This window comes from Neolamprologus brichardi, chromosome 17, assembly GCF_056152115.1.
Source record: "Neolamprologus brichardi isolate AB-2024 chromosome 17, ASM5615211v1, whole genome shotgun sequence".
NCBI classification, from domain to species: Eukaryota; Metazoa; Chordata; class Actinopteri; order Cichliformes; family Cichlidae; genus Neolamprologus; species Neolamprologus brichardi.
In genome coordinates this window covers 8,525,205-8,585,097 of record NC_142120.1, presented here as the reverse complement: position 1 = coordinate 8,585,097, position 59,893 = coordinate 8,525,205, and the positions used below count along the sequence as shown (strand labels likewise).

The 59,893-nt window shown below is 40.7% G+C and overlaps 1 protein-coding gene and 1 non-coding gene across 2 annotated transcripts; one reads left to right on the top strand and one right to left on the bottom strand.

Moving 5' to 3' along the window:
• Nucleotides 1-13,027: 13,027 nt before the first annotated feature.
• On the bottom strand, nt 13,028-57,404 carry pdzrn4 (PDZ domain containing ring finger 4). The gene is made up of 10 exons (XM_006780633.3): nt 57,278-57,404; nt 56,910-57,139; nt 30,031-30,296; nt 29,138-29,240; nt 22,259-22,357; nt 20,645-20,707; nt 17,820-17,921; nt 17,525-17,632; nt 14,809-15,867; nt 13,028-14,717 (listed from the first exon to the last, which is right to left on the bottom strand). Exons 2-10 carry the CDS (start codon nt 56,976-56,978, stop codon nt 14,145-14,147), a joined length of 2,442 nt encoding a protein of 813 aa, XP_006780696.1. The 5' UTR covers nt 56,979-57,139; nt 57,278-57,404; the 3' UTR covers nt 13,028-14,144.
• trnak-cuu (transfer RNA lysine (anticodon CUU)) lies at nt 38,353-38,425 on the top strand. The gene has a single exon. It is a non-coding gene; the product is annotated as a tRNA-Lys (tRNA).
• Nucleotides 57,405-59,893: the final 2,489 nt, after the last annotated feature.

The window sequence follows — 59,893 nt, the reverse complement described above, 5'->3', positions numbered from 1 at the left end:
CAGATTCCACCAACATGTCTCCTGCCACACCAGAGGAGACAAGACTTTAGACCATGTGTATTCCAACCTGGCTGGAGCCTACAAAGCAACACCCCTCCCCCACATTGGACAATCGGACCATCTCTCCCTGTTCCTCACACCTCGGTATTCACCACTCATCCAACGTGTGAAACCTGCTGTGAGGACAATTAAAGTGTGGCCAGAGGGGACAGACGCAGTGCTCCAGGACAGATTTAAAAACACAGACTGGAATATGTTCACCCACACAGACCTGGACCAGTACGCCTCATCTGTACTGGATTACATCTCCGAAACCACAGACAGTGTCACCACCCAGAAACGGATCACCATGTACCCCAACCAGAAGCCTTGGATGAACCGGGATGTTCGTCTCCTCCTGAAGGCCCGCAACACTGCCTTTAGGTCAGGAGATGCACACGCCTACAGTACAGCCAGGGCTAATCTAAAGAAGGGCATCAAAAAAGCCAAACACCACTACAAAAAGAAGGTAGAAGAACACTTCTCCAACTCCAACCCCCGACGCATGTGGCAAGGACTCCAGACCATTACAGACTACAGGACCACCAAACCCTCCCCCGCATCCTCTGATGTCTCCTTCCTCAACGAGCTCAACAACTTTTATGCTCGTTTTGAGCGAGGGAATCCAACAACCACAACCAAAACAGACATGACGCCAGACCACCAACCTCTGACTCTCTCCCCCACCGATGTAGGAGCGGTGCTGAGCAGGATCAATGTCCACAAGGCTGCAGGTCCTGATGGCATCCCCGGGCGTGTTCTCAGAGCGTGTTCTGGGGAGCTTGCAGGAGTGCTCGCAGACATATTCAACCTGTCCTTGGCCCACGCTGTGGTACCGGCCTGCTTCAAATCCACCTCCATCGTCCCGATACCCAAAAACTCCAACCCATCTTGCCTCAATGACTACCGCCCAGTAGCACTCACCCCCATCATCACTAAGTGCTTAGAGCAGCTGGTCCTAGCACACTTCAAATCCTGTCTCCCCCCCACCCTGGACCCCCACCAATTCGCATACCGCCAGAACAGGAGCACAGAGGATGCAGTCTCCATCGCACTGCACTCTGTCCTCTCACACCTGGACAACAACAACACATACGCCAGAATGCTGTTTATAGACTTCAGTTCAGCATTCAATACAATCCACCCCTCACAACTCATCAGAAAACTGACAGACCTGGGTATCAGTCCCCTCATCTGCAAATGGTTACTGGACTTCCTGACCAACCGCCCCCAACATGTCCGGCTGGATAACCACTGCTCATCTACAATCACAATGAACACCGGTGTACCACAAGGCTGTGTGATGAGCCCTTTCCTCTACTCCCTCTTCACCCACGACTGCAGACCTGCTGATGGTTCCAACACCATCATTAAGTTTGCAGATGACACCACGGTGATTGGCCTCATCAGTGACAACGATGAGGCCGCCTACAGGGAGGAGGTGGATCGTCTGGCTGAGTGGTGCGACAGAAACAACCCGCTGCTTAACACAGAGAAGACCAAGGAGCTCATCGTGGACTACAGGAGGAATGCTGACCCACATCCACCCATCCACATTAAGGGGACGGCTGTGGAGCGTGTGAGCAGCTTCAAGTTCCTGGGAGTCCACATCTCCGAGGATCTCATCTGGACGACCAACTGCTCCAAGCTGGTCAAGAAGGCTCACCAGCGCCTCTTCTTCTTGAGGACTCTGAGGAAAAACCACCTGTCCTCAGACATCCTGGTGAACTTCTATCGCTGTACCATCGAGAGCATCCTGACCAACTGTATAACAGTCTGGTATGGGAACTGCTCTGCCTCGGACCGGAAGGCGTTGCAGAGGGTCGTGAAAACTGCCCAGCGCATCGCCGGAGCACCACTTCCTGCCATAAAGGACATCTACAGGAAGCGGTGTCTGAAAAGGGCTGGGAAAATCATCAAAGACCCCAGTCACCCATCACATGGACTCTTCACCCTCCTGCCCTCTGGGAGGCGCTACAGGAGCCTCCGGACTAAGACCACCAGGTACCGGAACAGCTTCTTCCCCACAGCTGTCAGACTCCTGAACTCTGCCTCCTGACATCTGACCCACGTTAAACTCATGGACTGGACATACACACACCCACAACCACCTACACACACACAATGGACAACCGTACCCTCAAACACACAATAATAACATGGACTGAACCACCATTCACAATCACTAGCACTTTATATAGCCTCTGTAGAAATTATCCACATATCTCACTTATCTTAACTGCACTACTGTATAGTTCTGTGTAAATAATCATACGATAATTTTTAATCCTACAATCCTACAACTGTTTATAACTTGCATAGTTCACATTTCTGTATAACTGTATATCTCAGATTTCTGTATAGTTTTTTTTATTTTCTTATTTTCATATTTATATCCTGTTCATAGCCTGTACATAGCTGTACATAGCTTGTACTCACTACAGCCTGTACATACTTATAGTTATAGAATATTCCTAACATACTTCATACCGTGTACATTATAACATACCATAATAGACCCATTTCTGTAATATACTCACATATCTATATTATTGCTAATATATATTGTAATATATCTATATCACTAAAGCACTTCTGGATGGATGCAAACTGCATTTCGTTGCCCTGTACCTGTGCATGTGCAATGACAATAAAGTTGAATTCTATTCTATTCTATTCTAAATCATCATATTTATTGCAGGTTGGTAGCCAAGAGGCTTACATTGCTTATTACACAAAATTGTAAAATAACTTGAAACACTGAGTGATGTAACTATAGGTCAATGTTAGACTTTGGTTGTTTATATATACATTGACTGGACTGTTCGTTAGGTGTACCTGCCGCTCGTTAATGCAAATATCTAATCAGTGACTCACACGGCAGCAAATCAGTGCATTTAGGCCCATAGACATAGTCAAGACGACTTGAAGTTCACAATAAACATCAGAATGGGGAAGAAAGGTGAGTTAAGTGACTCTGAACATGGTTGTTGGTGCCGGACAGACTGATCTGAATATTTTAGAAACTGCTGATCAACTATCTCTAGGTAAACAGGAAAAATAAAAACAAATATCCAGCGTGTGGCAGTTTTCTGGTCAAAACTGGACTTGATGTCAGAGAAGGCTGGTTAAAATGCTTTGAGCTGATAGAAAGGCAGCAGTAACAAATAGCCACTTGTTGCAGAAGAGCATCTCTGAACACAAAATATCTCAAACCTTGAAGCAAGTGTGCTACATCAGCAGAAAATCCCATAAGGTGCTACTTCTGACAGCTATGAAGCAAAATCTATAATTTACACGGGTTCTCCAAAATTGAACAACTGACGACTGGAAAAACGTTTCTTGGTTGGATTTGTGGCTAATAGTTGTTTAATGTTGTGGGAAATATTTTTGGCACACTTCAAGAAGGTCCCTTAGTACAAACTGAGCATCATTTAAATGCCACAGCCTACCTGAATTTTGCGGCTGACCATGTCCATCCCTCTGTGACCACAGTGTACCCGTCTTCTGATGGCTGCTTCCAGCAGGATAACGTGTCATGTCACAAAGCCCAAATCATGTCATTCTTGAACCGGACAATGGTTTCACTGCTCTCTAATGGCATCCTTAGTCAACAGATCTAATTCCAGTAGAGCTCCTTTGGGATGTGGTTAAACAAAACATTCACATCATGGATGTGCAGCTGACAAACCTGCTGCATGCACACAATGCTATCATGGCAATATGGCCAAAACCTCTGAGGAATGTTTTCACCACCTTGTTGAATCTATGTTACAAAGAATTTTGAACATAAAAGGGGGTCCAAGCCAGTACTAGCACCTGGAAAAAACTATCAGGTGAGTTTATACTGTAATAATTAGTGAATGTCATATCTAGTGAGTCATATATCATTAAACAGTCTGGAGAAATTGTTGTTATACCTGAAGTCATCATTTGAAAACAGGGCGTTTCATATATGAAGTGCCTTGAATGCGCGAATATCCCCTTGATCGATAGGCTGGATGGATAAGCAATGTGGTGTTCGGGAGAGTAAGAGTTCAATTTGTATGCCTTCAAACAACAGGCCAGTTTTATTTCAATTTAATATACTTTTACTATATGTTTTAATTAATGTGTTACATGTGTAGTTTTGTTGTTATTAATTTTTTTAGGCTCGAAAATGCTTATTTTACTGCAAAAATAATTAAAATATAAAAAATACTACTAATAAAAAAATATAGGCTGCAAAAACTTGCTGTATAATGAACTTCCTGTGATATAAATGTACAGATAAATCTGCGATGTAGTGAGTAAAGTGAGGAAAGGTGGCCACACGGTTAACGGCTTGTGTTTATGCATACTTCATGTATGTATATTTAGGATACATTTCAAACAATATAATTATTTAAGTTTAAAAGCATAAAAAACCGTTGCTACAGAAGCTCATCCAAGATCTTGGATTGCCAGCAAAGACTGGTCTGATGTTTGTGGAAGTAATTGTGTCCCTTACCACAGTTGACAATGTAATTGGCTGGCTCTGTGTAAAGCTCAGCATGTTGCAGTGTTGCTCCACAGGATAAAGCAGCTACACTTTAAGTGGCCAGCTCTGCAGGCACAGAGACCATATATCCATTATAATTAAAGGGAATGTGAAGGATCAAATCAGCTGGCAGTCCAAAACAGAAAGTCCCACTTCACATATGAATAGCTGTGGTCAAGTGACCCAAAGATGCTGAATATTTCTGACCTTCGTGTAAAGATAATGGTTCCGTTTCCAACATTATAAAAGGATGAGATTTGTGAATTAGTATGGTTAATTAGCACAAGAGTAATTCTACGTATAGTTTATTACACCATTTAAAAAGTTTTTGGTAAAAAAGGTGTTTCTTTTTATGCGTGTCCTCTCTCTACTCAAGGGAGCATTAAACCCCCCAAGCGGAGCAGAGCTGGTATTCCCAGCACAGCACTCTGAACCACTAAGCCCATCAAGATGCCTGCAGTAAACCAGTAATAACTGAGCAAGATAAGGAGCAGTCAGGCAGATCAATAGCTGAGCACATCACTGTCTAATCAAAGCCTTCACCCCACAGGAGAGACTGAAAAAGAATACCTTAGTCTCTCAGGATAAACCAGGATTTAGAATTGCTGGGTTATGAAACCAGCTGCAACCAGCTGCCATTGTCATTGCTGAGACAGAAAAGTCCTTGAATGAGACTGTTTCAAATAATTATGCTCATATTACAGACTATTATGAGGACATTTGAATAAAACTAAAAAGACGTGTTTGGAGCAAATCGCTCTGTAAAATGCAGATTGCAGTTTCGCCCAAGAGCCAGGATTTGATAAAAAGCAGCTTGTCTTGAGCGTACAATATTTTTTAATGTCTCACTCAGAGAGGCTGGTCTCAGAAAAATATATGAAATGTTTTCTTAACACAGCATTATGTAGCCGTGGAAGTAATATTGAGCACATAAACATCTCATTTCAGTTTGAAAGCCATTTCTAAATCGCAGTGTTTTAATAAACTGAATCAAATGGCAACTTGAAACTACAAATAAATAAACAAACAGTCCAAAATTTTAAAGTCTCCTGTACAAAAGCCAATGAATCCATTTTCTACCCATTATATCTGGGTATGGGTCGCAGAGTGCTGCCATCGCTCTCTCCCGAGCCACACGAGAGGCACAATCTCTCAAGTGTGAACTGGCTCTGCTCTGGGTTAGACCAATCCATTAATTGTCACCTTTTTGTTGTTGACAGGTTTGCATGAGTGTGATCCCAGGAGCTATGTTGTCTTGCCTCTGGTAAACTAGTTCTGTGTAATACCAACTGAAATTCAGGTGATCCTCTATTCAGCCAGCAACTTTGTACCAAGCCCCATCTTGGAGCCAGCCTTTGGGGAGTTTTGTAGGGAAATTTGTGGCTACTCTTATCTTTCACCACAGGACAAAGGTAGTAGTGCAAAACCTTATGAGTTGGATGACAGCCGAATGCAGTAATAGTGTTAGATAATGAAAGAAATCATATATATTAAATAAATTACTAATAACATATAAGAGTAGCATCTGCCTCTTGCCCAGTGACAATTGGGATAGTCTCCAGCCCCCCACTAAATTCAATAAGCAGAAGTGGATGGATTAAAACAGGAGACTCAAGACTCCAGGATTAAAGTCTGCTACACCATCATAGCCTTTTCCTCCTAAAGAGGAACATATTTGTCCTTTATGTCTACTTCATATGAAGCAGGGCTTTTATGTGGGTTTCTCGAAAGAGTTGCTAAGTGATTTTTTCCCCATAGTTCCAGCAGATTACTTGAATATGAAATGTGCAACCACCAAATAGAGAATGGCATGAACCCAGGTGGGGTTCAGAGGAAGAACGTGGGATTCTTTACGCGAAGTGCTTTATGGGAATGATGAACCAGAAGGGAATCGTGTAATGCAGCATTCTCCAAAACACACAAACCTGCTGTGCCACACCTAGCAAACCCAAGAAATCCCTGTGAGGCTTTTATTTATGCATCATCTGCTTCTTTGTCCACCATCCCGCAGAAAAGAAGTTACACACTTTCTGTTTCCTGCCACCTTGCCTTCGGTTCCAATTACCACAAGTGTTAAATCTGCACTGGGGCTGGGCCTTTGAATATTTTATGCCACTCATTAAGCACAAGTTGAGCCATTTTTCCTGTGAGTCTTCCAGCTGGGTGTGAGTTTTCTTTCAAATGTAACAGCTCTGTGGCTGCAAAGTCTTTAAATGTAGAGGCTTTTAAAAGACTGCAGTGACAAAGTAAAGCAAAAGCCGATCTGCTGAAACTGTACATTGGGATACTGTTGTAGTACTGATACTAATGTAAGGCAACTTAAAAGAACAGGTCTAACACTGTGTGAGAAAAACAAGCCTGTCTGATATTGATCTCAGTGTTTTTTTACTACCCAGTGAAATTTATTTATGCTGCATTCAAGCCTAAAATGTACAAAAAAGGGAATGCAGCAAAAACAACTCCTTTCTCCAAACAATCCCACAATGCAGTGAAGTTCATACAAAAACTTTGTAGTGTCAGGATTAAAGAATTCTCAATTTATTCTTCACTACTGAGTGTTTGTTGCCTTGGAGCACTGTATTTAATATAGATGTGTCTTGAAATCCACCTCAGTAATAACACACCGATTCCTGTTTGAGTATCAGGCAGACCTGGAAAGCATCAAGACCTGGGCCTGTAACAGTTTGAAAGGATTCTGATGATTGCGATTTGTGTTCGTTACAGAAGTTACAGAAGAATACAGTCAGCTGTCCTTCTTCATGGGGAAAAGATGGCAAAAACTATCCATTTGTTACTTAGAAGTCTGAATGAGCCATTAGCGCATAATTGGGGCTATGAATAGAAGTTTAATGAATGGAAAATTATCAGTCATTACCCCACTCTAATCAGTCATTTATTCCATGATAAGACACAACTCTTAATTGTGCCACGTGTTATAATGTATGGTAGACTTACTTTGATTTTGTTGGCATGAGAAACAAAGCTGATTGATCAAACCGTCATCTGTAGGTCACGCACACCACTCCGCGCAAAGATTTCAACTGAGTTCACGTTGTTAATTGTTTTTCTCTGTTATGTGCTTGGCATATTAATATAGTGAGATATTAATGTGACCGTAAACTACAGTCTTGTACTGTTTGCCCTGTAGCGATTTCACTGGAACAACTGGGTGCTAACTGCTGAAATTACCACACAGCAGCACAGTTAATCAACCTTTCGGCTACAAACAACTTAATTACTTGAAACAGCATGTGTAAATGAAACACATGTGTCCAACTGTCCTATTATTGTTGTAGTGATAATTACAACTTTTGCTATGGATTTATTATCATCTCTTCTCCTAACACTCTCTTATCAGGGACCAGCAAAAAGCTACAGCTTATTATCCATGACAATGAATGAAAGTAGAGACACAGTAAAAAAAAATCCGAAATTATTTAAGTTCACATTTCTAATAGATGTTTTTATTAGTGGTAGTATATAGATATTATTAAAGGTACTAGTTGTGCTAGCAATTGCAAAAACAGAGTAGCGTGACTGTTTGCTTCGTTCTTTCTCACCCACATTTTCCCATTGTTCCCCGACTTCTCTCTGCCCTCCACCTTATGCACCTGTTTCCTGCTCAGGAATAGAGTGGATCACTACTAATAGGAAGGTCATTGGTTCAAGCTCCAGCTCTTTCAGTTTACTAGTATTAGTATTAAAGAGACCTTAGGCAATCTCAAAGTGCCCCCAATACGCGTAAATACGAAAGAAAAACACATTATGAACACTGTAAATGTGTAAAAAAAAGAAAAAAAGAAAATGACCTAGTAGTTTTCTGCCAGTACATTATCCACTTTTTTAAAGAAAGATTTCATTTACCATTCATCTCAGTGAATGGTAAATGATATCATTCAATAAGTGATTCAAAATATGAAAAAATAACATCTGTAAAAATTGCTTGATTTTAAAAACAGTACATTAATTTAGAGTGTATACAACAACAACTCACAAAAATGCTTATTTTTATAAGTTTTTTGATTATTTTATTTTGTGCATGATATCCGGTTAATGTTCTGTCTCGAAGTATGCTTTCACTCCCAAGATAATCTTTTTCTGTATTATAATAGAGCATCAACTGAGGATTTTCTGTTTTATTCCTGTTACTGGTACACTATAATCACACACAAGGACACACACACAGTGAGCATCCAAACACATGCATAATGTGCCACCCATCCCCTGTCACGGTGTCTAAACCAGCATCACAGCAAAGAACACCTGACTTTGTTCTAGTTTCTCTCACTCGCTGCTCCTTCAAAGGCATCGTTAGATTAAAGAGAGGCAGGATGCTGCGCTTTTTCATGAGCTACGCTGCAGCAGCAGCAGGCCCACTCTGCTCACTTCACCCGCTGGAATTTGAATGAGACAGATGAGAAGAATGAAGGAAAACGAACCAGGATGGAATACTTGTAGGTGTGTTTGTGTTCAGGGTGCAACTTATTACTGCTACCGCAGTGTCTCGAACCAACAATACTCTAACTTCAGCAATGTTCCAACAATATTCAGGTTTTCCTATAGCACCTTTGGACAGTGAAGCCCACATTTAATCACGCAAAACAATAGATGAGACCTTTTGTTTAAACCCTTTTATGTACATGTTTCTATCTGAATTATTGAAAATTAATGAATATCATATTACATCTGTTAATTAAGAAATTAACAGATTAACAAAAAAATAGGTCAGATACATTAAAGTAAAGGCTAGAGAGACACTGTCTTGGTTGGTTTTTATGTCATAACCTGTTCTGACCAGCCACCCACATGGTGATATGACCCCTTGAGAGTCACCCAAAACTTTGTTGTTGAAGCTTTTTACTGTGAACTGGCAGAATGCACAAAAGAACCTGGACACCAGGTTATTCTGTTACTCTGTCATAGGCATTTAATCAGTGCAGTTTTGCTGTTTAAAATAGGGTGTATTTAATGATCTTCATGCTCAGAAAGCTGGTGATAGAAAAAAAATGCGTTGAAGAAAAACACACAGTTTTTAGCTATGTCAGTTTAAGGTTATGCCAAAGCATCTCAATCAGATGGCAGTCTGGATTTGGACTAGGCCACTCCAAAGTTGTGTTCTTTTTTGAGCCATTCGGTTCAGAGCTGTACTTGCTGGTGTGTTTCGGATTGTCCTGCTGCATAAGGGACTTCAAGCTTCGGGGCACGAACTGATGCTCCGATGTTTCTGGTAGAGGGCAGAATTCATCGATCCATGAATTAAGAGAACCTGTCCAGGTTCTAAACCTTCCAAAAAAGTCCAACTTTTATCTCCAGTCAGTGCACAGAATATTTCCCCAAAAGTCTTGGAGATCATCAAAATGTTTCTTTTGCAATTTTCTGTGTCTTTTCCCATGGATGCAATTTTTGCCCAGTCTCTTTCTTATTGTTGAATCATGAACTCTGACCTTAACTGTGGTAAGTGAGGCCTGCAGTTCCTTAGATGTTATTCTGGGTTCTTTTCTTGACCTCCTGGATGAGTTGTCGATGCACTCTTGGAGTAATTTTGGCCACTACTAGGAAGGTTCACCATTGTTCCACGTTTTCTCCATTTGTGGATAATGGCTCTCAGCGTGGCTCACTGGAGTCCTAAAACCCTAGAAATGGCTTTGTAACCCTTTCCATACTGGTATATGTCAGTGACTGTGTTTCTCATTGTGCTTGAGTTTCTGCATAGGGCCAGGTAAGATTGGACAAATGGATAATTGGATAATTTGGATAATAATAAATGAAATACTTGGGTTATGTTTGTCTGTATATTTGGACTGGTATTAAAGCAGTGCTGACATTCAAATCTAATTGTAGCAAGAAAGTTGTTTAAGGCATAAGTTGAAATTCTTGGAGATATGCTCAAGTGTTATGGGCTGAATGTGGGATTTACCCTCATTATCCGAATCTGTATATGATCTGACTTTGTGCCGATTGTGTTGGACAGCCAGATATTGATCAGCAGTGACCTGAATCTGATTCATCCAGCTTTCCTCAGTGTCTGCATGCCTGTGCATTTAAACTAAAGTCTTCAAACTTTAGAAGTGTTTACTTCTGAAGAGGGGATTTTCTGTGATAACAGCTTATTTACGAAACACTGAAGAAAAGCTTGTTATTCTCTTATCTCTAGAGCCTGAAGCTTGTGTGCAACTTTAGTTTCAAGGCTTAGTATTAAGCTATGTATTTTTGGTCATGCTATTGTGCTTCATACACGTATGGAAATCCAAGCCTGTTCATGCCTAGCCCACCAAACACCACTGGTGTGTAATAGATCAACATTCAAATACATTCAATTATCTTTGCTTTGCACACTGGGATTAATCATTTATAATACTAGGCTGACTGCAGGGAATTATTCCTCAGTTCCTGTGCCACTTCTGTCACACAGATAAAACTGGCTGGATATTATATGAGGAGATGGGGAGCTGTGAGAAAAGTAGGTGCAGTGCTTACCTGATTTAATGTTATGCATAAAGGCCCCGGTGATGGGGATGTCACTCGAATGTCTCTCATTAATTCCTCAGTTCAGTGGGCTGTGGACACACACAGTAGACTGACAGGGAATGAGGAGACTTCACCGGTGTCTCTTTAATGCTTTGAAATGGGAGTATAGTTTAGCTTTGATGCCTCCTATCACTAAATGGACATGCACCCCCATCACACACACACCCATCCCTTGCACCAATATCCCACCCCCCACAATGTGAGTCAGTCATCCTGGTATGAATACATGAATAGTGTAAACTGTAGCGACAGGCTAAATTACTATGCATGCAATGAAGACACCAAAGGAAAAAAAAATAATCAAAATGCTTTATGAATTCCTGTGAATATGGAGATCATGAGTCTTGGTAAAGCCTTGAGGTAGGTGTGGTGTTTTTCCATGTGCTGCATTTATTCACCTTGTATGAATTCACCGAGCAATCATTTCTTTATGATCTTTCACAAAGATTTGAGCGTGTAGCCAATCGCACAGTATCGATCAGTCGCTTCACTTTCCACCAGCTACAGCGCATTCCTTTATTATGAGTCTCAGATAAACAGCACGACCGCCTCCTCTCATGCTTCCTAATGCACATCCGCGCACATCAAATGTGTTGTCTCTCTGCAGGAGACAATGCAGCCTGCAAAGAGTACACTTTCATAAGAATCTCTCTCAAATCCAAACATGTAAACTTCTGTCCTCGGCATGCATAATGCATGGTTTGTTTGAAGAAGACATTCAAAGCGAATCACTAAAAATGGTGTTCGGGGTTCTTTGACACGTAGGAGAGATATGCATAGTAGAAACACCCTATGATTGATATGAATTTTGTCAAGTATTCTGATTTTAGGAACTAATATTTATGTTACATAGGGCCACTCCTGAGCATGCCACTGAATAGGTTTAGTGTAAGGATATATTCTGACTGAAAAAGTGCTTATTACCTGTCAGATAGTGTTTACTATCTGAATGTAGAACAACTGGGATCCTCAGAGCTATAGTCATGTTTCATTATCAACAATTAGGTTAGAAAAACACAGCTTTAAAGGCTGTGTGAAATAATTTACTGAATGCAAATTTGCTCCAGTATACACTCACCAGATATACCTTCAGAACTCCTTAATTCACAGCAGCATAACACACTTGCGAGATATTTGCTGGCTGCAGATCCATGATATGACTCAACGTATTCCACCACATCCTAAAGGAACTCAATGACATGGACAAGACACCAGTTTGAGACAATTTGAGCTGACGTGATGTGTTATCCTGCTGGAAGCAACCATCAGAATATGGTCATAAAGGGATCGATATGGTCAGCAAAAACACTCAGGTTGGGTGTGACAGTTAAACAATATTCAGTAAGTACGAAAGGGATTTAAAAGTGCCGAGATCATATTTCCATTACACCACCACTGTGAGCTGTAAATACAAGGCAGGATGCATCCATGCTTTCATGTTTATGTCACGTTCTCGTCCTACTATCTGAATGAGTCTGTATAAATTGTAGCCTCAGTTTACTTTTCTTAGCTGACAGGAGTAGCACGTGGTGTTAGGAAGAATCTCAACGATCAGAAAACCCGCTGTAAGCAAGCACTTGGCAACAGTGGGAAAGAATAACTTTAAACAAGAAGAAACCTCTGGCAGAAGCAGGCTCAGGGAGTGGCAGTCATCCACCACCACTGGGTGGATGTGAGGGGAAAGAGAAGAGAGCAGGACAAGAGAATAGGACAAATAGCAATATATAGTAGAGAGAGCGAGTTTTTAATAAGTGCTAATGATGAGTGAAGAAGAAATGCTCAATTCATCATGGGAAGTCTCCAGTAGATTAAGCCTATTGCAGGATAACTAAGAATGTGACTGGTTTATTAGATATTTGGGTAGATATGCAGTTGAACAGGAGGTGATTACTGACTGAAAAAATATCTTTCTACACATTTTTTTTTCTTATTGTTCTTTTATTACAAATATCACCATCAACAAATACTGAACTCAAGGCCTCGTCAATTAACTTTACAGTGAAAACAGCAGACTGAGTTGAAAGGCTGCAAATATTATACATTTTCATTGACAGCGCCTTGAAAAGTGTTGCCTTTTCAAGGCTAGCTGCACCGAAACATTTTAGACAGACTATAAAAATGACTTTACAATAAATACAAACGACAGTAAACTATATAAATAAGAGTCTGTTTAACATGTTTAACACAATTCACGCGATTATGTTTCAAAGGGAGGGTTGAAGGTCAGCCATTCCTTTTGCCCCAAAATTCAAATACTTGACAGGTCAGTTTGTTCTGTAAGTTGAGGTAAAGCTGTATCAAAAAAGCCCTCCCAGCTCATGAACAAAATGAGCTTTTGAGATGGCAAAATTGAGTCTTTCAGTGCCTTAAATTCAGTGCTGCTTATCAGACACGTCTGACTCAAGTGACTTTATCAACACAATAAAAGCAGTGGTTTTAGATGTGGAGTCGTAGTCCTTTAGCAATGTAATGAGGTCTCTCTCACCGCGGGCTACAATACAATCAATTAGTGTCACTTCTGACATCGACGATTTGGTGGTAATAAACATAAATAAGAAATTAGAATAAAATGCTTACAGTACTTTGACATTCAGTGTAAAAATTTCTTTACAAAAAGCTGTGTGAAAAATATCCTATTTCCCCCATTATAAAAAAAACAGCCAAACACCTCGATCGAGGCAAGTGAAGTCGCTTCATGTGCAATGAAACAAAAGAAACGAGAGTAATGGAGACACAGTACGTGGTATACACAAGGTTAATGTGTTGGTCCCTCAGTCTGTTACGCGAATCTGTTTGAACCAACGCGCTACCAGAAGCAGGGAGCGTTACCAAAATGCCAGCGTAAAAAACAGTTTGTATGGCCGAGGTCTTGCAATTGATTGTTGAACTATTCAAACATTCTTAAAGTGTTAGTTCCAGAGTTGCTTTGGGAATGCTACAGACGTCTTCGGCGTTAACGTATTTGATTTAATCTCAGAAATGTACACTTAAAAAAAAAAAAGAAGAAAAAACAAGCAGTAGTTCCTCGATTGCCGTCTACCTGACTTAATATCTTTTATTACACAGTTGTGACAGAAAGAAAGGCATTATGGACTTTGGAGCCCTCTGGGACTCTGGCCCCATGGCTCATCAGCTCCTGAATAGTCATCCAGTTATCCAGGATCTTTTTATTTCGTTTCTTCATCATCTTTTTGTGACTGAGCTCCAAGATATTGATCTCCTTCCTGCCTTCAGCTCCACTCAGTGGTCCCTCCTTTAAACACTCCAGGCGGCTCTTTTGCATAAACTCCCTCCTCTTTCTTTGCTCCCTGGCACGTGCCAGGTGCTGCTTCCTCTCCTCTTTGCTCCAGTAGCGGCCCATCTTCATCTCACTCATGGCGTCATCATCTGTGGTCATGCCTCCACTCCTCTCCTCTCTGATCCTTAGCGCCCTCTCCCTCAGTATGCGATCACGAGCAGGCCTCCGGGCAACGTATCGCGTCCCGTCAGCTCGAACTTTGACCTTCCACTCTAGTCGTGGTTCCCCAGGGCGTCCGTTACGGTGCACGGGATCTCGGCAGACACTGAGGAGACTCAGCTGGCTCTGAGAATACTCCACGGATGAATGCTGCTGTAGCAGCTGCATGTAGCTCTGCAACAAAGAAAACAGGGTTAACAACGAGGTGTTCTTCAAATGCGCTTTACTCAAAGCCACAGCAGCATCAGGTTCACATGCATTATACCTGAAGTTGCTTAGATCCTCCCTGGCCATGATAAGGGGTCGTGTGATATGAAGAAGCGTAAGGAAGCCCTCTCCTTGACTCTCTGGTCCTCCCTTTCTTCTCACACCTCTCATCATCTGCAGGCAGAGCAGGGTCCGACTCAGACCTGGAAGGGTTGCTCTGATCAGGGCTGCTTGAGATTACAGGACCTGGATCTGCTTGTCTGCTATGACTAGATGTGCCCTGGGGCTTGGGGATAGGAATAGGGCTTGAGGGTGTGGAAGAAGCCAGTCTGAGGTTTTTCTGGTTGGTAATGCTGATGTGTCTCTGCAGAGAGTGGTCAGGAGATCTCTCCATACCCAGTGGTGTTGAGCGTGCACTTTCTGCTGTGTTGTAGGCACTGGAGCTATCCTTCTCGCGCATCTTATCGGCTTCCAACCTCTCTGGGTGTTCGTGAATGTCAGCCAGCCTGCTGTGCCGCTTGTGTCCATCTTTGGTGCTCCTTCCTGGTGAACAGGGCGACGGCTGTGAGTGCTCCTGCTGATGGGACTGGCGAAGCTGATGGGCCTGCATAATGCTCTGGCATTCGAGCTCAATGCTGCGCAGTTCCTCGTTTAGCATCCTCAACTCCTGCTCCACCCCTCCCCCTATGTCATCTACGCAATCGCCATCCTCTCCCCCTTGTTCAGTAAGGCTACACTCTATACTGTGTCGAATTGAGTACACCCCACACTCACCCCCGTTTCGGATCTGACACTTGAGCTCCAAGAGTTGCTGGAAGCGATTCTCCAAACCTAAGATCCCACCTCCACTATTGCGAACACTCCCTACCCCTTCGTGGCCTTGGCCTGTGGACAGTGTTCTCGTGCTCTGGTTTTCCCGTGGGACAACAGCTCCTCGCTTGGTGTGGGGATGCTCTGCCCGCCACCGCTCCCTTAGGCAATGAGCTGGGCTCCTTCTTTGAAGTTTAGCCAGCAGTGGTTGGTGCTCCGGACTGTCCGTACTGCGTCCAAACCCACTGTCTTGATTGTTGGAAGAACATGTAGCTGAGTCTGTTGTCATCCCTTCTTCAGCTTGATTCTGGAGTATTAAAAGAGAAACAGATGTATTACTTAATGAATGTTTCAATCATTTGTAAGACCATAAATTCTTTGTTGTCAATGATTTACGGTGGTCCCTCGCTATAACGTGGTTGACTTTTCGCGGCCTCGCTGTTTCGCAGATTTTTTTGGTGCAATTTTGCATGCTTTTATTTTTTTGTTTGTTTCCTTACAGTGCATTGTGTTCTACGTCCTGATTGGCAATAGACCGTTGTCAATCAATCTCGTGCCGTATCTCCTGTACAGTACAGAATGTGTTTAGCTTGTCAAATTTACATAAATCTTCGATCGCTAGCAGTGTGACTCTGAAGTGCTGTACTGTATGTTTGTAAGTTTTCTCCCGAACAAACACAACACTGTTGAAGAAACGTTTTGCACAGTCAAAGGCAACCGCGGGTGCTTTTGGTTTCTACAATACTGGACTTATTTTTCTACAAAGGTTTGAACTTTGAGAGTGCTTAAACAAGAGAGAAAAGTGTGAAAATGTTCATGCCTGTCTGAGAAAAGTGTATAAACTGTGTAGTGAGGGGTTTTACAGCCTTAAAACATCTGTAATAATTGTAAAAAATAAAGTTGGCTACTTTGCGGATTTCACCTATCACGGGTTATTTTTAGAACGTAACTACCGCAATAAACGAGGGACCACTGCAGTTTCACAAAGTATTAATAAGTAAAAATTCAGTATAGGCTTCCACTAAGTACAGGAGAAAAGGTATTAAAAGGTAAAGTATTTCTAAAAAAATAAAACATGTACTTGGCTGCTTTATCTTTGGACATAAACAAAGATTAAAAAAACTAACACCATCAAGGTTTCAGTGAACTACATGAAGCTAAGCTAGGTGGTGCATAAGGATTTAAAAGCCTGCAGATAGCTAGACTGCTGTTTTAGGATAATATCGGCACAGCAGCAAGGGCAATGTCTGAATTGTTTTCAAAAGTACATGTTGAGGGTCAGTCAGCTCAAGTACAGCAGGTGGTGAAAATAACTAGTCAAGAACGTCCATACCTCACTTTCTCGGTCAAACAGGTTCTCATGCTTTAGTTCATGCTGTGATGCTATAAAACCTTAGCTTAACCCTCATCTATCTAAATATGTAACATACATTAATTTACAGTGAGAAGCAAAATAATAATAATATTAATAATGATGATGATAGCAAAACATATTTCATCTTAAAGCATAATTAGTCATGTAATTAATATAGAGAAAAAACATTTTATTATTATCATTTGTTCAAAATTACAATTAATTTGCATATTTTCCAAAAAATATTTTATTAATACTATATACAACTTGCTGCTTTTTCAAGTACAATCTTTATTATTACTTAATAGTTTATTTACCATCCATTTGCCCTGGTATTTCTTAGTTTTTGATATTTTTCAGTAAACATTTTTTGTGGGGGTTTTTTGTGTTTGTTTGTCTGGTTAGTTTTGACCCCAATATAAAATCACTGAAATAGACACATAACACAGCCCAGACATCTAATCACTCCAGCATTTCCTGGGTCTGTCTCGGGGCCTTCGCGCCTCCTCCCCTCCTTAGCCTAGAACAACGCCAAAACAGTCTCTCTTCACCACTGTACTTTTAATGGCCACTTTGTCCGTTGGTTGCTTCACTTAGCGTACCCTCTTACCTCATCTCCCTTGTCAAAGCCATGTTCCTTCTGCTTCCTCCTCTCCTCGAGGATCTCCTCCATGAGCTCCTGTTGCTCATCGTCCAGCCATCCAGCCTCCTCATCCAACTGAAATCACAACATCTTGTCAGAAACCTCCCTCTTTCTCTTTGGCTTTGAATGAAAGTGTTTGTGTGTCAGCAGGAACTCCAATCACACTGGCAGGAATGGAACGGGAGGCAGGTGCTTTTATTTGACATGACACCAGCTGTCAAGATAGGGCAGGAAGGCTGCGTAGGTGTGTATGTGTGTTTACCTGGATTTCTGGCCTTGTCACCAGTAGTGTGATGCTCCTTGCTTCTTCACTTGACAACAGGGCAACAGCCTTCTCTCTGTCTTGTACTTCACAGCCATTTATCTGTACATCAAGATGAGAATAGATGGTTCTGTCAGTGAGAAAGAACTGATACACAAAAGTCTGCATATCTTACAAAAGAAATTAAATGCTTTTTCTCCATATACCTACCACAAATAAAATGAATTCAAATGTTTTAGCAAGCCACCTTGACCACACTGTCTTTTGATCTTTATCCCCTTTTATCCCCTTTTCTTCCTCCATTCCTCTCTTTTTTTTAATACATTTCTTTCTTGGCACTCTCCACGTCTTCGCTGCTACACTCATGGCAAAGAGACTCACTCGAGAGTGCATAGTCCGACCTCACAAGAGTCTACTCTCACCAAACCATCCAGACATACAATTAACTGTTCTTTGACAGGTGGCGTTCATCTTTTCCTCACTAGAGTAATGGGCCTGTCAGAAGAAGATAATAGGGCCAGGAGTACAGCAGGCCTTGCTCCCCACAATCATTCATAGTACCGGGAAACAGAAACAGTGTAGAGAGAATGGAGTGCTGAATGCAATAAATATGGAGGAGGAGTAATGTTGGTATATTGTTGTTCAGACTAGAAGCAAGTTGAGATGTTGCTTACCGAGGTCATCAATAATAAGACGACTTATCTGATTTATGCAATATGAATAAATAACTCCTTTGTGTGAATGTCATAGGCTACACATTCAGGGTGTCCACCAGAAAAATGAGATCCAGGCTGCTGTGGTGGGATCTAACACTGCACTTGCTGGCTGTAACACGATCCACCTGTCATTTTCCACTTGTTATTAAAAAAAGGAACAGTGTGGGTCACTTTGTTTTGTGGTGCAAACCACAACCACTCTTTAGGACTGTTTAAGCCACTGCCAAAGAGACATACTGTCCCAATAAAAGTCCAGAAGTACGGGGGCCCAGAGAGGTCAAATGCAACTGCAACTTATGAAAACAGTAGCAAATAGAAAAATACTGTAAAAGCTCACAAAAAAAAAAGAACGAAATAAAGAAACAAGAAATAGAAGAAACAACAATAATAGAAGGTAAATACAACACATGGAATTAAAAACAAAAATCAAAGGAAATTCATACAAAAATCATGTTGGTGTTTTTGGGGAGACAACAACAGAAACCGAAATGTGAAGGATTACACTGAGACACGCTTAAAAGAAGCAGAGGATGGGATGTTGGGAGGGAGAAAAAGGTGCAGGTAAAGACACATTAAAAAAACAACAAAATTGTGATTGTTAGATTGAAATGATCAGATTTTGCGTCAGAAAGAGATCAGTTCTGTAACATGCTAAAAAAATAATATTGAGTCTGTGTTAAGTGTTTAAGATAGACCCTTGAGAACTCTTGAGTTTTTATCCCTCTGAATCACTGTGTGTTCCTGAGACACAGTAAAATCTAAAGATAAGTGATTGCTTTGAAGCCTCATTTTTTAATTGTCTTCTAAAGAACTTAAAGGCCAGAGGCAAACAGTTCTATAAGCCAGCGGCACACCTCACAGACTGTGTGTCTCTAGAGGCTTAAATAGCCCAGCAACATATTGGTGCAAGCCAATGAAGCGGAAAGCATTTACATTTACAGTGAATTAGTTGCATGAGTACTATGAGGGTATTTAAATAAATGTAGAAATACATGCACTTACTGATATGCACTGACATATTAATTCATATTTTATCTGAACATGTGTATGAATATAAGAAAATACAAAATAACAGGCTAAGATCAAAAAATAAAAACATAAAATCCATCAGGCAGCTCAGCGTAAGACCCAACGAGGGACCTTGGTCACACACACCTGCAAGCCCTTTCACTGTTTATCCTGCATACCAGTAGGAAAATTATTTAAGACATTTAAATGTAATATCGAATAGTAATTAGCTATTATTCATATCTGGCTCTCTTCCACAGCATGTCCTGTCTTGTCCTGTTTTCATCTGATCATTCCCAATTGGTCGTGGCAGATGGCCACACCTCCCTGAGCCTGGTTCTGCTGGAGTTTTCTTCTTGTTAAAAAATCGTTTTTCCTTCCCACTGTCGCCAAAGCACTTGGTCATAGAAGGTCACATGATTGTAGGGTTTTCTCAGCTTTTTATTTTTATGTTGTGCAGTCAATATAAAGTACCTTAACTCAATCTGATGTTGTGATACGGCGCTATATATATTACATTGAACTGAAGGTAAAGAACTGCACATATTTTGTTGTTTAAAATCCCTAAGGCTTCAGAACAATTTATTGAAAATACTGACATTTCTCACCGTTAATAAATAAAGTGCTGACAGCCCGTCTCGTCTATACACAGCTAATTGTGCCATCTTTACACTGTACGCACTGTGACCCCATGGCTGTTTCTGCATAATGAGGAACAGTGAGAAATTGCCAGAGAAAGACAGCGATCCTAGAATGGATGTAATGCCTGGTGTAACTGCAGCTAAGGACTTTAATTTCCCTAGTAAAACGAGGTGATTAAAAATACATAAGCTTTCCAAGACTGGAGACACCAGCCGCTTGGATATTCTCTAAAAAGGACCGCCTCGAAAACAAGCTGGCGGATGTCCAGGTTAAACATAGAAAAACAACATTGCTGTTTTCTTTCTTTCTTTTTTTGTCTTGTTTCGGTTGTACGGCTGATATTAAGATCACATGCTGCCAGTGATGTGACTGTGAAGAATACTTGCGCACAGACACAGAGTCAGTTCATAACATAACCTGCTGTTCATGTACTTCGGGCACTGACATGAAAATACCCACCTGCAGAATACGATCTCCTTCCTTTATGCGCCCGTCTTTTGCCGCTATGCTGTTCGGCTCAACCTGCACAAAAGAAGTTGAAAATCAATGCTGACAGCCAATCACCACACAGCTCTGTATCTCGAAAAGACAGCAGCGATGCACCACACTTGTGCCGCCGCTCTTTTATGTCATGTTAGGAGAAAAGTCTGTTTTTTGATATAGAGATGACACTCGTTTTTCTTGCCTCCTATTTTTGATATGATTCGGGTTGATTTTCTCAGGTACTTGTGTCATGTAAAGGAAATGGAGATACATACGAAGCAGTGAATAAAAGCAATGAGAGAAAGAAGGGAAAGAAGAAACTAAAAACATTTAAAAAAAATCACATGTGTTTGTGGCATAAACATGGTTGTGTTTAGCAGAATGAAACAGCAGTGCATATTTTTCAAAATGCATCTCAGTGGATATGCATATAAGCTATAACCCAAAGCCCTCAACAACCACTTCATAAACTTTGTTGTTCTTGCATTGAAGATCAAGAGATTTAGCGATATGCAGAAAAAGCGAAACTTGGTGGAGTGGGGTCGAAGAAAAAAAAAGCATGCCTTTCTGGAATTTACACCAATACCGCATGCATTATAATACTGGGAATTAGCATTTCTATCCTTCTATCAAACGTATAAAAATAGATCTGTTATGCCAGTTGGAGCCGTCACAATCTGCCGAGGTTCAGCAGGTGCCTGCGCTTTTTTTCTTTCCCTTTTTTTCTCCTTTTCATGCTTTTCGAAAACTAACAGGTGAAAAACCGGAGGAACAAGTGACATCTCGCAGAGTTACAGTGTGTATGAAATTATTTCTGAAAAGACTGAAAATGAGCTAACCACACAGCATGTCTTTGTGTTTCTGCCATTTATCTCCTTGTGTTGCTGAGCTAATCCTCACTGTAGCTCTTACTTTTCCCAGCCTTGCCTTTTGTGTTCATAATGGGATTGAAATTGCACCTGCAGTCAAACTAAACATTTATTGAATTCGTTTCGCAGCCCCTATAATTCTATCATTCATTCAGCTCTGTCATGGAAAAATGCACTAATTTGTTTTCATTTTGTGTTATTTAAGGGGTTTTTTTTCAACAGGAAGCAGCGCAAATCATTTGAATTAAAAAAAAAAGAACATCCGTAATGCATTTCTTCTTTGATTTGTGCGTTTGGCATTCAGATGGTGGATTCCACTAAATGTGCCATTTAATATATTGTGTGTTGGGGGTTGTCGCTCAGAGCTTATTAAAACCTTCAATTCAAACTTGTTTAAGAGGAGGGAATGAGAAAGTCAGGAAGGGAATCACATTTCAAAGCTGAGTTCCTTTTTGTTCATGCATGTCTTATTCTGAGTTTATATTTGACTGGCAAACACGTGCTCTGCTTTCGCATGTAAAAACAAGAATTCTTCTGTGATTTCATCCTTTCTTTGACTTTTTATCACTCCTAACAAAGCTGATCATGGGGCCCCCAGTTTATTACGTGATCAGGCAGCTTTGTCTCTTATTGAATTTAATCATTTTTTATTTTTAAGGGCTTCACTGCAGGACAGTTTTCTATCAAAACTTCAAAGGAAAAGTGTTGTTTCTGTCCCCACCTGGCTCACATAGATCCCAGTGTCCTCCTCATCATCAGTCCTGTAGCACAGTGTCAGGCCCAGCTTTTCTTGGCTGTTCTGCCTGCATAGCTCCACTTCCTGTTGCAGAAACACGCACACACATAAAAAGAAAAACAGTAAGGACTCTTTGATCTGGACCATTTTATTCAAAAGAAAGGTATTGTTTTGCAGCCGCGGGATCTGGACACAGACTGCAATCATTGAGTCAGCTACAAACTCCTCTGTATACCAGAGTATTCTAGAGTAAGGTCCTCTGTCTGACAGCTAATGCTTGGCCCAAACTGGGTCATGCAACAGGACAATGATTACCACTACAACACCTGCAAATCTTCAACAGAATGGCTTAAAAACAGAAGAGAATCAAGACCTTCAAGTTATTGCAGGTAAAGGTGATTCTACAAGGCAGTTTTTCACGAGACTGCACATTCTTCAGAGTCCTTTGAAAACTTAATTTCTTACTTGACTTTATATACTTTCTGAGTAAAGACTTATAGTGTAGTCAGTCGTTGTGTTATCGTGTACAAAAACCTATCAGTCTTTGCAGCTTGTTGCCAGATTAGCAGGGTGCTAGTCAGTCATACTGATACCAGATTTTTTAATCAACAGAAGATTTGTGAGGAAGCCTTTTGAATTTGGGTATTTTCAGCATCGAGAATGTACAGGCCGAGCAGGTTTTTCAGTTCCACGTTGTTTTACCGGGTGTTGCTTCAGAGAGACATATAACTGCAGTGATCACCAAACACGATAAGCAAGCAGAAACACATACAGCACAATAATTTATATAGTCCAAGTATCGCATGACATCATATATATAGATATAGGCTCAAATGGAGCCCTGTCAAGCGATCTGTCAATCAATAACATGAAAGTCTGTCAAACCTAAACCGAACATGTGGCAGCATACTGTGCAGATCTTTGATGGCTGTTTTGATGCCATTTCATTCACTGATACCCTCCCACAGGAAATTTCTCTCAATTTACCTGACTCACAACTGGTTCCTTTTGATCTCAGCTGTGTCTAAATGTAATGCATAAAGATAACTCCAATGGTAATCTTTATTAACCCCTCAGTGCCAAATTCATTTCACTGCTGTGATATGAAAGGCGGGGTGGGGGATGGATTGTGTGGGATAGATTGTGGGGTATAAAGACGCTGAGGGTGGGTGTGGTGTTCATAGGGGGCGAGAATTAAAAATCCCCAGCCCCCTTTTTTTCTGTCATGGGAAACCACGATAGCAAAGTCTGACAGGGGGAAGAAATTAATTTCTTTGGCATTTTATCCCCCTGTGGAAGCAGCCCTGACCTTCAGAGATTGGGTGGGGCGTGCAAAGGAGTTTACAATATTGCAACACCATGTGCTGGTTTTGACAAGCCACACTCCTCAGCAGTTTAGTACACTGGTTGATTTGTACAGCCCCTGGCAGTGAAATAACAACTGCATGCAGTGAGATCAGGCAGCACTAATGCCTAACGTCAGTGCACATTGGGCGGTTCGCCAGGTTTCAGTGGATCCACGGGTGCTAAAGCTATGAAGTGATTTGATTAGTGATGATTGGATCATAATCTGTGCCGCTGAGTTTGGAGCATGGCACAGCAATGACTTAAAAAGTCATTTCATCCGGCTTGCAATGCATATGACAATTGATGTGGTTTCCCAGCCTAAACAGGGATGATCACATTTACCACATGTTACAAATGTATGGGAGAAATAACGACACATTGACAATGGGTGGCATTTTATTACCACATTAAACATCTGGTAGTAACATTTCACTTTTATATGCACTTAACTGTTACTTCATGTTTCATTTTAAAAGAAATAGCTGCCAAGTGTAATGTTCACTGCCTCATTGTGTCCTCATTGTGGCTGATGAGGATGCTGATGATGTCCTTTCAGCTTTAGCTGTTTCGAAGTAGCGGTCTTTGAATTTATAGTGATCCAAAAAAGATTGTGGATGATTTTAAATGACAGGCTTCCCACTGATTGCCATTTATTGCGGTAAATAGGTAATATTTGTTCATTCTGTATTTTACTTGTTTTTCAGGCTTACTGTTCACATTTTGCTTCAGCTTCACTGAGCTTTTCAGCTTTTAACTGTTAGTTATGTTAGAGATATTTCAGCTTAGTTGAATTCAACTGATTAAGCATTAGGGAATTAAACGGATGTGACTGTAGTAGTAGTAGTCTTTACCAGGTTTATAGGGAAATACTATTTGTTAGGGGCAGAGTGTCCAAAAACCAAGCTATAAATTGGGGCTGTGGGTTTTGAAACACAGAAATGTACCTGGTGCAGAGATTTTAGTTACAGCTCTAAATAACTGCAGAAATATTGCAGTTTCATGGTACGTTTGTTTTTTCTTAATTCTTTCAAATTTGTTTCATTTTAATCCAGAGAAAGTGGTACTAGGCCTTTTTGCATTTTTTCATTTTGCTTTATACTTCCACAACCCAGCGCTCAATAGGACCCTTTGTTCTTGCACATCTGTTTGCATACCAGTATTTGCTTCAATCTTGGTTTGGAAGATTAAAAATTCAGCATTTGAAGTTTGGCACCTGTTGACAGTCCATAATTACGACATTAGAAGAGGATTAATTTGGCAAACAGATAACTGAATGCTGTCTGGCAGGCAGCTGCCACTTTATTAACCACACTATGCAACCTGGTGATCACACTGAGTCTTCATTAAAATCCGGTGTTCCTCAATATTACTTTGCCTGGTAGGTGGATATAAAAGATGTGTCTGAAGAAAATACCCATTTCCATACCCGCATGGTACTGGGTACCCTAAATGCAATGGCTTGCTTTATCTTTTAGAATAGTAATCAAAGCATCCACATAAAAACTACTTTGAAAGTCTGTTGCTACTTGACGATATTGTGGTATGGTACATTTGGCAGGGTATTATGACTGCAGGGGTACCCATGTGTACGATCAAACTGAAGTGAAGCTAAACCTGTCAGTCAGAAGTAATGTTCCTGGGAATTGCAGCCCTATTCTGTTTCATCCAACAGGAAAGCAATTCATGTTTCAGTTAGATACACATGAATGGACAGAGGAAAGTGTAGACAGCTGATTTGATGTGTGTGCTTGTGCATAGATGTGTGTGCTGACCTTCTTCTGATACTACTGCTATTACCACACACAAGCCCTCCGCCCCTCAACCTTCCCCCGACCCACACAGGAGAATCTTTTATCCAGACGACTGTAAAGGTAAGACCACAGCTGGCAGCAGACAATACCCTAATGACCCACAATGCAGTTCACTGAACCAGGAAGTGCCTATTAAACCAGCGAATGCACCTCGGGAGTAGCAAATATCACCCATCACTGTCACCTGGCATGATATTGAGGTCTACTGGCTGATTGGTATGGTTCATCTGTCACAATGGAGACACTTGCAAGTGCATGTGGTAAATGTGCTCTTTTAATCACAAGATTTTAGAAAGAAGGAAAAAGAAACTTAGAGATTAGCAAATTTAAGAACAATAAGCATAAATCATCCACTCAACCAAACGATATATACTCAATGGGCACTTTATTAGGCACACCAAGTATCAGGTTGGACCCCATTTTGCCTTGAGAACTTTTTTAATTCGTCTTCAGATACTTGGTCCATACTGGCACAATAGTATATATATGCAAACAACTGCTGCAGATTAGTCAGCTGAACATCCATAATGTGAATCTCCTGCTCCACCACATCCCAGAGGTGCTCTATTGGATTTAAACGTGGTGAATGTGGAGGCCAATTGAGTACATTGTTATGTTCAAGAAACCAGTTTGAGATCAATCTTTGTGACATGGCACACTACCTTGCTGCAAGCAGCCAACAGAAGATACTGCCGGTAAACTGTGAATTTTGTTGAACCCGTGTGAACCCGTGTGAATTATAGCTTCAGTTTCCTGTTGTCAGCTGACAGGAATGGCACCCAGTGTTGGTTTTTGCTGCTGTAGCCCATCTACTTCAAGGGTGAATGTGTTGTGCATTCAGAGATACTGAATGTGCGGTTGTAATTATGGTTATTTGAGTTCCTACTGCTTTCCTATTAGCTATAAGCAGTCTGATCATTCTTCTCTACCACAGAGAACTGCCGCTGAATTGATTTTTTCTTTTTCAGAACATTCTTTATAAACCCAGAGATGATTGTGCAGAAAAATCTCAGTAGATCAGCAGTTTCATACTCAGTCCAGCCTGTCTGGTATCACCAACCATGCCATGTTCAAAGTCACTTAAATCATCTTTCTTCCCCATTCTGATGCTCTGTTTGAATTTTAGCTGCAGTAGTCATCTTGGCCTTGTCTTCATGCCTAAATGCATCAAGTTGCCGTCATTTGATGAGCTATTTAGATATTAGCATTAACAAGCAGTTAAACAGGTGTACATACCGAAGTGGGTTGTGATAAACTCAGCAGTTTGCTAACAAAACCTTGCTCAATACACATGGTCCTGATGTAGGACGCATTGCCTTGGAATTTGCACAGCTGTGGTTTGTCATTATTGGTGCTCAGAGAACACATCTTAATGATGATCCCATCATGTTTACAATAGCACCTATAAGGCAGCACCACATTTGTGCTTGTTTGTTAAATGCCTTGTCAGCTAAACGTGATGAATGATCAGTGTATTTTAAGTGGTCCCCTGACACCTAACTTTAACAAGTTAATTACTGGTCTAAAACAATGACCTCACAATTGAAATTCCATTCAGCTTCAGCTGTACATTGCTAATAGCTAATTAGGCAGTCATGAGAAGCTAGGATTATAATTGACATGCTAAATATTGCATAGCTGTGTATATACTGTGAACATGTTAGCATTCTGGCATTAGTAAAGAACTTGCCTTGAATTCCACAGCTAAAGACTCTTGTTATGATATACAGCAGATGCTGTTTGAAATGATTAGCCACTTTAATTAAAATGCCACAGTTTTTTCCCCTCTCACTGAAACAGTGAGTGCTTGCTCTTCATCCACAACATATTCACAATTTCTATTCAGCTTGAAGTGACTGACTGAAAAGGCGCACAAATATTTCTGACAGACAGTTCGTGATAAAAGGGAAACTAACTGCCCGTGAATAAAACATACAGGTAATTCAACTGGGAGGCTTTTCAGAGAGGGATTTTCTTTTTGTACAATTATATGAAGAATGGCCTTCCGCACTAAATCCAGGGACTTTGCTATGCTATACAAAACAATCTAAAGAGCAGATGCTGCTTTGACAAGGGGTGGCCAATTTTCTTCTATTACTGCAGTCTGCAATTTTTCTTGTATTGTTAGATTTGTGAGCATCGTACATCTTGGCCAACCTTGTATTATCTTCTTAGATTGTGTATAACTGACACATGGTGTCCTCTGTTCTCCTACATCAATGGAAAATAAGTTTTATCTGTTCTTATTAAAATAATATCATTAGCTAAATGAGGTTTTTATTCCACAGGTATTGTGCAATGTCTGTCTTTAGGTCCAGATAACAAATTGCAGAGTTTTGATGCGTACTGAAGGACTTTTATTGGAAAGTCAGTTGCAGAAACAAGAGAGAAATAGCAGAAAGCAAAGGATGTAAACTGGAAATGCCGTTGGTCGTGATCAAATATCAGATTTTGGTATTTTAATTTATGAATTTTAAACTGCTGGTGCCAGGAGAAAACTTTAAGAATGCAGAAATATGTGCAGTTATGTGAAAAGGTTTCACAGGACTCTCTGCATTACTGTAAAAAACTAAGGACAACCCAATAATCCAAGAGCTTGTAGAACCAGAAATATCTTGAAGTAATCATTTTCTGTCTGATTTTTATCAGTTTTTCACTTTGTTGTGGAGGAACTCTGGCCCACTATTCTTTACAGCACTGCTTCGGTTCATTAAGGTTTGCAGACGTGTTTTTGCACTGTTCTGTAAGGTCCATACACAGTATTTCAGTCAGGTTGATCTCTGGGACGGAGCCATTGCAACACCTTGATTCATTTCTTTTTCAGCTATTCTCTCGTAGGTCTGCTGTTGGGATTATTGCCCTGTTGCAGGACCAAGTTTTAGACAGACAGCCTCACATTTGATTCCAGAATAAGAATATTTTGGCATACAGTGTAGTTCATGGTCAACTCAATGACAGCAAAGTGCCCATGTCCTGTGGCTGCAAAACGAACCTAAATCATTACCACTTTGATATCATATGTGGAAAGTGCATTGTTTCAGAGGTCTGTAGTAGTAAAGAACCTGGCTTACTTACCCACCTAATTCCTATGGAAGAAGTACATGTGTACTTGTATAGCAGGATTGGCCACTTGTGTAAATAAATCTACATGTCTGAGTTCACAGCAGTTTGGTTTTTTTTTTTAGCTAATTTTGTCAACTTTGCTACAGTTTTTGCTATTAAGTTAAACAATTACTTTATTGCACTGCAAGGTGGCAACTGCTTTCATTTTGTTATAACTGAATTCAGTGTTCATTCATAATGGAAATTTGATCTTTTAAAAGCAAATGCTTGGGCTGTGTTATTGCTAGTGCTATGGACTCCTAGAATTGTAGCGTAAAATTAAAACCTAACCTAAACAGTCTAGCCTAGCTAGCTGCCAGATTATCTTATTATAGGTTGTCCATCCAGATCATTTCATAGCATATATTATCCCCATGTTTGTTCTTCTAAAGGATGCAAGGTTTCCTTTATCTTATTGTTCCACTAAGTTCTTTTCATTTGTAAATTTGGTGTAGGTTCAAACAAAAAGGTGATTTTGTTTTCTTTTAGCAAAGAAGTTAGTGTATGTGAGGTGTGAGGAAGAAGTCCCTAACAGTGGCTGGTTAGAAAAAATGTAACACATACTCTTAAGAGGGATCACTGAAAAGATGATGCAAGACTGTACCTCATACTCATACTCTACGATCCTCTCCACATCTGCTGTGGTGTTAGACAGGTACTCTGGACATTCATAAAACTCATGTTCCATAGTGTGGATTGAGTGACAGCTAGAAAGAAGAAAAAGTAGAATGTTAAAGATCATTAAAATATGTGCTGGTTATCTCTTTGCTTCCTGGCAGTCAATTTATTTCAGTTTAGTCAGATCATTAAATAGACAGACGCTGTTCAAATCCATGGAGCGATATTGCAGACACCACACAAGGGCTGTATAATTTCATATAAAGGACAGCTATGTCGCCAGCTATTGCAAGTTATTATTTTATATCACATTTCTTAATAATGGTTCTCATTTCACCACAAAACTCCAAACAAGCAATTTGGTAATCAACTATTGCCCTCATAAAGCCATGACCTCTGCAAAATTGTCACAATGTAACAGCCTCTCTATAATCACTGACCACGACTAGCATATTCGTAGTTTTATGGGACAAAGTGATTTCATTTGTTGTCAAGCCAAGCCCTGTAAACAGCCACAGAATGGATGTAGCATCAAAATGCCTGCTCTATCAGCCCATTGGCTTTTAATCGCCCAGCAAAAGGTCCCATTACAGAAAATGGATGTAGCACACCGAAGCAATTATTACATGCGGGTTTGGCTCTGCATAATGATATCAGAGTACTTAGCGTTCCAGGGGGTTTCCAAACCATGATACGGCTGCTTAATAGCTACTAGGAAATGAAAGAAAACGGCGTTGAAACCTCCGGTAAGCTTCAGATTCATTTGGGCCAGGAAGAATATAATTCCCTAGTTGTGGTTAAAAACATTTAGAGGAAGGATCTCCATCATCCTGTGTAACATTAACACTCATTTACCTTTACGTAAATGCTTGCCCTCACCTGTCAGACAGCAGGAAGGGACAAATGTCAGGGACTGGTGGGGTAGCAGGCCGAAGCTTGGCCAGTGCCATAATATGTTCAAAGGTGATGTCCGTTTGCGTGCACACATCGACCACACACGCGTCCTGCGGCGAGCTGGTGCCGTTTTGTACGACAGCCGCCGCGGCTCTGGTGGGGGTACGTCGGAGAACCTGGACAACGATAGGGTCTCGCCTGATGGCCTCCACCACTGCTTCATCATGTTCGACCTTGGCCAAACCATTTACCTGGGGAAAAACAGAAAGCAAATAGTTTCAGGAAGTGAGTCTTGCAATGTGTCACTGTGCGAAAGCAAAGGAAACAAGCCTTGTATTTAAGATCCCAGTGGGTTTTTTTTGTTAATCCTGGATGCATCTGACAGCCATCCACGCTCTTTTCAGGAGCAACTGGTTCCACATTCACACCTGGAAATCTCAGTACATCTATAACTCTCCACAGTTAAGCACTAATAGCTTCCAATGAAGCAACTACCACATCAGTTAAGTGCTTTTATAAAGGGCACTTTGCCTGTAATTCTTGATGCCGAGAGCACCTTACATATAGCACTCTCCTGTTTTGTTTTGTTTTTAACAATGCAGCACACTTTTCCCAGCAGGTTCAAACATTTTAGCTGTTGACCAGTTATTCAAAAATGTGCTAGCCTTTCAGCTGGTAGTAAATCCACAGAGACTGTACTAGAAAATACAGAGAATGCTTTTGAGAATACTCCCTAAGCATGCTTTAATGAGCAGTTTTGCCTCATGTTCTTCTGCAAATCAGTCTAACTCAGATGCATTATTTACTCTGAATCCCAACCATTAGGCCCATTAGATGCAGATGCAGAATAATAATAATGATTTAGGGAAATGAGCAAAGTGGAGTGAGTAGACTTCACCCCACTGGGAGCACCAGTTTTAGCAAGTAGCACTTACTTAAATCGCAAGATCAGAAAATGTTGAGCCACAGGAGAAGCAACTGAGAACAGATATGCTGGTAAAAATTCATTACCAAAGTGTCGTGATTCCTACCCTATGGGTGGACATGTTTGTGCTTTAACTTGGAGTGTGAACAGTGTAAAGATAAACCAAAGCATGAAAAAAACCAAAACATGAACCAATATGTGGGTCAGGAGAATTGTTAGGAGAATTGTTACAACCCTGAATAAATGAAACACAGAAACAACGTATGGTCCTCCGGTTGATCCAGTCAAGTTGCTACAGTTTCTGTATATTCTTATGTACCTATTTCTTTAATGAGCTCAATGTCACCTTAACACTCTTACTGAATTGACCTGCAGAATTTTGACCTGTGCTGACATTTAGCATTGGTCAAGTAACCGATCCTCTGGGAAGTGCTCATTAGCAGCAAAATCTGTGTTTTGTACAACTGGTTTTTGCTATTATGTTGCACTCATATGTGACATTTGTTGCCATTTTTAGGACTAACACAAGTTCATCATTACACACCAAATCCTGGCAACTACACCATTGAAATCAAAACCTGTAGCAGAAATGTCCCGGTTTACTCTGTTTATGCTCATCCTAAAGAACGTGTCGAGAAAGTTTCATCACATATTTAAGTTGTAATGAGGTCCAGATGGGCACATTAATCTCCAATCAGTAGGAATGCTCTGTAAGGCCGAAACTGTTTGTTCGGGTACACCTGCCGGCGTGTTTACCTGCTGTTGTTCCTCTATTCAGTCTGACTATTGAGGAGGTAAATGGGCGAGATTAATAGCCAGCAGATGTGACAAAGACCGGGGATAATGACTCAGAACGTGTAGGTTTTACGTGCGTGTGGGTTTGTCTGCGAGTGTTTGTGAATCGCGCATTTTGAAGATCACATGCATTAAATCTATGGCTTTTGGGATAATTAAGCCACAAATGAGGAGATAAAGAGATGCAGACCAGTTCGAAAAATGTTTTAAAGCTTTGAGACAATTAAGATGTGGACTGTGGAGACATTTTCTGAGTCACAAAGTAAATTTATGTATTTCTTTTTCTTGTGTATTTGCAGCTCCCTGCTGTTGATGCGTTTTTAACTTGTGAATTTAATGAAGTCACAGCATCTACCTTTCTATCTGTATGTGTGTGGGGGTGTGAATAAGCATATATGGGAGCGGTGCATCCATAAGCACTAGGTGTATTAAGATATATATAGGCGTGCAGATTCCATCAATATGAAGCAGTAATTCCATTTTGATGACAAGATCCCTTTCTCATTACTGAAGCATGCTCCTGTGACCAAGGTGACAAAGAGACAATATTACAGCATTGCATCATCTATATGACCCGCAGAAGCTCCAAGAGGGTGTTAAAAATAGCATCAGTTCAAGGGGGCCCATGGGGACAGCTGTAACGAACCAACAATCTAAGCAGAGCCTTCATATACTTCTGAAGTTAAAGGTTATCATTGCCAATAAAAAACGTTCCCAGTAGACTTAAACTAAAGCTTCTTTTCTGTCCAAACATTCTTCCCGAAAGGTCGAGGTCCAAAGTGGTCTGCTACACCTGGAGTGGAATGAATTTTGTATACTGTAGTTCATGTGTGTGTTTCTTTAGGTGTTCAGCGAGCGCAGTGTGGGCTATAAGTCGATCAGTAAGTCGAATAAGTATCAAAAGCCTACTGTTTGACCGTTTTATAGTTGTACTTGAGGTTTACCATTTTCCAAACTTCATTTCATGAATAGAAAAAATAAAGTTTCAAAACTTAAAATTGAATTAAAATAAAATATCAAGATATCTGTATATCTCATTTCTAATATAATATCTAAATGATTTATTTTAAGGGAGCTTAACAGTGCCAAACAAATTCTATAGAGTAGCAGATGCTGCTACTGCTGCTAATTCTGCAATAGTTAGGTAATTAGCAAGATATCTTTAATATGTACTTTTTATATAAAGTAAGCTTGAAATTATCTGCTGTCTGTAGCTATAACAAACTGATGTCTTAACACATTACAGCATCAATGCAGATTTTTGAGTAATTGTAATTAGTAAAGAAAATGTAGCTCAGCTTATCTTTAGCTAGTGCTGTCTTCCCAGATAGGTTGGACCAGCAGATACGTCTCCAGAACTGTCTTAATTCTTGATGACATACATTCAGCAAAGTGCAAGAAACCAATTGAGCTTTGTGACATGGCATATGGTCCTGCTAAAAGCAGTCATCAGGAGAGCTACACTTTGACCTCAAAGGAATGGACCTGGTTAGTAACAATACTAAGGTATGGTGTGGTGCCTAAAAATACGTCTAGTTGGTACTAAGGGGTCTAAAGCAGCAGTCCCCAACCTTTTTTGCGCCATGGACCGGTTTATGCCCGACAATATTTTCACGGACCGGCCTTTAAGGTGTCGTGGATAAATACAACAAAATAAAACTAGTACCGGTACTGAAAAAAAGAAGATTTGTTCATAACACACATGAAAAGACCCAGGAAAACCGAGTTAACGATAAAAATGATAACAAAATAACGCTGAAAACCGATAAAAACCCTAAAAACCATACATTTCACACCTGAGCCTCAACTCTCGCAGCCCGGTACCAAACGACTCACGGACCGGTACCGGTCCGAGGCCCGGGGATTGGGGACCGCTGGTCTAAAGTGTACCAAGAAAAAACCCATCAGCTGAAAGTAGTCTGGCCATTCTTCTCTAACACCAACAAGGCATTTTCTCCCTTCCTGTCTTCCTTCCCTCACCCCCAATCAGTCACGGCACATGGCCCGAGCCTGGTTTTGCTGTAAGTTTCTTCTTTTTAAAAGGAAGTTTTTCCTTCCCGCTGTCACCAAGTGCTTGCTCATTTGGGGTTTTTCTCTCATGTTATTGTAGTTTTTACCTTACATTAAAAAGTGCCTTTTCAGTTGTTATGATTTGATGATATATAACAAAAACTGAATTGAATTGAATATCAGTGTTATCCTAGACTTACTTTAGTCCAAGTAAGCTGTCCCTTTCTTTGTCAAGTCTGAAATGTTAAAATTTGCTTTGATATTTTACTTTAATGACTAGAAAGAATTTGGTACTATCAAGCCTCACTTCCAAGCTGTCTGTAATATGTTGCTGCCTTTGATGCAGGCATTTCACACACCATTGCCTATACAGGGTTACTAGTGGACCATGATGAAGAAATGATTGTTATATGTCTTGAGAGCGGGCTGAAAGTAGCACAGCATCTGGCCTAAAGCATTTAATATTCTCTATATGTCTGGTCACCCTTTAAATGTGTCAAAAGGTTTTATCAGTTAGCCACTAAGATGGTTAAATGTTGTTTCCCCTTATGAAATCCAATAGGAGAGATAAGAAAAGCCAAGCGATAACAGCAAGTGTTTCTATGGGTGAGCTTGCGTCTAGCTGTACTTTTGAATAGTTGTGTTTGCTGCACAGAGATAAGATGGAAAGCACTCAGCCTCACAGCTAAATCTGACAGATATGGTGTCATTGTGAGCAAATGGAAGCCAACACACAGGGAAGACATGCACACACACAATTCCAGCATTACATTAGCTCCAGACAGACTTTAAACAGCACTACGATATGGCTGCTGCAACCACGTTTGACTGAATAATACCAGCATCTTCTACTGAATAAGTTCACAATGGGCCACGAAACAATAAGCTCCTGAAAAGAACCCCCCCTCCATTTATTCAACCCTGACCTCATCTGCCCCTGAAGAGATGCAAGCTCAACACCAGCAGTATTTTCTTTTTCTTTCTTTTGTTTTGTTTTTTCGATCAGATCATGATCGCAATTTTTGTGAACCTAAGCTGAATGCATGCAAGACTGCTTTTACATTCATGGAAATTGTCATATTGTGATGAATAAGGAAACGCAGGTGGTGTGCCCTGGTAATCTGCCAAATCTCATTTCTCTTTCTTCTTTTGTTGTATTGAGATGATTCGAGAGGGCCCACTGTCAAATGTCTCATTTCAATAATAAAAGTCAATAATAAAACACATGCAATATCTCCTAGTGCTGCAGAAGCAAAGAAGCTCATGGTTTCATACATTTGAGTGACAGGCTGTTCAACTGGTGAGCTATATGCTCGGCCAACTGAATAAGATGTGATGCATGTATGACAAGCAACCAGGGAAAACTAGGAGAACAAATCTGAGTGGGATTAAATAAAGCTTTATTTGAATCTCAAAGCCTCAGATACATAGATTGTATATAAAAAATGGATGTAGCCAACCGTAGACCACTTACTGGTTTTGCTATTTTAATCTGGTGAAATCAGATGTTACTGCATTTTACTGAGAAACTAGGCATCCCTGCACGCTCTTACAGCTTTTCAGTCAAGTCCACTGCTTATGCACCCTAACCCTTTTAATCCAATTTTATTTATGTAGGACCAAATCAAAACAACAGCAACCTCAAAGCATTTTATATTTTAAACCCCAACAATCTGGGGATGGCCTGTCACTTGTGGGAAAGTAGGATGGAAAAAACCCCCTTTAAACACGAAGAAACGTCTGTCAGAACCAGGCTCGGAAGGGGCAGCCATCTGCTGCAACTGGTTGGGGTTGAATGGTTAATGAATCGAAAAAGAAATTCCATGTTATATTAAATAAGACTTGAAAATCTCGTTCAAGAAGAGTTTACTAAGCATATGGAGCTTTTTCCAGTCAAGCCACATCCATCTTTTATATACAGTCTATGGTTAGTTAACCCTGTAAAGCCTGAACCATGAAATAATTGCCTGTAAATTCAAATTTTGGGAAGCTGGTATCTTTATCAAATCATCAGATAAATAAATTTAAAAAATTGCATCAGTTTTAATTTCCATTAAAATTACCATTTAATTTGGTTAAACTAGAACACAATTCTTACAATGATTAATATCAGTTTAAAAATGGAGATTATGATTTGCTGTTCATGATTCTCCTTGACAGACATGGTGAATACAACGCTGCTTTCTTGCCTGACTATAAGACATACTGTCTTCTCTCAAATTCAAAACCAATCGCAAGTGATCTTTTGTTCATCAAGTGATCTTCAGTTTTTTCAAAGCATGAGTGCCTTTTTATGTGATATGAAAAACCAAGCAGTAGAGCTTTAAATGGTCAAGTTTAGTTTCCTTGAAACTTTTAAAGTGCCCTGAAGTAAGAAAAGAAAAAACACAGCATGCAAAAGCTGCCACTTTAAAGCCATTAGAGAATCTGTATAGCTTTTAGACGTGACAGAGCGGCTTAAGTTCAAATGCAGCCCGGTCACAGCCAACTTCAAGCCGAGTGCGATGACTCTCTGAAGTAGATGAGTTTTGCTGCGATTATTTTTAATCAGAGAATATGTGCTGAGCATGTAGCTCCTTTGTTAGCAAAATAAATGCAAGAGAGGAAGTCCCTGTGCATTTGTGTGTCTGTCCTTCACCATGCACTGTTCATACAATCTACTTCACACTTGGTAAGTGTGCTGGCGAGGATGAAGGCGTTTGGATGAGTGGTCCTCACATTTTGGCTCCAAGGTATTTTCTGTTTCTCTGTCACAGCAGGAATTTCTTTCAGTGATCTTAGCCTTTCGTTGTCAGGTAATGAAAGCACGCTCACACTTTCTCACTGGGTGACTGCAGAGTGTGTTAAAGTCAAACTTATCACCCAACTACCAACTGTTCCACCATCTTTATTATCATTAATTCAGTCTAAGCAACTAACAAAAGGAAACTTTATGTTTGATTATTTAGAAATGGCAAGCACGTTCTTCATGGCTTACTCCTACCAACTCAGGCCAATTGTTTTGGCTTGTGACCAACTGTAGCAGCTGGGGATGCGCTCAAGGGCACCTTAACATGCTTATAGTCACCTTAATAGCTGTCCATGGAGAGATGAATGTGTATTGTTGCACTGATCCAAACCAGAAACAATTCAGGTTTGAAACATTTAGAGCACGGCCTTCTTTCAGAAGGAGAAGCTCAGGATAAATCAGATTCTTTAAAAAAAAACTTTATTTACTTTGTTTATTGTCCCAAATTGTTTATTTTTTTTTTTTTAGATGGGCTTGTTCGTCTTTTCCAATCAGAAACTGTTCACTATGCATTGTACCGCTCTGCTGTTTTACATTTCTGTATCACACCAATTAATCAAAGTGACAAGGTATTTAATGAGAGGCAATTAGAGTGTTAACCAAAATGCAAATCAGACGGGGAGGCAGACCGGGAAGGGGGTGGGGGGGCATTTTGTGTGTGTGTGTGTGATGAGCTAAGAGTTCACTAAATGCTTTTATTAGGACCCTTACTTGTCGAACTGAGTCAAGCAATTCCCGCTTGGACTTGTCTGCACCTGCGATCGCATCCGTGTCCTGTGAGCGTGCGTACAAGTTGTTACAAGTGTCCTTCAGTGATTTTTTTTTCTATGTTGGCTCCTGCATAACAGGCGAAAACAACCAATTAGTTCTGCTCGAGGAAGATGGCATGACAACATGAAAAACAGATTAAAAAGCTGCTGTGGGGACGGATGTTAAGTAGCTCGCTCAGGTCACTCCCTTCCACATCACAGTGCCTGTGCGCTGAAGATTAGACTGTGTTTCCTCAAGGAAACACTCTTCACAACGCTGGCTTGTTGCTGCTGGAGCTTAGCCTCACAGGGAGCAAATGGTGGAAATGTTGCTACAGCGGCGAGTCCTTTAAATGGTCTCGCAGAAACTACAGAAGTTGGCGTTTTCCGTGTGTCTCTGTTTAATGATAATCGCTGAAAGTAACAGGCTGTTTTTTTTGTCCTTCAACTACTTATCCTGCACTGAAAACCCTTCAACGTGGGTCATGGTCACCTCTCAAGTGTGCTTAAACAAGATGTCGTTTTCTGCTCTGAAGATGTGCTGTCATGTTCATTTGGACAGTTAAAAGACAGTTTCTTATTTTTCCTTTTCCGTTCCAATTTTTTTTTCTTTTTTAAATGCATTGATTAGCATTTTTAAACATTAAGAAGCCAGTAAGGATCAAAACTCAGCACATATCTGAGTTTGTAGACTTCACAAACTGTGGTAATATTTATTTTGTGAAAAACTATACAATCTAGGAATCCTTCAACCATATCTTGATGACTTAACCTTTGGTTACAATCTGTTGTGGACACTGGCAAGGACAACTGGAGACATGAAGGATGTTGTAGTTAATCCTGGTGTATATCTGCTGCCTGGGGCACTTGCACAGTTGTAAGGGTATAATGTAAAGTCTCCGCAGACAAGTCTGCACACTCAGAAAAACTGATGGGCACAGGGATGTGTGCACAGACCTTCCCTCTCACAAATTTACATCACTTGGATCCATGTGGATCTTAGTGCGCTTGGAAAGTGTTGGTAATGGTTTACAGGTGTAGCCTGGCTAGCTCAGTCGATAGAGCATGAGACTCTTAATCTCAGAGTCGTGGGTTCAATCCCCACGTTGGATGATACTGTTTTAAGTACAGAAGATAGAGTTTGGTCCATCTTTCTCTTGTAATCTCAAAAAAACCCTTTGACATCCAAGATGGGCAGTTTGTCGATGAGGAGCTGAAGTGACATCAAGTCTTAAAAACAATATAAATGCTTCACTGCTGCGAATTCTTTACGTAACTTCCTCAGATATTCTCCAAAGTATTCTTTTTCTGATGGTTTTGTTTTTGCATTTCCACCTTCTCCTGACAGGATTTTTTTCTGCTCTAAAGTCTGCTCCAATAAGATTGGTTAATTCAGCTCAGTTGACAAACAGAAACCAAGAATCTTAAGCTACATCCAAACTGGAAGCATTTCACAGTGATGTGGTGACCAGAGACCATAGGAAGTGAATGACATTCTGCGAAGCGTAATTTAAGGTTCCGTAAATGTGTCCGCTCGCTTATACATTTTCATTTGGCCATTGAGCAGAGTGGGGTTTTCACCAAGTACACCTCCCATATGCATTTGCTGAATGCTGATTGGTTGACAAATGGGCCAGTATAGGACAAGGAGCATGAGTGGAGTTCACTGGGAACGGGGAGAAGCATCAAAACAAACAGTAAATAAATATGGCACAAAAAGCAGAGACATGAGCTGCAGTCTACACTTTTCTTAGTTTTTTCTGTAGCAAAAATTCTGTCTCCCTCCCTTCACCCCCAGGTGATCATGGCCACCCCTCCCTGAGCCTGGTTCTGCCGGAGGTTTCTACCTGTTAAAAGGGAGTTTTTCCTTCCTACTGTCGCTAAGTGCTTGCTCATAGGGGGTCATATGATTGGAGTTTTCTCTGTAGGTAGAGTGCTCTTCCTGCTGAACAGACAAATTAGGCTTTAAGGCAACTACAGGCAAAAAAGCGCAGGCAACAGGAAGTGGGCGGGACTTAAGGTAAACTTTTCTCTACTTCCAGGTGATCGAGTGACGTGACTACCAATGATTGTGAAGAATAGCATATGACCTTGTAGTAAACACATTAGAAGGTTACCTTGGCAACTGAAACATAGACTGTCCGCAAGCGACAAGCCGTCAACTTCAAAGCGAAGAGGAAATCGCTTCCAGTGTGTTAGTAGCTTTATCCTCGCATACAGATTTTGCATATACAGATACATTTTGAAGGATAGGGTGTTACCTTTTTCAAATATGCATCTCATCAGTGCACGCTAAATTAGTTTTTAAGGGTGTTGAATACCTTTGTGATTTGCTGTCATTTAGAGAGGATTTCAAGTTTAATGCTGCTCACAAAAAAAAACAAAAAACAAAAAAATAACAGGGTCACAAATCTGTCAACATGAGCATCAGCACACATCTTTTTACAGCCCCACTGTCACGAATAGCACTTGAACACTGACGAGCAGCTATGGAGGATGAATATAAAGAAATAGTTCAGAAAATCCACTTACAAAAGGATTGTGTTTATATCATATTCAGCTTTAAGAAAAAATCCTACAAACTTTTGTCATCAGTCGTCTCGTACACAATTTGTATGGTACTCTATATTCTTTTGATTGTACTTGTTGATGGTTTCAAACACAATTTCTCCCTACTGTTAATACAATACTGACAGCAGTTGTTTGCTTCTGTTTTATTTATAATGGCTGATACGATATAATCAGTACTTTTATTTGTTAGATTCTTTTCAGTGGACTGATTTTCTTTATCTTGTAGTCTAGGTGTTTTTCTCGTCTTTTTGTCTACATATAACCCATTTCAATTTGATTTAAAAGGTTAAAAATAGATTCTATATAGCCGAAGTTGCTATAAACAGATGCCGCATATCTCTGTGTTTCTGTTTTTGTTCTTTTTTCGAGTATTTCAAGGGTTTTCTCCTCTCTCGCTCCTCACGTCTATCTTTTCCTACCCCGGTGTACCAACACCAGCAGTAAAACATGCACGCAGACATCAGAGAGTGTTGACTTGTGACTGTCATCCCAAGCAGCAGTTTTCTGATGTAAGTGGGGGGAAATCAGAGGTTATCATCTGTCAGGGAATGCATTAAGAACCATCTCATTTCCTGCTCTTTGTACCACTTCTATATGCAAGACGGGGCTTCCTTTCAATTAGGCTTCATGAATACAGATCCTTCTCACTGGTTCAGCCTTAGAATGAAACATGATTTGCCTTATTTTGTGCGTTTTGGGGGAAAAAAATATTTTATTCATAAGACAGAGTGTGAGCTACAGTTTCAAAAAACATAAAGCCTTCTGCTGTATGATCCCTGAGACAATCCAAGCTATTTCAGCTTCATTTAAAAGATACTTTCATTCAGTTTCTACCTGATGATTAAAAAAGCTAGTGGCAAGAGTCAAGAGGTTTGCTTCTTATTCAGCACCTACTCTAACCTGGCAGTTTGCTTTATTTTCTCTCATAAAATGACTAATGCCTTCTAGATGGTGGGCTCATACATCATGGCAGGGCCAATGTGTCTGTGTTTAACTAATAGGCTCTGTGTCCTCAAGCAGCCAGGGATGGCACGGGTTATTACAAACTGCATCAACAAGACATTCATTACCCTCAACATCCTAGCAACCAAATCACAATTACCACGATCCAAGAGTGAGCATCCAACCCCACTGCCACGCTCCTATTCCCCGCACACCATGTCGCCAATGCATAAATTAGCCTCCTTTTGTCACACTGGGGGGTTGCCGGGTTGAGAATTAGCTCTGTTTGTTTTGCTCGTGATGAGATGGGATGCGCTGATGATGGATGACTGCAAAACTTCTTTACTGACAAATCAATAAATGCGGTGTGAATCATTTTCACTGTATCTGTACATATGAATGTGTCTGGGTGCCTGGAGAATAAGTGAATATTTTCATGTGTGCATTTCACGTGTGTGTGTTTATAGCAGATAGCTGTTCTGACTGGCTAATGTACTCGGGGCTGCACTGTAGCAGGACTCTATTGTTGCTCTGAGTCCTCCCCACAGCCATTAGATCGCCATTAATCTCTCATCTGCCATTAAAACAACAGCCAGCGAGCCGAGCTTAACAATAGAGCGCCCCTTCCTCCGGCCCCTTGATACGTACTAGCAATGAGTTTGAATTAGGCTCTCGGGGTCACCGATTAGACCCTAATAATTCATCCAGACGGTTGAGTTCACAAAGAGGTTACATGTAACACTCCTGTATGTTCATAATTTTGAAATTTAGAAAAGGTTGAGTCTGGATTTCACTTAGTTACTAAATACCATGCAAACCCAGCCACATTTTGGATGTAGTGAAGGAGGACAAGCAGAGGGGTTGGTGAGACAAAACAGGATGCAGGGGCTAGGGTGAGACGCTGGCAGATGATCTGCTGGAGCAACCCATGATAGAAGCAGCTGGAAAGAAGAAGACGGCCTCATTTTCTTGCACAATTTTATCCTTGAAAGCCCTTTTCAAAGCGCAAAACAAGTCATCAGATTACAGCATTTCTACTTTAATATTTATGGCATTAATCATAAACCAGGCCAATCATTTCTCCTAAACCAATGTCGACTCATTTCTTCTATAAACTGAACAATAACCACTGTTTTTGTTATGATTCTCACTTTTACTAGGGAAACTAGTAAATATTTTAAGTCTAAGTATATTTAAGTTTAAATATAATAAGTCTTCTAAGTATTATGAGTGTTCTTTATTTTTTAAGGATTAAAGGATGTAATGTATAGTATTCAAAAAATGATGTGGGATAAGAAATAAATAGAACTTGTCCAGCTGCATACCTTTAAGTGTGGCTATGTTCCGTTCAAGGACCCTTTTGTTTTTATTGTCTTGTGTGTACTCAACCCCATAGCTATGGGTTAGCCATACAGAAACATTATTAGGGTTTTAACAGGTTCAAGGAACTGACACCATTTTCATTATCAGCTGAGAGACAGAAATTAGCCTCTTGTTGCTTGAAGCACTGAAGCAAGTAGCGACAAACATCTACCCTACTAACGTAGATTTTTATGCAGGATTTTGCAGAAGAAAATATCAACATCATTTGTTAATTGATTGGCGATTAACAACAAGATATTTAATATTTGTTTTGCCATGATGACGTTTGTGATGTATGTATGTTTAAATAAAATATGAGGTGTTCAGGAAGTAGGCATCATTACTGAAGCAGACTTGCTGTGAGTCTTAGTTATTCACATGGGCAAAAATGTGGTTGAAGGCAAAAAAAAAAAGAAAAAAAAAAAGACGGAAGCTGGATGCAGAGGGCATAATTAGCAAAAGTGTTAAAGCTTGGGAAGTAAAAACATTTTACTGGGGAGCAGTAAAAATCAAAGATTTATGTGCTGCTTTTTGCATAAAATTAAGTCTTTTTCTTTCCTCTAAAGAAGCCTAGAGTGTGAACTTAACATTTTCCCTCCTCCTACCGAATTTTAGCCTATTTCATTTTAAAGTGATGCATGTTTATGCACACTGGAAGCACCTAACACATTAGCATTATTCATCACATGAAGCTCGCTCGGTCCGCCCTTTGGTGGGGAAGAAAAACGACTTCACACTTCACTAGCTGTGAGCGGGCGAGAAGAGCTCCTTCCAGCAATGAAAAATACTTCCATCCAAAAGCATGGCTGGTTAGTTAAGTGAGAGACGCACTGTGGTGCAATTTACCCCTCATTCGACCCAGCTTAATCAAGGCTTAAACTGTATTCACCATTTCAGGCAGTAGAGTGTACGTCTGCAATATGACTGAGTGAATATCTAATCACGTTTGCCACCAACATAATATAAGGCGGATGATGATTAGTGGCTGGGGCTGTGCCGAATTTGACTCTGACTCGCTAAATCAGACCATTGTTTCTCAAAATGTGTTGCATATCTGATTCATATGAGTGTCTAAATAACAAGGCAGTGAAGCATGTTGTAACAATGATGGCTCACTGAGTAAGAACACATTCGCTCATCGTTTTGCTCCATGTTGTTTATCTCTCCTCACAAGAACGACTACAGCACAGGTCATGCTTTAAATGATCTATGACCTGGCCTTAAAAGGGCTTGCTGTAGCTGTGTGAAATATTATATTTGTTTCAAAGGTACAAAAGCAGTTGTTTGAACAATGCAGCTCTTGGCACAAACTGGGTTGCTTTGTGTTATTTTTCCTACAGAGAGTGAAAAATGTTTTTTAAGGCCGCTCTCCCCAACAAGGGGTCTGTTGTGAAAGCTGTTATTACTTATAGGGTTGCTTTCTAGTATCCTGCATGAAGACGTGCATCCACAACATGAGCCTTGATCATCAGCTTTAGAGGAGCTGAACTAAACACACTGGAAACACAGTTCCTTTAACCTAATGCTAAAACAGGAAATTCATGCATATGTTGTCTCTAAGTGGTTAAACGGTGGCTTGACCTGTGAAACGGTTTTTGTAGCATGGCTGTATTACTGTTCATGAGTCAGACCTAATGCTCGGATGAAATTAAGCACTAGGACAGCCTCTATCATGATGAGCATCCTGGTGTAAAAATCCAAAATTGATGCCTTCCTTCTCCAGCACGCTGGATTTGAACCTTTGGTGGCCTAATTCCGGCCTATGGCCCATACGTTTGACACCCCTGGTTTAGTTTGTGGACCTATACAGTACTGTGAAAAAAGCTTGACTCACCCTTCACTTTCTTGTATTTTTTCCTTTCAAAAAGAACAATTTTATTGGAATTTTTAAACTGGTCTTTCATTGACTTCAGCTTTTTCACTGATTTTCAGTCCAGTCCTTGTACTTGACCATTTTCAAAAGGATTTTTGTTTTTTTAAGTCGCTTAATGCTGATCTATGAATAAGGGATGAATTAGTGTTGTGTCTATAATGAACAACTTAACAAAAAAAAAAAAACAGTTTTCTGTGTATCTTTAGATCTTTAGACACCTTGTCATTAGAAGCCTGCTGCAAAAACACCAGTTGTTCACATTTCTTTCATTAAATCTATAAAAAATGCTAACGCTAACACAGTTTGACAGCTTAAAATAGTATTTCTGTACCAGCAAGGTGCCAAAGAGCTATTAGCCAAAAAGCATGCATATCTCGACATGCTGTGTACTTAAAAAAATTGTAAAACACTGTGATGCTACATTTCTCCAAGCGGTAGTGGGGAACTTGTCAATATTGATGGAAATATGAAGATAAGTACCATCAGACTACAATTCACCATGTCATACCACCTGGAAAGCATCTGATTCATGAAGGCTTCAGTTTTCAGCATGACAGTGATCTCAATGCAATAAAAGCATCATGGATAGAAAAGCACACAATGGAACTCACTTTCAGGGTGGTTGTAGTAAGGAGGTAGAGCAGATCATCTGCAATTTGCAAGGCTGGTGGATCAATCCCTGCCTGCTCCAGTTTGCATGACAAATATACTCGGGTGGTGAACACTAACCCCGAGTTCCTCCTCAATGCATCCATTGGAGTGTAAAACTTATGAAGCACTGAATAAAATGCTCGTGTAAATGAGGCATTTTGTATAAAGCATTTTGAGGGCTCAGGAAGAGTAGAAAGGTGCTATATATAAAAACCAGCGTTTATCATTTACCATTTATCAATCATGGATTCATTTGAAGAAGACAGCTGCCTAAGAGAACTTGGGCTGTGTTGAAGAAACGAGGTGGTCATACCAAATATTGACTTTCAAATTTATTAGAACTGTTTAAATTTTGTTTTGGCCTTATATAATGTATCTTTATTTTTGCTGGTGTATTTCCTACGTACAACTATATCCCGCTTTTCAAGTACAATATGAAGAAATGAGGGGTGGCTCAAGACTTACTGTACTGTATTTTTCCAAAAATCAACATCTTTTCAAAGATCTTGGTAACATCCTTTTACAAGACAGTCTCTACTTAAGTTTATTTACTCTCAATGACAATAAAAACAAGCTTTCAACTGATCAAGACCAAGTGATACGACTGAAAGATCTGGAGTTAACAGTCAAGTGGGCTTTGGGTGTCTAGTCATGCCTAGGTATCATGGTTTCTACAGGTACCAGTTTCTGTTTCATATCACCGGACGTCTTGGGAAAAAACAAAGGTCATGTTTTCACATGGTGTTAGGGTTAAGCTTGGAATAAGGTTAGGGTTAGGGTTAGACACATCTGGGGTTGTTGAGGTTAAGCTAAGACGCTAGGGAATACATTACATTGATCAGTGCCCTCACAAAGATAGACACACACCAGTGTGGCAGTTTTATCAAATAGCGATTCCTGTCTCTTCACAAATCTTCCAAAAGAAGGATTTCTAGACTTACGCTTATCAAAGTCCAGACCATAAGCACGGGCAGGTGTGTAAACATATGTATAAGTCTTTTTTTACTTTGGGCATTGTTAATTTTTTATGAAGGCACTTGCATGCACAGAGAAGCGTCAGATCGTAACATCCTCAGGTTTTTATCTGTCATTGCAATAACAGCAGATGTAGTGAACTCTGTTTTTCACTTTTTTCACAAGCCTTTAACTGTACAGAGAGTTGGTTTGTATTACAGCACAAAAGCTGGTGAGACTGGTTGACACACATTCCCTAATCACAACAAGCACCTCTTAATATATATTCACACAAACAAACAACAACAACAACAACAGCAGAGCTTCGGCCACTCTGCCATCCAGAGGGCATTTCCCATCTCAGCATAAGGCTTATCGTTACACCCCCCCACTATGCAGATGGTTTAGTGTTATTCTATCTGTAACTGGACTCGATGCCAGGCTCTGAGTGGGCCTAATGACTCCTAAACCCGAGTTGGTTAAGTGGGAATTCAACACCATCTCCCAGCTGTAACCTAATCTCCCTCTAGACCACCTGGACCTTGGATACACCCCGTGGGTTCAAAACGCACTTGACTGTGAAACAATAACAGTCCATTTGCATTTTTAAGCACGCCGCTAGCAGCGTCTTCGAGACACATGCAGACACCGTGCTGCCAAGCAGACGACACGGAGGCCGTGAAAGAAAAACATCGCAGTGGATATTATGATCCCGCGAGCTTGAGAAATTCCCGGCAATGAAATTAAAGGGAAAAAAGAGGATGTTTGACTATTAAAAGTATGACTTAAATTTGGTCTCAGATGAGAATCACACCTTCTCTGCCAATGAACTTCTCCAAAGACCGAGAGAGATTTTACACTAATATGAAGGTTGTGAGGTTTTTATGTCTCAGAAGTTGCATTTCAGTGCCCCCCCACCCCCACCCCGCTGTGACAGCCGAGTGTCTGGAGGAGTATTTTCTGCATATTTCACGCGTATGTGTGCATTTTTCGCAGCAGTGTGTAGGAGCAAACGCCTGCAACATATCCATAACAGCTCCAGATGGTTCGTCATAACATCTGTCTAACCTGACAAAACATAGCCTGCAGCGTGTGGCCATAAGGTGTATTATTGGGTTATTCTGGCACAAGGTTGACTTCAGACTGTATAACAGTCATTGGCTGACAGCACACACACACACACACACACACTGAGACTAGACAAAATTACTGGCTCTCTGTGCCACACGTGAATGACAGGCTGCTACTGTGTCTTCCACTGCTATCTTCTTCCTTCCAGGGTCTACAGAAAATCCATGCCACCTCCGACGGTGGGGTTATGCCAGAGTGTATTAATGAGTCGGATAGAAAGACAGTGACAAACAGGCAAAAAGACAGACAGGGGCAGCCAAACGGAACGGACTTGAAACGGTGTCTGGTGACTGATAAGTGATGGGGGGAGGAGGAGGGTGACACTATGTGTTTTGGAGAGGGCGAGGTTAACAAGGGAAAAAATCAGGAGAATTTGGAGACTTATTGATGGACAACTCACATTTCCTTGCTTTCAATTGCCTCATTCTCGCTCATGCTGGCTTTCCCCTTCCAATTTTACCTCCACCTCACCCTTTTTTTCCCTCTATCTTGTCCAGGCCACTTGGCTGATCAGTGAGTATGGTAATCAGGGAAAGGCTGATAACAACTGATAAGTCCTCTTGTCAGATGCTGAGGGCTTGAACGACATTTTTACACAGTCGTGAAAACGGAGGGGAACAAACGCAGTAAAGCTGGTGAATGGATGGCCTCTGCGATTCTGCTTGCGTGATACGCAAATAGGCATATCTACCTCCGTGCTGTGTAGTTGGGTGTACGCGCGTCATGTGTGCGTTCTTTGCCTCGTCTGGAGGGGCTGCAGGGGGAGGGAGGCGAGGAGTGTCACTCTGCCCACAAAAAGGGCTTTCATCCTGGGCTTATCAGAGCCAACACAGGGGGAGATTGTTGGCCGGTGGTGCGAAACGACAACTCTTACTGCCCCCGCAACCTCCCCCACCACGCACACTGGACCTGTCTTCCCCTGACTTTGTGACTCCCCCTCAGACACAAACACAGGGACAAAAGCGTGTTTGCTCACAGATGCACAAAGAAAGAAAAAGGAACATTAAATGCGCTTATGCTTCAGTCCACCACAATCTGCTGAGCTTCACACACAGACACACATACTTATACTTATATTTATTATCAAAGATATCCCACATATTTCATTTGTTTCTCGTGCGACACAAGGACGCTGTTTACTGTATTAAACTGGCACAGAATGATCGCCCGTTTCCTGTTTCCACTTTTGGCCGGCGACCAGAAGACGTGCTACCCACAGCGCCAGCGACGAGGCCATATGCACCTCTAAATCATGTGGTATTATCACCATGCTGTGCACCAATGAGCAACTATAACCATGATGGAAGACACCAGATGATCTGTCTTTAGCAGCAGAGTTCATTTCCATAATGCTAGATTAACATGTTTTTTTGTTTGGTTTTTTTTGGAAATTCAAGTCTTGCTAATTAATTTGACAGATCATAAAAGCTGTCAGTCCTGCAGGTACACACTGATTCAGCACAGAGACCTCTCTTTTTCTGACTACACACAGCAAGTGCACGTAACTGTAACGTAACTGTGCATGTGTGTGTGTGTGTTTGAGAGAGAGAAAGACTTGTCAAGTGGAATTACAGTCACAGGTGGAAAGGTCAAACTCAGTGACCCACACAGTCAGACAGACAACTTGTTGGGCCCAAAAAATGCAAGAAAAAAAATGGAAAGGTCAGTTCAGCCGATACTTTCCTGCGAAAGCTCGAAATCCCATCAAGGAGACAGATATAGACAAAAGAAGCATGTGTGTTGTGCTCCTCTGATAAGGAAACTGTTTATTGGCCCAAACGCATCAATAAAAGTTGAGGCCTGGCAGCAGAAGATTACATTCATCACCGATGCCACCTTTTAGTAAATCCCAGACCTCTATGTTATGTGTATTCCACCTAGTACAACTTCATTGATCATGTTCACCTATGAACATCGCTACACTGGTTGAGAAGAAGCTCCGACCTCGCAGGCAACACCGGCGGGATGAAGTCACGGTTGAGGTCGGATTTGGCCATATGGAGGTGACGGCTGTGTGGGTCTGACCACACCCTCGCTTGCTCTGTGGCACTCGCTGGATACCATAGGTGGTGGCAGGAGGAAAGGGGTGAATATGTAGCCCCCTTCATGCTGTCTAACAGGCTGGACATGTGGCACAGCATCTGTCTCTGGAGGGTGTGCCTGCAAAAAAGGCTGCCCTAGTTAGAAAGGAGGGGAAAATGCACAAATGTAACTTCAAGGTGCTATAACCGAGACGATGAAGTGCGATAACGAGGGTGTAAACGGTATGGAAGTCTCACGTACTGTACTGCTTCTCTCTGTTGTTAAAAGGCTTTTCTGAATGACTATTTACTGCTCAGTGGTATCATCTGTTTTTCTAGCTTATTTATTATACCAGTGCTCAGCAAACATTTAGGTTCCCAAAAGAAAAAAAAAGTGCTAATATCTGTGATTCTACATCACTGCCTGACTGGACTTTCTAGTATTATTTTTAGTAGTAGTTCCTTTTATCAGTTCAGACAAAAGAAAACATCTTGCTCACTGTGTACTGGACTTGTGCCTGTGACCTTTAATATTCAGAATTTTACCTAAGGCCCCTTTTACATAAGCCCACTGGCCCAACTGGTACCAGTTACCAACTAGTAATTACTGGTTACTGGAAAAAATGAGTATTCCCCGACTGGGTGGTTGTCTGATTACAACCATCTCATGACCTCATGAGTTGTCAGTCAGAGATGTGTTGTATGAGAAAATACATTTTGCTTTGTTTAATACAATAATATGAACAATATTTCTTGCTTTGTAAAAGTGGGTTTGTCTGGATCACTCTTTGAAGCACAGTGCCCTTCTGACTACGTTTGTTGCAGGCTTGCTTTTGCACCACAGAACCTTCAGTTCAGGGGTGTTTGCTGGGTGTGATTATTTTAAATGAAGGCACTCATGCAGAGTAACTGCCCCATGTTATTTTACAGGTTCAAGAGTGCAGTATCAATAAAGGAAAAACAATGGCATGGACAGTTCACAAAATAGCATCTAATCTACAAGACTTCTTTGTTTTTAACTAATCCAAACCACACTTTAACTATACTTAGCTGTTATAACTGTAATTTTAATTAACCTTTACTATTTTCTTGCTAGCATGCATTCTTATAGATAGTTTAGTGGCAAATAGAAATACACGTGTATCAGCCATTAAAAGTTAAGTGTCTCATTACACTGGGCTGAAATAAAAATAATGGGCTGAATGTTCTTCATTGAATGAAATCACAGGTGACTTTTTGAGTTTTGCATCCTGCTCATGTATGTACGTCATCTCTGTGTGCAAATACAATTGAAAACAATGCAAACTACTTGGTATGTGCTTTACAGTTCAAAATAGGCTCAAAATGTAAACACGCAGACAGGCATGTTGAGAAAATAAAATCTTTAGTAGGGCCTGATCAAGAATCCAGGAAAACACAAAAGCTGGGATAAGGTACGGCAAAATCCAAAATGAAAACAAAAAGTAAGCACAAAGAACAGTGACAAACAGTGAGATCAACAAAGCCAGGCAAGGAAAAAGGCAGGAACACCAGGCAAGCTGACAAAGGATGGAGGAAGACGTGAGGCTATAAATACACACAAGGAAGACTGAGTGATAAAAATACAGGTGGAAATTAGGGTGGAATACACAATCACAGGGTGGGACAAAGAAAGCAAAACAAAAAAAAGGCAGGTTAGTTAAATTTGCATATATATATATATATATATATATATATATATATATACAGTCAGTATTGTCTGGTAAAATAGTGCTGACTTTGCTACAACTAAAAGCACAAAGCGCACAGGCCCTATGAGAGTCTGAAGGCCAGGGGCTTTAGAACGATTTAACACAGCCACAAGCAAAATTCGCAGAATGGCATTTGCAACATAGTGAATAGAGTCCTGTGGCGGGAGAGTGCAGACACACTCATGCACAAAATTACAAATGAAACACTGAATTGTAAATTGTCTGACGAAAGTCATAAATCTCCCAGCGGCCGCTGGGCAGCTGGGGTCGAACAGCCAGCAGTCCTGTCAGAAAAGTGCAGCTGTCTGAACACAGATAGCCACTGGTGTAACACACAGCAGCAAAGCCTGCAGGCTGAAATCTGGAATTGGCCTTTAAAATGCTCTATTATGTATTTTTTTTTTAAATGAAATGTTCTGAAGTCCTCTGTTCCCATGTATTATACAATATGACCATTTTCAGGGGCAAGCCATTACCATAACTTCAAAATAGCTACAATCTATTTTGTAAGAGTTTCGTCCGTATAGTCCCTAAAGGCTCTGTCACACCAGGAGATTGTGGTTGTATGGGCTTGGTGTTGTAGTGACAGACATAATTGGTGACCTAGCTGGCAATCTGACTCCTAACTTCTTATAAGAAAGGAAGTTATTATTAGACCTTTAACTCTTTCCCCCATAAAGATGACATTTCACAGTCTCCCCTGTACTCTTAATGGAGAATTTTTACACATCAGTGTATATCAGTAAAGATGTGGTTTGACAACCTTAGAATAGTTTCTGGGACTTTTTTGTAGTGTAGTTTTGTAGCCAGAGGCCACCTTCACTAACTTCTGATGCACAGGCTTGAAATACAACAGTAATACTACTAGTAGACTTTCAAGGAGTAAAGAGAGTTAAAACTAGCATAACCAGTTCTTTATAACTGATCATACTTATCTCCCTAAGATTGAAGTCATAGCATCAAATACCGTTTTTGTTTTTGAGCTGGTCCACTAAGATTTGTAAGCTTCTTTCCGGATCTGAATTAAGAGAAAGTTAATGAACAAAGCTAATAGTTACTTACACATCCTACGACAAAATTTGAAAAGAAATTCGTTGGAGCTGGATCGGGTGACCCTAAAATCCTCTCTTAATTACACTGCAGTAGGAGTAATGTTACCTTTTTTCAATGACTATGTGTTTATACACAGTGTTGGGAAGGTTACTTTTAAAATGTATTGCATTACAGAATACAGAATACATGCCCCAAAATGTATTCTGTAACGTATTCCGTTACGTTACTCAATGAGAGTAACGTATTCTGAATACTTTGGATTACTTAATATATTATCATGCTGTTTACAACTACATGAATGTACTATTGCTGTGATTTATTACTGTTACTGAAGGTCCGCGGCTCCGAACCGTAGTAAAGGGACCTCTGGCTAATACGGTGGGTTCTGTGTCGGGCTCGTAGCCGAAAAATAGCTTTACTTTGTTGTCTGGGTCAACTTTGCTAGCGAGAGACAGAGAGAGGCGTTGAAAGGCTACTCCAACGGAACTTATTGTTTTTGGAGGAAAACACGAACACGGTGTACAGTCGAGTCTTAATAGCTTACTTACAACTGGGCTCGTCAGGCACTCTTCTTGGCTGCAGTGGTTATTATTATATTTACATGCTTCCAGCTCCCATTTTTGCTCGATGACAGCTCATACTTTTCCTTTTTCTCCCTCCCTCGCTCACAGACACATAACGAGTATGGCAGTCCATTCTCCCTGCAGCACGGACTACACTGCCTATGATGCTACATTCTTTAGAGCTATACCGGTAGCATTCTGCCTATTAGCTTAGCACAACAACAACAAAAAGGCCTCTCTCACCCAGGAAACACGCAGAGAGAGAGCGTCACCCTGTAACCATGGCAACCGTAACGCTTCCACCTGGAACAACAGAACGTAGCTGTCAAACAAAACCCAAACAGTCCTGACCCGCCACAATATGAAACAGGAAAGTACCGCCGTGTAATCCATTTATTTCAACAAAGTAACTGTATTCTAAATATCACCTTTTTAAACGGTAACTGTAACGGAATACAGTTACTCATATTTTGTATTTTAAATACGTAACGGCGGTACATGTATTCCGTTACTCCCCAACACTGTTTATACAGCATTATTCCATAATAAAAATGAGCTATAATTGATCTCTGGCTCTCTTCCACAGTGTTTTGTTTGTCCTGTCTTCCTCCCCACACTCCCTGCCCCTCCCCAAGCTTGTTTCTGCCAGAGGTTTCTTCCTCTTAAAAGGGTGTTTTTCCTTCCCACTGTTGCCAAGTGCTAGCTCATAGGGCTTCGCTTGATTTGGGGGAGTTTTGCACCCTTAGTGTTTTTACCTTACAAAATAAAACACCTAGAGATGACTGTTTTTGTGATTTTGAGCATATATGTAAAAACACCGAGTTGAATTGATTAATAAAATCAAAAGCCACCTAGAGGGCCACTAAATATGAAAAGTGCAACACACATAGCACCGCAACATCTTCAAAAATACTCATGCAAAACACGAGTCCAGTAACACTATGAACCTGTTCCAAGCCCCGCTTTAGCTACCTTATAATCATCCTTCAGTTTTTCACTTGTTTAATGAGCAGGTGGTGTCCTGTTGGGTAGCACTGTTGGAAGTAAAACAGAACAGAAACACATTTAAAGTCTGCAGTGCTGTGCATGTGCCAAAGTAAAAGGAGAGAGGGGGGAAACAGATTGCTGAGAGGGAGCCAGTCAGAGGGAGAGCGGGACTAATGAAGGTTACAGAAGAGGAGAAGTATGAAATAGGAAGGAGAAGAAATAAGTCTGGAATGATAAAAGGAGGAGAGACAGTGGGATTGTTGAGGAGTCTCTCTGGATTTGCAGAATCCCCTCAGCCTCAAGTTTTGGTACAAAGTCATACTGACACACTTACTGCCTGGTGAGCCCTCTATCTTTCTCTTCCTCCACTTTCTTTCACACTGGTAATGAGGACTGTAGGTGTCCGCCGACTGTCACATGCACACCACCGAGCGTTTAACAGTGGGGGGGGGGGCTTATATTACTCTTGGACATCTGCCATGGTGCCAGGACCTAGGCAATAGTGTGATGCTGAAATAGGAGGTAAGCATGGGGGGTTTCTTTTTGTGTTAGTTCCAGCCAATCCCCATGCAAATTGCGTGATTTATATTAGAATCGCTCTAAATTTAAAAAATGCCTTATTTATCTGTTCTGTGGGCTTATTCTCTTTTATTTTCCTTTTGGTGCCATTTGAAAGCTAATTCATAGCAACGCTAACCTTTTGAAAAGTGAAAGTGGTGCAGTCCTAGACTGCAAATCAAAAAAAAAAGTGTTGGGAGACATGCAGTTTTGTTCTCTTGCTGACATTTGGATGAATGCATCTGTGTCATATAAAACAGTAATAATCAGTGAATTGCATTTGCTCTTATGCCAAGCAGAATGATGTCATGTCTATAATGTAGACGATGAACAATAGGTGTCGCCACTCAGAAAAAAGCCCTCCATGTCAGGATTAATACTGCAGGAGAAGAATTTGAAACAGGAAGAAAAGAAATTGTGGAGTTTTCCTTTTTTAAATTTCTTCTGAAAAGAAATTTAAAGATTGTGAGGTGTACAACAAGCCTACATCGGGCTTTAAACCTAATAGTTTTTTAATGGCCAGACGTGGTTACTCCTCTGACTGCAAAGAGGAGTAACATTCTGTATCTTATACTAAACTTCAACTTCAAGGCTTTTTGTGGCTTCAAGGATTTTTGAAGCCACTTTTTCCTAAAAAATATAGCACAATATGTTTTTAAGCAATAAATTGCAAAAAATAGAAAAAGAAAATATGCTAAAAATTAATTTTTTATTTTTATGTCAGGAATGTTTTGGCAATTATTTCATCATTCGGGCATTAAAGGGTTCAATGGTTCTCCATAAACCAGTTGGTGATGTCACGATGTTGATGTCCATCTTTTATTGGCAATTTACTGTTCTTACAGGTTTTTAAGACCGCAGCTATTTTGCTAGTAGCAAAGAGCAGTGGAAGCACAGGGAAACAAATAATATTGCTCTTATTTGTTGTGTACATAAATTTAGAGTTTTAGAGATGATGGTGTTATCTGTGCATGGAATCAGACTCCAGCTAGATTTTTTATGAAAGCATTATGCTACGTCCACGCTCATCCTGCGTTGCTTTGAAAGGAGTTGCTTGTGGACATTTCAGTGTCTGCTTGCCTAAGTATCCATCCATCCATCCATCCAGGTCTGTCGCAGGGCTAACCTGGGTAACTCTGTAACATATGTACTATCAGGTCACATGTCAATCAGTGGTATCCTGCACTCTCATTGGTAGTTGCTTTAGTCCCACCCATTGCAACTTAATCCCTAGTCATTTACTTTATATCAGGGGTCCCCAACCTTTTTTGCGCTACGGACCAGTTTATGTCCGACAATATTTTCACAGACCGGCCTTTAAGGTGTCGCGGATAAATATAACAAAAAAACAATAAAAACCCTGAAAACCATGGATTTCACACCTGAGCCTCAACTCTCACGGCCCGGTACCAAACGACTCGGGGGTTTGGGACCGCTGCTTTATATGGGCTCCGCTCACCACATTGCTTGGCAACTTTAGAGTGACATCAATCCTCTAATCTAAAATAATAAACACCTTTAAGACAGCAACTGGGTATGATTTAAATGCTTGTATACTCATAATCTTATAATTTTGCTTACTACATCTTGTCTGCACTGACTGCATTCAGTGTTCCAACATATCACAGCTACGCCTTTTGTTTTGTATGTGCAAGTCCATTAACAGTTTCCTACGAAAGCAGCCGCAACCTCCTAGAGTTTCTCTTAAATTGACGTGACCAATTTTCTTGCACTCCGCCCAGGCAGACAACGCAAACATCCACCGCCTCATTAAAAGCATGGGGGCATTTAGTTTGAAAGCATAACGAGCTTGAGATTGCAGCGCTGTGAGTAAGGCTCATAAAAGCAGCATCATGCGGTGGTGGAAAGTTACGTTAATGACAGTATATTTGTTCCATTTTAGAGAGGTCATAACAAAGACGCCTACGGCTGCCTTGTCGTCATTAAACATCATTAACATCAAGTAAGTGACAACAAGCTGACATTTAAAGTATGAACCCCACATGTATATGTATATTTATATATATATATATATATAAATATTTTCAGACTGACACTTTGGATGATAGTATATGATTACAGTATATTTTACATAGCAAAAGGAACTGGCATGCAACAACACTGCTCAGTCTCATCATGCTGTATCTAGTTTCGCTGCTGTCTGTAACAGTGTAAGATACTAAATGATGAATGAATTTTGGCCCGATGTTTGCCAGCACTGTTCCCGACAAAAGAGATGATCCAGAACACGTGTTTCCTCCCAGTGATGTAAAGTGTGCAACTGAAAATTACAAGGTTATCCAACCTTCACTTGCTGTTTAAAGTTGTCTTAAACACCTAAAACCTGCTGAAATGAGTCAAAGAAAATATTTATTTTTGGCTATATGTTTTTCCTCAGCAGATTCACCCCACCTAACAATCCCTGTCTAACAGCCAAGCACTGTACAATATAACAAGTTACTCATTCACCACATTTTACAGTAATGCAGGGTTTCCAAAGAGTCGCGGACATCATTAGTATCTAAAATTTCTTAATCGTGTGTTTTATTTCTCACTCTGTATTTTAGGACTTTCACTTGAGCATTAAATTGGAACAATTCCTTTTTTTTAAACATGACAGCAGACAGGAAAAAATCCCATCATATGTTAGGTCACAGAAGTCCATTTCTGACAAACAACACAAAGGAAAACAGCAGAACACATTTGCTGGCTGTGCTTTGAACTGTATTGCTTCTAGACAGTCACAGTGAGAGGAGATGTGATGAATTCCCCCGGAGCCAGCTCGGGAAGAAGAGCTGAACTTGTTCTCACATCTCCTGCTACTGAGGAGAAATAACTAGCTTCACTCACTTTGATGGAGTAAAGAAATACACACACAGACACACACACACATATATACACCCACTGGCTCTTTGCCTGTTTGCTTGGAAGAAACTCATTTTTGTGCATCTCTCTCATGCACCCTGTCTTTTTTCTTCTCCTCCGGGTTTCCCACTCTTCCACTGCTTTCCTATACCCCCCTTCTTAGATTTGCTCTCAATTTTCTGAGTTTATCCTCGTTGTTGAGGTTCTTTTTGTTTCACCCTGACCCCGATCCCTTTAAAAACACCGTCATTAACAATGTCACCTTTGCTTGTCATTAACTTTATGGCAATGATTATTCCGCTGCCGCCAGCGCACTCTCCTTCAAGTCTCACTTACCTGTGCGATCTCGTAGAGCAGTTTGTAGTGTTCCTCCCGTTTCTGCAAGGTGCACAAATTGCAGCCCATTCTAGTTGTCAGGGAAACGGTGCCGAGTGCCCGCTGGAGTGTGTGTGCTGTCTGCGGTGTGTATGAACTCCCCCTTGGGCGATACACACGCGGGCTCCTCTTCCTTGGCTCCCCCACACCTCTTTCTCATCCGTGTATCCTCAGAGATCCCCTCTGTCGCTCTGAGCGCACCACACACGTGTTTCAATTCACTGTTTCAACGCAGGCTCTGGAAGTACTACCTTCAGTTTGTGAAGTGAGTGTGTGTTTGTAAGTGTTTTTGTGTTGTGTGAATCAGTGATTAGATGAGTAAAACGCACCTGGCTTTCTTCCCCTCTTTGCCTGTCACTCCTTCCCTGGAGTCTCACTTGCATGCCTACATACACTCTCTCCCTCCACTCTCTATACTCCACCACCTCCTCTCTCAGTGTGAGCACACTCTTGTGCATACACACACTTTTGGCTCATGGAGTCACACCTCCTCCTGTGGCAGGCTGCCTACACATGGCTGCTCCTACTCCACCTCATGAATAGATGGCATCCTCATTGGCTGTTTAAGGAGAAGGGGGCTGGGAGAAAAAGAGAGGAGGGGACTGCTCTTATCTTGGGAAGAGTCAGATTCTGAACATCAGTGCTGTTGCGTGTAAGCAAAGGGAAGGACAGGCTGCATGCATGCGTGCGTGTGTGTGTAAGGTGGGCAGACAGATCCCAATATCCATAGTATTGATACTTGCATGATTGGATCGATTATCTATGCTCTAAGTTAGATATGTAGTCCAGTGCATTAGGTTAAATTACTTTAAATAACAGAAGGTGACCCAAACTGTTTTAGAGACATATACATTTACAACTCCCCTCCCTCTTATTTACATGTTAAAAAGTATCAGTATCAGTATTGGTATCAGTAATATTGGCCCTGCAGTTATTTGGTATCGGACCAATATCAAAATTTGCAGTATTGCACAGCGCTAGTGTGCAGACTGCACTAGCATCTGTGTTTGTATGCCGTAAAGTACATTTGTTAGTTTTCTGTGTGTACATACTCAACCAAACATTCAATCTATAATTAAAAAAAACCCTCAGACATCAGTTAAAATGCCATGAAAGCAGTTAATCAAGTTCCTAAGAGGGCTTTTTGTCAGTCCACACATTTAACAACTGGATTTGGCATTGAAATCAATCTAATTTGGATTCAATCAGATAGTCTTTTGCACTTAGCACAATGGCTGGAGGAGTGGTGTTTAGCGGCTGCCATAGATTTACAGTCAGAGGGCGTTAGTCACAAAACAGATGCTCCCCTCCTCTCTCCCTCTCTCTCTGCCGACAGTTAGACAAGGGCACTGGACTGGGTTGATACACAGGAAGAAACACAGACTAGTATTGATCGGCTTCAAATTAGCTTCCAGCCCAACTGGTCCATCTCTACAGGGGTGACGAAACAAAAAGGAGAGAGAATGGATGAGAGGAAAGAGGAAGAAAAAGGGAGGATGGAAAACTCAGAGATGCTGCTAAGATAAACTGAGAGTTCAGCAATGGTATTACAAGCCTCTACTAGCAATTTTGTTTATACAGTAGCAAGTATGCCCTAAAATATCCTTCTATCAGCATAATGATAAAAGGTTATTGCTCAACTCATCCAGCAAATTGTAAACTGTTGATAATGCTCATATCTATGAAATTCACTCATACAATGCATATCAGCTTGTAGCAGCTACAGCATGAGAGTTATCTTTTGGTAGCCCCAGCATTATTAAAGGAGAGGATTATTTCATTCCAAGGTAGCTACAAAAAAAGAAGAAAGTTGTATTTCTAACCAAAAAACAGCATCAAATATCATCAATTGTGGCTACATCCTTATGAAAGCATGCAGCAAGTAGCTCCTCCCATTGCAGGAAGTGACAATTAATAAATGACAGAACTTAATCTCCGTATCAAAAGACATATATATATATATATATATATATATATATATATATATATATATATATATATATCACAGCATCTTGCAAATATCAGCCAAATTTCCCCCTCCATGCTACACTTGGCACATTCCCTTGGGACCTTGACCATAAAACAGGTAAAAAGAAAAAATGGTTTGGCAGTTCCTGGGTCCAAACCAGATGGGATGCCAAATGCAGGTTGGATTGCTATGAGCTATCACACTCACAGTGCCATTACCAACATGCTGGTGTTTAGCAGATAAAATACTCACCGTGGTCACCCTTTTATTTTAGTGTAATTTGATGTGCGATATTTTAAAACGCACTGAACGCAGAAAAGTAAAGTGAACACTGAGTAAACAGCAGGACTCGTCCTCTGAGGACGTTTCATGTCTATATCATATTTAGCAGCTAAGTGACTTAGTTAGTAAGATATTTACAGGACTGTGCAAACGTCTTGAGGTTCTTTATATTTATAAAAGACTGAGTTTAAATAATTCTAACAAGTTTGAAAGTCAGTATTTGGAATGATTACCTTTATTCTGCAAAAGCCTGAATTCTCTTAGTCAAGCTTTCATGTAATTTCTTCAAGCAGTCTTCAGAAATAGTTCTCCAGCCTTCTTGAAAGACAATGAATGTCTTTGGATGTTGGATTCTTTGGATGTTGGCTGCCTTTTGTCCCCTTCTCTGTCAAGATGATCCCACACTGCTTCAGTAATGTTGAGTACCGAGCTCTGGGGAAGCTAATCCATGACTGACTTGTTTTTCTATCGAGGTTTGGTTTTACTGTGTTGGGAGTGTGTGGGGTGATTGTCATGCTGAAAACTGAAGCCATTCCCAATCATGACATTTTCCAGATAGTCCTGCAGATAGAAATCTGGTGGTACTGTTCTATGTTCTTAATCTCAACACCACTGGATAAAATGCAGCCCACAACCATGACACAGCCTACAGAGTGTTTTACAGATGGCTATAGGCTCACTGTTGTACCTCTCT

Excerpts from the sequence above, each read along its gene's own strand:
- pdzrn4 (XM_006780633.3), bottom strand. The coding sequence starts at position 56,978 with ATGGGCTGCAATTTGTGCACCTTGCAGAAACGGGAGGAACACTACAAA. Across the intron at positions 20,708-22,258 it reads CTGGGATCTATGTGAGCCAG|GTTGAGCCGAACAGCATAGC; the intron begins GTGGGGACAGAA and ends TCTTTTGTGCAG. Across the intron at positions 14,718-14,808 it reads GAGGATCTAAGCAACTTCAG|AGCTACATGCAGCTGCTACA; the intron begins GTATAATGCATG and ends TCTTTGTTGCAG.